The sequence below is a fragment of the Papaver somniferum genome, chromosome 11 (genome assembly GCF_003573695.1).
Source record: "Papaver somniferum cultivar HN1 chromosome 11, ASM357369v1, whole genome shotgun sequence".
In the NCBI taxonomy this organism is placed as follows: domain Eukaryota; kingdom Viridiplantae; phylum Streptophyta; class Magnoliopsida; order Ranunculales; family Papaveraceae; genus Papaver; species Papaver somniferum.
The window spans coordinates 23,943,925-24,016,013 of record NC_039368.1 but is presented as its reverse complement, the minus strand read 5'-3'; the positions used below and the strand labels follow the sequence as shown (position 1 = coordinate 24,016,013).

Sequence of the window (72,089 nt, the reverse complement as noted above, 5' to 3'; positions counted from 1 at the left end):
CAAAACCATCTATGTTTTTCTCTACATCCATCTTCTTAATATTTCCATGTGATTGGTTGACTCCGGTTATGACGTACAGAAACTATCTGAGTAGAGCTCTGTCACTTATATGAATTTTAGTATGCTTGAGTGCAAACTCGTGTACAACAATTGGAATTTCGCATCAGGGTTCTTCCTCATGTAGTCAATGAGAGTATGCCAACCAAGGAGATTCTTTAGTGCCTTCCAAGGTTTTGCGTAGATAGCTAGGGTCTGGAGTAAAGGTTTTGTGGGTACACCTCTGGTAAACCCTACGGAGATAACACTCCGCCGCTCTAGCGGTTTAACGGCTTGCTGCACGTGCTAAGTGTAGTCATTTTTATTTTTCTAGATTAGATTTGCTCGAGGACTAGCAAATAATAAGTTTGGGGGTATTTGATAGACACATTTTTGTGACCGAATTGTCCTCAATTTTCAGTATTGTTGCTACTCGATTTTCTATTTATTATGGTGTTTTATGTGTTTGTAGGTATTTTTGGAAAATAAACATTTTTGGAAAATTCGGCTCGAAAAGTTGGTATAGGCACCCCGAGGACACATGTTATTCGGACTCTCAGTTTTGGATAAGGGGCACCTAACTGATAAGGGGCACCCCAGGGAGCCAACTTCTAATCGCACCCCATTACTGGTTAAGGGGGCTCCATCTTCTTCCTTGATTTGAAAAGAAAAATTGGCGGGAAATTTGGTTTCAACGGTAAAGGATTTATTATCTTTAAGATAAGAATATCTTCTTGCCTTACAAACATGAAGTTTTGAAGAAAAAGGAAGTTATCTTGTATTAAACAAGAAAGATATCCTTAGAAGATTTTATCTTGGATTCTATTCTGCGAATTAAAGAAGATATGTGTTTAGTAAAGACATATATAGAATAAAGAGAAGGAAAAAAATCCTGAAGATATTTTTAATTAAAAAGAAGAAGATTTTGGAGTTATGGAAGAATATATTTGAGTGATGTGTATTTGTGTGTATAAATAGAGAGCTAGAGAGCACATTTGGGGGAGAGTTTTGGGGAGAAAAGAAAAACCCGGTTTTAATTATTTCTCACCTTTTCCATCATTTGTAAACACCTTTTTGAGCAATGAAAAATCCTTTGAGTGTGTTTTCACCATGCAGAGCTAGACCCATCACTGGGACGACGGAGGAGGCTATGTTTCGTTCATGTGGTAATTAAAATAATTCTTTTATAACTATTTGCATAGAATTTAATTGTTTTATGATTTTTATTAATTATTTGTTATTTTGTTTGATGTCGCATGCTTGGTTTTAATTATTTTTGATGCGTCATGCTCACAACTTAGAACTAATGTTTTATGAAATCTACTTTGGCAAAGAATAGAGTTATTGTTTGTTTTGAGTTATAAATGTCTAGGATTAATTTATGAACCCCATGAACATGAAAAGCAGTGGAATCCCGAGTCCCAGTAAATTCTTCATCCCGTGACATATTTTGTATATAATTTCTTATTTTTAGTATTTTTATATTTAAGCCTAGAATCGTTTCAACAAAGTCCGAGTGAACGACAACCTTATTTACCACTATCAAAAATCACATTAGTTCGCGGACTTGGCTACGCCACATTCCGTTTCTCTTGATCAACAAAGTTCGCAAACTTTGGTTCAAGGAATAGAACTTGTACATAAATGTGTTTCCACAACAGTGCTCATGTCCACCATTGGTTATATAATCTAAACTCTCATTTCAATCATTGAAACATTCTTAGAGGAAGTTATGTAGTTGTTACACCATTTCTCGTCAAATAAATTTTCAAAGTGATTGAAACATAACATGAATTTCGGCACTAGGTAAAGATAAACTCGGTTGAAGCGAAAGCTTACCAATACATATTTCGAGATATAGATAGGCGAGGTATACTCGGCTCTAAATACCAAATGTATATAATCAAAGTCTGTATAGCAAACGACTTTTGTCTCAAAGAGTAGGAGATAGAGTAGATAGACTTTTGAGTGATAGATAAGTTCAAGTCTCCACATACCTATTTGTTGATGAAGTTCCACCAGTTCCTTGAGTAGTTCTTCGTCTTGTATGATGAATTTCCATGGAGTTCTTGAGCTCAACTACACTTTCTATCCTAGTCCGAGACTTAGCTATACTAGACCAGAAATCAAGACTTATAGTTTTGATCACTAACATTGACAAACATGCTTGAGATAGAAATGCATGCGAGTTCGACCGAGCAATGCTCTAAGAATACGGAGTAAACAAGTGATACTGGCATTGATTTATATTGATTGGTATCACTAAGGGAAAGGACAATTGGTGCTTAAACGTTTATCTAACACAACAGTGAAAGCACATACTAGGGGGGAGTAACATATCATATTGGTGTAGAACAAAGACGTGCAGATTGAAAATCTACCTATCTTACCGTTAGGGGGAGAATTAGATTTGTTATTATAATGTCAACATCGACATTGTTAAGGATTGAATGTATGCAGATTACTGTGCTGTTGAATTCGGGAATAAAGCGTATGTGTAATGAATTCTTGTAATTTTTTTATTTATATGATGTAAGAGTTTGTCACTAAAATTGACATAGGAGGAGATCGTTAGAGCATAGGTCGGTTGAAACCACCAAGCGTTGGTATGTCAAGTTTGGTTGTCATACTTTAGTGAATCAAAACTCATGTTAAGTGTCGCTTGATTATGTACTAGAGTCAACTTCGTATAGGTTAGCTTGAAAGTGTTAGGATAATGAAACTTTACAAGTATTGCGAAGACTTGAAGATGTGAAGAAGCAAGGAGCTACAACGACAACATCATCCTTCCACTTGAGGTTAGTGATATTTGACTTGAACTGTTTCATTCTATAAAGTATCTTTCAAGTCGTGCATATTGAAAACAAAACTGTGAAGCATGATTGAACTCTGGATAGACATAGTATTAAGGAATACAATACGAGGTTTATTACTTAACCATTAAACTTTGTAGATAAGACATCGACATAATCGTTTAAATGTTATTGTAATTATATATGGGTATGAGGTGAGGATTTTATCCTAGGGAACAATGTTTTACATGTGTTCTAAGGAATTAAATTCATGAACTTGTTTTGTGAATCGAAAAGGAAATCGCCAGGCGTTATTGGTATTGTTATCCATTGCATATATTTTGGACAACCAACATGTGTGATTAGTATAACCGTTCATGACTTGTTTGTGTTATTGGTAAAACTATTCACAAAGGCCTGACTTATGTATTGGTATGACTTTTATTAGTGAATCCGATCTTAAGTAATCACCCGAGATGGTATGATCAAGTTTGTGATTTTTTGTCTGACCAGATCTGGGTAAAGGGGAAACGATCCTAGTAAGAGGTGCAACACATCACAAAGGGGAATCAATCCTTGTATGAGGTGCAATAGGTTTATAGCAGAAAGGGGAACCGATCCTATGTACATGTGCAACACGTTTTTAGGCAAAGGGGAACCGATCCTATGGACATGTGCGGCAAGTACAAGTTAGATACCATATATATGTGGGGAACCGATCCTAGTACATAGTCAACCGAATTTTGGAAAGCTAGTGTGACTAAGCACAGTAATCACATGGAGGTAGAACCGTTAAACCCATGTTTTGTGATTGAATGTTCTTTGATCAATCACATAATTCTTGAAAGTCAGATGAACCAATTCTAAACTTGTTTAGAAGTGTGGAAAATCGGTTTCAAGGTTGTAAGTATGAAAGAGGACTTACAAAGTAAGGATGTCGACGTACTTTGAACACGTGCGGTGAATGTTAATCTTTAATTGTTCAAAGTTATTCCTTAATATCCAAAGGAAGAGAATCCAAGGATTGAAACATAAATAAGTTAAGAATCTTTAAATTAAGGTTGTTAATTTCATTTTTAGGAAAAATAAGAATTAGTAACGTGCATTTACTAATTAGAGATTTTCCAAGAGATTTTGATCATTATTTTGGACAGAGCATTTCCAGGAATTATGGAAACTGAATTTGTGATTTAATGAATATCTTGAGAATATTTTTGTTTTTGGAAATTCCTTGGTGTCCAAACTTCCTTGTCTATAAATACTTGAAGTTTGCATTTCTAGCAAACTAATCCATCGTAACAGCAAACTACCTCTTGTTGTGCTGCTACTAGTGAAGCCGCCTATTCGGAGAGGAGAGTAACCTAATTAGGTGAAATCTCTTACGGCCGCTCGTTTTAAAGTCTTTTTTGGGATTGAGAAGCTCTATTAGTATCGTTGGAAACTAGATAATTCTGGTTTATCTTTTGTTTTCATTGATTTGATTGACTAACGGTGGTTGAACTTTGATTGCACCTAGTTTTTTCATGCTTGAGGATCTTCTCTTCTGATATAAGATACACTCAAACTAGTTCAGAGTTTCAACAGGGATCTTTAGACTGTTTGTAGATCTAAAGACGATCTTGTGATAATCCATTGTTAACGGACTCCGTTCTATGCGTGATTGATCACAAGAGATTCAAGTTGATTGTGTGCAGGTATTAATTGGAGATCTAAGAAGATTTGAAGACAAAGAAGAGTTTGAAGATTTCTGATTTGTGGGTTCATAATCTTTGGTGTGCACAATACTTGTTTCGGTAAAAAGAGGATCCAACTATAATCGGTTTTATCCTTGTGATAAAATTAGATTGATTAGTTGAGTAGATCGGGATCAACACAAGTCTTTGGATTAAGAGTGTTGACTGCAAAATCTTAACAGTTACTTCGGTAATTGAACATAAGATAGATCTAAGGACCCGACGAAGGAGTTTATGTTAAGATAAACAGAAGAGCCTTTGTCCGACTCATAACACTTGGTCGAAGAGAGTTGATACCAAATAGATTTGTTGTTCCTTTACTGTTTGGAATACAAACCAAAGGAATTGTTCCAAGTACGTGACTTATTCATAAGTTTGAGGCGTGAGAATACAGACGGAACTAGGTGAACTATAGGTTTAGTTGCTTGGTCTCAACTATACAAAGTTGTGTTATTTTGTATAGCGGCTTAATCCTGAGAGTATTCAGTTTTAGACAAGGTTCCAGATTTTTTTTTACATTTGCTATCATATCCATAAACAATCACACGAAGTGTGAACCGATTAGTTTGCATTATCTCGACTCAGTCCATAGACAATCATTTTCGGAGAAAGGACTTATAAGTACGAAAAGTTTTAGATTGAGGTATATTTGGGTACCCTCGTCTTTTCACAAGTGTCAATCAATTTCAATCAACAACCAAAGGTTGGATTTAGCAATTGATTGAACTACACACAACCTGTAATATTTCAATTATATAACAAAATATAATGCGGAAAAGAAATAACACAGACACCAGAAGTTTTGTTAATGAGGAAATCGCAAATGCAGAAAAACTCCGGGACATAGTCCAGATTTGAACACCACACTGTATTAAGCCGCTACAAACTCTAGCCTACTACAAGTTAACTTCAGACTGGAATGTAGTTGAGCCCTAACCAATCTCACATTGATCAAGGTACAGTCGCGTTTTTTACGCCTCTGAACCCCAGCAGGACTGTAAGCACTTGATTCCTTTAGCTGATCCCACCAACAACTAAGAGTTGCTAAGACCTGAAGTCAAAGACTTTATAAACAAATCTGTCTCCCACAGAAAAGTCTATTCCGATAGATAAATCTGTCTCCCACGGAAATACCTACGAAGTTTTTGTTCCGTCTTTTGATAAATCAAGGTGAACAGGAACCAATTGATAATCCGGTCTTATATTCTCGAAGAACATAATATAAATCATCTCATAATAACTTAACTATATGGTAGTAGAACAAATTATTGTGGAATCACAAAGAATGAGACGAAGAGCTTTGTGATTACTTTTTATATCGTACCTACCGAAGATAAATCTCGAGAAAATATTAGAGAAGATAATACTCAATACGGTAGAACAAGTAAGATCAGAACACGCAACTACAGAGAAAATAGTTGGGTCTGGATTCAGGATCCCAATGAATTCTTTAATTCGTTAAGCTATAATGGTTTTAGGAAAAACCTAGGTTAAATAAAATCGACTCTAGTCGCAACTAGTATCACACATGAGGTGTGGGGATTAGGTTTTCCAATTGCTAGAGTTATCCCTTATATAGTCTTCAAATTAGGGCTTGATATCTTTAAAACACAGCAATCATTACTCACCGTCAGATGAAATCCTGATTTAAGATTCAATCTAAGTTTGCTTAAAACCAAAGCAATATCTATCCACCGTTGGATTTTCTTAGATTGTTACACATAAGTGAAATATACCTTCATTTAGATATGGGTAACCGTACTTAAAAGTGTATATTGAGTTGGCTCAATAAACAGTTAACCGAAGGTTAGCCATATGAACACTTTTGTATAACCTCATTCATCTTAACACTTCTAGATCAAATGATAATCAAATGAATCTAATTGTGTTACTCATAAAGTTGTTCAATTGTTTATATTCTCATAGAAGTATACAAGACACAATTGAAGCAAAATCGGATTTGATTCACAAGAATCAATTCATGAACATTTAACCAAGGTTTGCAAAGATTGCATTCCTTAGTATATAAATGTATTTGTTCATGAGTATGAAATCATACTTAACCGATTTTAGAACTTAACCACATAAGTTTGTAAACGGGTACGCAAACTTAAGTTCCGGACTTTGATCTTTTTCGACAGTTCGCAAACGGGTACGCATACTGTCGTTCCGGACCGAACTCAGGTGAAACAGTTTGCAAATGGGTACACAAACTTGGTTCCCGTACTTTAACAGCGAACCGCGTACGAGTATGCATACTTGGTTCCCGAACCTGAATCATTACTACAACAGTGTGCATACTGGTATGCATACTGTGCTACATCCAGGCAGTGGTTAATTGTTCTAAACTCCCATCTAAATCATTGAAACATCCTTAGAAGACGACAATAGCTGTCTCACACAAACTATTAGCTTATAAGTAATTTTCAAGTGATCGAATGATCAATACGAAACATTCCTCGTCTATATCAAATGACCATCTCACACAAATCATGTAACATGTTTGAAGGCAATTTTCATATGATCATTTTTTGACTCATTATTTAGTTTCCAACAAATAAATTATTTCCAACTAAACTCGTCAAGTATAATGATGAACGTAGTTAAAGAAAAAAGCTTTCCAACACATATTTCGAGAAAGATATAAGCGAGTTAAACTCAACTCGAAATATCAATATGTATAATGTAAAAGTATATATAGCTATACGACTTAGTCTCAATAGGAGATAAAATAGAATAGACTTCTGAGTGATAGATGAGTTCAAATCTCCACATACCTTTTGTTGATGAAGTTCCTCCAAGCTCCCCTTAGTAGATCTTCGTCTTCAATCGATGAACTCTGTGAAGTCTAAAGCTCAGCTACACATTCTATCCTAACCCAAGACATAACTATAAGTAGACTAGAAATCAAAACTTCTGGTTTTGACACTTAAACTTGACAAACAAGCTTGAGATAACAACGCTTGTGAGTTCGACCGAGAAGTGCTCTAACAAAGATGATGGTGTTGAAAGGGGTTTGCATTTGAATATAGCTAAAACAGAGTTGTTCTGGACCTCTCCGTATCCTAGAGCTTCTAGTACAAGTGTTTTTCCCCATAATATTAGCATGCCATCTAAGGGAGTGAAACTATTGGGTGGTTCGGTCATCCTTGATTCTCAATTCAATAAGAATTCGGTTGTTGGTAGAGTGCGTAAGACTACGCCTCTTATGTGAATTGCTCTTGTTTAGGAATTGCAGAGGTGTGTCGTGGCTTTACTTCACACTGAGAACTACTAGACACGATTTTATGCAAGAAGCACAAGACCTATTTGATGCTCGTTTGTTTCAGTTCCTTAGACACATCATTACATGAGATGGGCTTGGTTACGGGCTTCTTCAGTAGAGACTTTCTACCTTACTATTAAAACATGGTAGTATGAGTGTGTATACTATGCAAGACAATAAACATTATTGTTTCCTTGCATCTTGTTTGCAAATCCTAGAATTGCAGTCTACTATTCTGAGGCGTACCGACATCAATGGAAGTGTCCATTCCTTTCAGCAATCCTTTAAATCCTTTAACTCACTATGTGGGGTTGTTTCTCCTATTAGCACTAGTAGTTTTGACACCCATTCTATTAACTCCTTGCAAATAATTTACTTTGATACTGTAAAGAAGAACATTCCCACCATTTATGTTATGACGAAGCGTGATTATGTTCTTTAACAGTGTAACCAAACATAACATGCTTGGGATTTTCTGATGGCGATTCCAGTTTTGGGGCTCAATCAACATATTGGAGCTAGGCAATTTAGTGCAATTCTTCGATATAGATTAGGGGTCCCCTATTCGAGACAGATGGTACCTGCCCTTTCTGCAAGAGAGATATGGATGTCTTCGGTGATCATGCCTTTCATTGTGCGAATGAGGTTGGTATTAAGTTTAGACATGATTTGGTGCGTGACACTATTGTAAATATGTGTTATGGTACAGGTATGCCGGCAAAGAAGGAGGTTGACTTGGGATTTCTTACGAATAATGGCACTGCTTCGAGACCGCATACATATTTGTGTATAATTGGGATGATTCATGTGATGTGTGCTTGGATGTGACTGGTGTCTCACCTTTTACTGGTGGTGGAGTTCTTACCTTCACCTCGGATATGGCCATTAAAAATGTTGTTGCTCGCAAGAATGCTAAGTACTTGGACAAATGCACGGCTCAAGGTTATTGATTTGGGGTTCTGGACTTTACCACCTTAGGAGAGCTGGGTGATGATACTATAGATTTTCTGAAGCGCCTGCGCAACTATATTGCTAGCCATGATGGTAATGTTCGAGTTGGAGATTTTTTTTCATAGGTTAGGTGTGGTTGTTCAAAAAGGGGTTGCAGCTCAGCTTGTTGCTAGGCTTCCGACCCATTTCTTACCTGAAGATAATCCTTCTGAGTTGTAAATTCAAACTTATTAAAAATAAAAAAAAATGAAAAAATGAAAAAGAAAAAACAAATGAGACAAGAAGATTTGTTATTTTAGTTTTAGTTTTATTTTATAAGACGTGGGAAAGGAGAAATATATAAAGAAGTTTCAAGCAACAAGGATTTGAATAAAAAGGTTACAAATTGTTAAGGATCTAAGAAGTTCAAGATTTTATCATCAAGCTGAAGACGAAGACCAAGAAGATAAAGACGAGGAGCCAAAGACGTTTTTATTGGATGCAGTGAGAGTGGTGTTATCATCATCGTCGATCGGATGTGAAGGTAAGTGATTAATCCCATCCTCGTAATAATGGTTGATTTTCTTCTTAGAGATCGTTGGAAAAAGATTTTTACTCCCCACGATTTTGTGGGGTCTCCAGAAATTATTCGGAAGGTCTCCTTCCCACCATTCAACGTGTCGCAGGATTTCTCTCTTCATTCCTACCTGCAGACATGTGAGACCATAAAAGTACGTTTTTTGAGTGCAATGTCATAAAACCCTTTTTGGTGAGGCAGAAGTCAAGGTGAAATGCTTATTGGTCGCTCTCGAACCTGATTTCTTTCATTATGGCATAGGTTGACCGGTCACACTTTATTCTATTTACATTTGAATTTATCTTGTACTTCTGACTTCTTGACACCAGATTGAGAATCTTTATGTCCTCCTAGCTTTTTCGATGCTTGCGGCGCTGGAAAGCTTTGAAATCATATGTTTTAATTTGATTTTCTAGAGGACTAGCAAAGTCTAAGTATGGGGGAATTTGATAGGCGTAGGATACTCTATATTTATTATCTATTGTTTATGCTTTCTTTGTTATTTTTCTTGTAAATTATATATTTTACGCTTATTTTGAGTTTTATAGGTACTTTAGAGTCACACGGAAAAACGAAGAAGAAACCATCCAATTTTGAGAAAAAAGGGTAAAATTATCATTTCACAGGCGAACACTATCTATGAATCCATCAAAGGTTAAGGGATAGACAGTTACGTGCTTAAAAATAATTACTTAAGGCACTCAGAAGAATACTTAAGGCACCTATGCACTAAAAAAAAGTGAGGCTGCCAGCTGGGTGGCCCATATCGGAGATGGGATGTCTGAGTCCTGCATAACTCATAACCCTACCCTAAATTCGAGAGAATCCGTCTCTCATTCATTTCATTTATTACACCTGAAATTGAGAAGTAGGAAAATAAGCAGCGTCTGCCGCTATTATATCACCTGAAGATTGAGAGATGAAGATCGAAATAAATTAAAGCTGGTTTGAGATGGAATCAGGTCTGGTAAGATATTGAAGATCCAGATCAAGAAATTATGGAGAAATCATAGTTGGGGTTATTTAAGGCGGCGAAGAATTAAAGCTGGTGTTGAGAAGAATTGGGTTTGCAGTGGTCATGGGAGAATGTGGTGTTGAGTCTGTTTGAGTTGTGGTGCTGCAGTAGCGGGATTTGAAGGTGATAAACCTGCCGAGAAGTAATGGGTTCTGTAAGAGATGGAGTGTAAATGATTGTGATGCTGTGGAATTCTTGAAACTACTTGGATTTATGTGTAGGATTGTTACAGGGACATGAAGAAAGAAGAGGTCGTAAATTGGCCAGAAAACACCAGATTACAGAGAGAACCCGGCCGGCTTTCTGCTCTGGCGAGTCAACTTAGAACTCGTTAAACCTAACTCGGTGAGTCAGCCAACTCAGCCCGACTAAGACAAATTGACTCGTCTTTCTGACTATCCTCCCTTGACCCTTTGACTGTTAGAGACCGTTGGTTTGACGGTTAGATATAATAACGGCAACGAGACGGAATATCCATCAACGGAGAAGAATACACCAGAGGCCTGAAGTACTGTTCCGTTGATCTCAGAAATTTTCCGGAGACTCAAATTTGCATAATTTTGTGATGTGAATACTTCTCGTGGGCTTGAAGACATAGACTTGGAAATGGATGAGGAATCGGGCTTGAATTTGGAAGATAAGAGGTGGAATTTTACATAGATAAGGACTTGGAAATTGAACGATAAAGAGATTCTATTCCTAAGAATTTTTCAAGGAAATTGAAGTTTTATAAATTGAGAAGTTATCTACTTTTGTTTACACACTTTTACACCTTTACACACACAACACTTTGGTTTTTGTTTGCTTTCACATCTTTTCTTTTAATTATTTGTGTGAACTCCAGACCATGTGTGGTTAAATTTTTTATTGATTGAGGATTAATTCCTAGTTCTTAACATGATTTGAGTTTTGTTTTAATTCTAAATTTTCACGTGATTATCATTTGTTTTTACTAATATGAATGTTTATGATTGTTTGATAGTTTGTTTAAAGTGCATGCTGAATCGATTTGTTAACTCAATCTAAAGCTAGTAAAAGTTAGGGGATACATAATTGTTTCTTGACTCTTTACACAAGTAGAATACACTTACAGAGGCATTCTATGGAGCAATTGTGTGTGAAAACAACGCTAGAAAGTGGATCGAGCTAACAAAATTTAACTACTACTATCGAACTTAAATTCATAAATCTTAATGCGTTTAATTGAATTTCATCTTGTAAGTATGAGAATTTATTTCTATGTCTTAAGAAGGATAACTAGGGTTTGTTATAGCAATAATTGTGATTACAGATAGTTATTTTAATGATTTTCATCTTGCAATGTTTTTTGACTTATTTATTTAAATCTAAGTTATTTGGAAGATGATTTTGCTTATGAGATGAATGCCTTTCACATCTTTTCTTTTAATTATTTGTGTGAACTCCAGACTATGTGTGGTTAAATTTTTTATTGATTGAGGATTAATTCCTAGTTCTTAACATGATTTGAGTTTTGTTTTAATTCTAAATTTTCACGTGATTATCATTTGTTTTTACTAATATGAATGTTTATGATTGTTTGATAGTTTGTTTAGAGTGCATGCTGAATCGATTTGTTAACTCAATCTAAACCTAGTAAAAGTTAGGAGATATGTAATTGTTTCTTGACTCTTTACACAAGTAGAATACACTTACAGAGGGATTCTATGGAGCAATTGTGTGTGAAAACAACGCTAGAAAGTGGATCGAGCGAACAAAATTTAACTACTACTATCGAACTTAAATTCATAAATCTTAATGCGTTTAATTGAATTTCATCTTGTAAGTATGAGAATTTATTCCTATGTCTTAAGAAGGATAACTAGGGTTTGTTATAGCAATAATTGTGATTACAGATAGTTATTTTAATGATTTTCATCTTGCAATGTTTTTTGACTTATTTATTTAAATCTAAGTTATTTGGAAGATGATTTTGCTTATGAGATGAATGCCTTTACGTTCGTGAACTATGTTTGTATCTCATAAATGCTCAAAAGTTAAGTCTATTACGTCTTTAAGTAATCTTAAAATTGCATAAAATAAAAGTGGGAGGATTTACTCCATTAAAAAAAAATGGGAGGATTTTCTTTAGATTTTTAAAAAAAAGTGGGTCCATAAATCTCTTGATATCCCAACAAATCTTAAAGGGAGGGCCCGGACTCTATATGGAGGATTTACTGGAAAACTGATTCAAGTGGGAAACGTGATTCCAAGGATTCAGGGCAACCAAACATTTGAAGGGAAACGTAATTCTATCAAATTCCCATGACCCATAAATTCCAACCACCGTTAATAAATTTTCATGTTTAAAAAAAGAAGTCAAAGCACGAGGAAATAGCGATTACCAGTGTGTCCGACGAGAAAAAACGGAATAGCGATTAACAAGCGTGGTGCCTACCACGGTTGATGTATAAACATTACCTCACCCAAATGTTGTTTTTTGTTTTTTGTTTTTTGAAGGAACAGGGTTACAAAGAGCCCCTAGACTAATTATATTAATAAATTGTCAACAAGTGACAAAAATTTATACATCATCAACAAAGAATAGTAGAAAATACATTTAATGAGGACCCCTAATACAGAAGATCTAAGATGCATTAAAAGTATTGAGTACATATTCAAACAGAAATCAGATGTTTTATGAGGGATGCTTTTTGGAACTCTTTCCAACCATTTGCATAATTTCTTCAAATCTTTATGCTCCCACATCAAGGAGTAATAAGCACATAACATCGTAATCACGATTAGAACCGGTAGCCATAGATCTTGTATCAAGTTACAGAGATCAACGTCACGCCGGAGAAGATCGTGGTCAATGATATACATGAATATACCATCACATGTTAACAAAGCGCCATTAAGGCTATTATATTTTTCATAATGACAATTATCAGCCATTAGAAGACGACCAGGAAAAATATATACAAAACCTCATTCTAAAATCCCTTTAGAACAAAGGATAAATTTTATTGAAAGCATAAAAACCTGATTTAAGTATTATCCAAATTTACCCTAATTAATATTAGAGTAAATCGGCAACCGATAATAATCTAATTAAGAAATTGATGTGTAATCGAAGATTTGTCAAAGGAATTGAAGAAGAAGAGGAAAAGGTGACTTCAGCCATGGCTACTACATTAATCCAATTTCTGTGCCTTCTGCTGAATCAGCAAAGAAAGTTGAAGTGGAAGAGGGATATAGTGGTATATTTTGTAATACAGTAAATCCTTACCATCGTCATATGTTTCTCGTTCACAAGAATTTTGAGAATTGGGCACCGAATAATGAAAAAGCTGATAAGGATTCTCTTCCTGGAATTTTGGCTGCTGCTTTGAAATCTCATGCTCATAAGACTCCTATCAAGGTTTGTGTAGACCCGATTGAAGATTTCTCATGTTTTGATCTAAGTTTTTAGTTAGGTTTTGGTGTTTTTATCTATTTATGGTTTTGATTTTGTAGACACGGTTGACGATCTGTGGTGCACCTTTCGGAACTGATTCTTCTGATGGGGATGTGTTTGTTTTTCCTGAAATGGTTAGGTACAGGTATAATTTTGGATTTTCTCCGTTTGTTTCATTTGGTTTTTCTTGTGTTCAATTGTGAATCCCTTAAAATGATTAAATTTAGGGAAAATAAACTATGAATCAGTGAATTCTGCATGTAAATCGTATATTTTACAGTTATCTTTGTAATATTGTCTAGTCTGATGGAGGTTTAATGCATAGATCTTACCAGATACAGCTTTAGAAGTGTAAAATAGAAGAATTTGGTATGCTCCCTAGTAGATTGGTACCCCTATTAGCAATTTTGCTTTCGTGAGTATTTGATTTTTTGGGTCTTGAAAAGCATTTTTGGAATAAATCATCAAACTAAAGTACTACAACTAGTTATTGACATGACTTCCATCAAGTACTAATTTAGGTGTCTCAGTTTATAGCTAGTGCCATATTTCTCACATGGCTAACATCAATGAGACAAAGAAAGGAAGGGCCTATTCTCGGCAAAAATTATTGTACATATACAAGTGGCCACACTCTGTAATTATGTAGTGTATGTACTTACTTGAATTACTCCAGTATCTTCTGTAGCAGATTGTGTATGAAGTTGTATTAAATTTTGTTAAGCTATAATCAAATTTGAGTATATTTTGTTCTCAGCTTAATTTGGTAGGAGTTAAAGTTTAGTTTTCCTTTGCTGTGTTTAATACCATTAATTGTTGGGTACGACCACTAGTAGTGGGCTTGCATTGTGTGTTTTTAATGTTTTACATCGAATCATTTACTGAGATTGTCTGTTTTCATGTGTGTAATTTGTTGAAGGGGTTTGACAAACAACGATGCAGATAAGTTTGCTGAAGATGTGCTGGTAAATGGCAAGGTTTCTGGACCAGTGAACCAATTGGAAGGTTCATATGTTTTTGTGTGTTCGTTCATATGGTGGTCGAGACAAGATATGTGGTGTTGTTGGACCAAAGGTCATTGACAAATTTAAAGAGGAGATTAAATTGAGGGAAATGCAGGATCGAGTCTTTGTTGGGCCATGTTCCCATGTCGGTGGAGTTAAGTTTGCAGAAAACTTGATGATTTTTAACCGCAATTTGACAGGAGAAGTTACTGGCGATTGGTTAGTTATATTCAAATTGTTTTTTCCGTTTTATGGATAATCTGAATTGCCACCAGTGAAGTATTTTTCTGTTGACATTGGGTGTTTATGCTAACTTTCCTTTTCATTTTCTTGCAGGTATGGAAATGCTAATCCTGAGGATGTTCCTGCTATGCTTGATCAACATATTGGGAAGGGAGATGTCATCAAAAATATCTGGAGGTTTGACTTTCGTGCACTTGTGCTTAGTTCAGCATAATGTTCTTTGTTTTGTAATCATTTGTAATTATGGTTGACCTAAGATTTCCATGTTGGAACTTGAATTGCATACGGTATGAAAACAGGTGAAACTATAGAAGATCCAAACATGTTGACTTCGGATTCTATAGTTTATATGGTAGTTTCAACCTAACTACAAGAAGGTGCATATGCTGAAAATCCAGCGACTTAGGATAGGGGAACCACTTTGATAAATGTACAACTATACACATGTTTTAGTTTCCTCGTGTTTAAATACTACTTTTCAGAACTTATGCTTGATTAGTATGTACAATTTAGAGGATGGGAACTTTTTGTTTTGTAAGTACTGGTAGTAGTTATTACTACTACTATTGACCTATCAAAAATGCTAGCAGTATAAGAGTTATTGCTGGTTGCTGCTTTTGATGTGGGCTTTGAAATTTGTTACTTTATTATGTCATAAATCCTGCAAAAGTTATACGGGTGGGGGATACTTATCTATCTTAATTACAGAGGTCGAATGTTGGCTTTCCCTACTGATGATAGCCAGAAAGTAGTCGAAGAGAAGCCTCTGGAAACTGTCTTGGAGAAAGGTGAGAAAGAGGAATCTCAAGCAAGAACCAAGGCTGTTGATATGGTGAAGGATGCAGGAAGCTGTTGCCAATATCCCGGTTGGTTTGGGTTTTCTGAGCTTAGAGACGGAACTGCCGAAGCCCCACAGACGAAGCCTATTGAAAATGTTGGGACAGCTTTTACAGGCGGAAGTGTCTCGGAGAAAGGTGAGAAAGAGGCATCTCAAGCAAGCACTGAAGCTGGTGATCTGGTGAAGGATGCAGGAAGCTGTAGAGATGAAAGTGGCGAAGATACTAAAAAGTTTAAGAAACATAAAATTAATGATTGTTCCTAGTTTTAGGACATGCACCTTTATTCTGATGCTTTAGAGAATCAGTCGGTACCCTTAATTGTCAGACTAAAAATAGACAAATAATGTTCTTCATCCTGCCAACACATGGAGTATGGAACTGTCGTGGTGACAGAGTTTTATTCATCTTTCTTTTGATATTTTAGTTCGCTTATCATGTTCTTTTAGGGTTTTATTCATCTTTCTTTTTGATATTTTAGTTCACTTATCATGTTCTTTTAAGTATCCTAATGCCCTTTGGGCAACTGTGCATCAACGTAACTACCTTGTTATAAGTAATCCCTTGAATGGTGCTAATGCAAAGCAAGGTTCTTGAGTTGGGAAAGGAATATGTCTTGATATTTCTTTGGATCCTAAATTGGAAAATTCCACCAAGGTCCTGTTTTGTATCCACATCCATGAACACTATGGACCTGAAGAGGAAAATATGAGACGTACGTATAGTCTCAAATTCTCAATCTATTTCCTTTCCGGAAAGCTCCTCTCCTTCCTGAGATCTTACACTTCGAGAGCAACTGTCTCCCTGTCGAAAATCTCCCTCCCAAGTTCTTACACTTCCTCTGAAGTGTATCCCAGTCTGGGTTGTGCGGACGCGACACAACGTGGACACGGAGTATAAAATTCTCAGAAAATTAGGACGCGGACATGTATATAGTAATTTTATTTATATATGCAATCATATAATTATAGAGCAAAGTCAAGTGTTTTGATCCTGAAAAATTAGAAAATGATGCTACATTATGTTGTTTTTGTGTATAAATTTCAAAAAAAAAGAAGAAAAGATCGTTTCTTTAAACACGCCGAAGGTCATTTCCAATATAAAACCCTAATTAAAACCAAACTATCCTATTTATTCTCCCTATCTTCTTATTCTCGCCTCGTCTTCTTCACTTTCCTTCATCGTCGAATTTTTTTGCTTCATCTTCTACTAACACTGAGTCCACATCTACCTAGTTATCTCTTCTTTTCCCTATTCTTTAACGTTTCTCCTTTGTTACCATGTTGTGATAGCAGGACAAAAAATTATTCCCAAACTTTACCTTTGTATCTAGATGTATGTAGGATAAATGTTGGTGATCATTGTTTACCGACGAAAGATTAATGTGTCTAGATATGTAATGTAATTAATGTTTCAGTTACATTTCCTTAAACTTATTATTATGTAGTCTATTCGGATAAATCATTAAGATCTAAATGTTCGTCTTTTTCCATTTAGTTAATAATAGTAAACTGGAGGAAGAAGTTTAAATGAAAATGAAAAAAAAAGCATCAAATCTGAGTCATCAATGCGTCCAAACCACACGCGCACAAGACGCCTATATTGGTGCGTTGATGCGGACACGGCTTAAAAAATGCAGCATCCGTGCAATCCAGATCCCAGTCAAAGATATGTTTGCCTTATTACATTTCTCGGTATGGATGGGAACTTCCCATTTTGTAATAAAGAACCCGAAACAATTCACTTCTTGTTTTTCTGGGTTGTGAGATTGTGAAAAGAGTATGGTTTACTTTGGATACATAGTTGTTAGCGAATCTAATGTTTCTTTTGAAATGATGATCTCTAGCTGGTTTCAACCAAATAACTCTCCTAATGGTAATGGAAAAGAGTTCATAATGTTCACAGGTATATCTTTGTTGAACATACCAGATGTACCCTTACTTGTGACATAAGAAGCTGCAGGTGGGAGTACTCCCAAATCCTAAGGCAAACACATCAGTTCTTTATAGATTGGAAACGTAACCAACAAGATGCTATGGAGGTATCTGAAGAACTTATCCAGAGAAGGGCACAAATTATACGGAAACCCACTATAATTCCTTAATCTAAAATCAACAAGATGCTTCTGTAGCATAACCTTCAAATATTCCGTCATGGACTTCGTCATTCGGGTGTTTGTGTATCGAAACTCAGTTTCAATTGGGCGCTTATGGATCGAAACTCGCATCAGTTTGATTAAGTTTTTCTCGATTTGTGCATTTCTAACAACTGTCTAGTACAGTGGTTAAGGCATACCTTTTCGTCCATAATGCGGATAGGATCAATTCCCGCTAGGGAAGGTTGGATCCCCTATATTCACCAATCTCCTCTACCTGTGGTGAGCAAGATTTTGTTCACCTTAACACAACCTGATTGTGTTGAAAGTGCATTCTCACCAAGAAGTCCTTGTAAATGCGGTGAGGAATGCAAAAGAATTAGGGCGCACATATTATGTTGGGTATTTTTCATATGTGGAAGCTTTTTTTTGCTTTAGCCAGTTTCATCTTATATTCTTGACGAAAGTCATTTCAATTACTTGAAAATTGATTTGACGAAAAATGGTTTGTGAACAACAACTATATAACATCCTCTAAGAATGTTTCAATGATTTAAATGAGAGTTTAGATTATATAACCATGGTTGGATATAAACATTGTGTGGTAACTCATACATGTGTAAGTCCTTATTCCTTGAACCAAAGTATGCGTACTTTGCTGCTCAGGAAAACCGGAATTAAAGTACGCGTACTGCCGGAAGTTCACATCCCGTAAATTTCTGCTGTAGTTTTTGAACTGAAAACAAACTTAGTCCGGGTACTTAAGTCCGCGTACCAGTATGCGTACTTAAGTTGGTTATTTTTTAAAAACGATTATTCGTGAACTTAAACTTATATAAACTAAGGAATGCAAGTTTGCAAACCACGGCTATAAAGTTCATGAATAGATTCGAGTGAATCAAATCATTTTTGCTTCGATTGTGTCTTGTATACTTCTATAAGATCTAAGCAATTGAACAACTCTCTAACTAGTTCATTTGAGTCATTTGAACTAGTCACGGTTATGATGAATATGGTTGAATACCACATGTATGATTCTTAATTAACTAACTTGATTTGTGATTGAAATTCTTAAATATAACAGGTTAGAAGCAATAATCAAAGCCATTGGATGTTGGTTTTTATTGTCAAAGAAACCTTTTTTATACACTTATGGTAACCATTCTTGGTGTAAATCCTTGTGGAAAAGGTTATTCTTCCTTCTAAGCATACCAATTCTTGTTTATACAAGTTTGTATCTTAGAAAAGATGATCACAATACTTGATCTTCATGATTACATATTGTGTATTGTTACCATGAGATAGTTCTATTTTTTAGTAACACGATCTCATGAGAGACTTTCAATGATTGGTTCTTAGTTTGTATCTCCTTGTGGGGTTTCTAAAATCCAATATATAAATCCTTATCTCTGGAGTAAGGTCACTCTTGTTGTTCTTTCGGGAATGACATCTTATGGGGGAGAGTTCTTAAATGAACTTGTGCTTAATTGCTATATCTTTGAGGGGAGAAACGGTTGTGGAACATTTTGGGGTTAACTTGTATCTTAATAAACTCCTTGATAAAGTCACTAAGTTTCGACTCTATGATATCATCTAAAGTAAGGTTGATATGTTTTCTTTTGGTCAAGAAGTATCTCTATGAAAATTTCATTAGGATCCCACTAGTTTTCGTACCTTTGCCAATTTATATTGACAAAAAGAGGGAGAATTATTTTGTAGTTCACACTACATATACATATGGTTTATGGATCATTATGTAAGGGGGAGTAGTTTTCATTGTGAGATGAAGTATTGACTAAGGGGGAGTAATACATATCACCGTAGTATTACTGTCAAAGTTGTGACACAATTGAACTTTGATACTGTGTAATAATACTATGACGGATCTTCAACAAGTACAAGATGAACACACGCATTGTTGAAGAACCAAGGAAATCAAGCATGTTGGGTTTTGGAGCTGTAATGTTTTTATTTGTTTAAATCCATATGTAAAATGGTTTTGTCACTAAAATTGACAAAGGGGGAGATTGTGTCATGTACCTAGCCAAGAGGGTGTGCCATATCCTAATTAGTGTCACTCTTTAGTAGTTAATATTGTTAGTAGTACTTAGCCTACCAGTAGGTGCGCTTATCACTTGTGATGGTTGGTTTGGATAAATCCATATGGACTCTTAATATCCGTTAGATCCAGGTTAGAGGAGTTGTATAGCTTTATAAGCTAATGGAGTCTGTAAGAGGAGATATCAAATTATTAATCCAAAACATAATTTTGTTCTTAGGCTGTGTTCATTTGAACCAGAGAAGCTCGATTTTTCGGAATTGGGAGAGGTTTATCCCCAATCTATCAAACCCACCTTGTCATTGTACTCAGGTACATGACAGATTGTTAGAGCATTGCTTGGTTGAACCCACTAGCGTTGGTATGTCAAGCTAGTTGTCAAATTTAGTTTCCAAAACGCATTCTTGATTTAGTATACTAAAGATAGTTTTGGACTAGATTAGGTCTAAGAAGAGATATTATTGAAGGATGAAGACTGAAGATTACAAGAAGACATCAACAAGGACTTCATCAACAAAGGTATGTGGTGATTGATTTCATTTGGATTCTTGTTCAATTCTACCTTTCTAATCTATCGAAGCAAATGCTCACTCTATGAAACAATTCCTATGACGGTTATTTGAGCCACGACTTTTGTGACAATAACCTTTATCCCTGGAAAGGTTCTCATGTTATAGTGAATGAGCTTACGAATTCAACAAGCCAAGAATCACTCAATTCCGAGTTATGACGATGAAGTTATGAATGATTTAGTAAAGTAACGGTACTAGTACGCATACCCGGTACGCGCACTTAGTTCCGTGAAAATCTGCTGGACTTGGTAGTATGCGCACCGATACGCATACTTGGTTTTGCGGTTCGTTAGTTGTCTATTAATCCAAACATATTTGATTACCATATTAAAGTGTTTGTGATAACTTTTAATTCATGCCTAAGTTAAAATGTGATTCATTCACATAAATACAATATTTGCTAATTAATTATTTATTTAATTATTTTGGAAAGAGTTTGTAACTTAGGAAAGACTCCAAAAATTAGGAGAGTCTTGAAAAAGGAAAATAGCTTTCCTTTGCTTTTAAGCTACCTTTCACTATAAATAAAGGGTTCGTGAGTGCTACACATTTTTTATCCCCTTTGGAAAATTGGTGTAAGCTCATAAGGTTGTTTTCCATGTCTTCTGTTCTTCGTGAACAAGAGTGAGATAAAAGTCTTTGTATTGGGGATCACAAAGACGAGTTGTATTAATCTTCGTGATTGATTATACAACTTGTAATCTAGGTTTTTCACCTCTTGTCTATTCTAAGGTTTTCTCTTCTGATATAAAACTATTCAAGAGTTGTTGATAATAAACCCTAGGTTTTGATAGATTTCAGTTTTTGATCGTATACCAACACTTGTAGGTCAAAATCGGAAGCTAAAAAGAAAACTTCGATTAAGGTATCTCGTAAAAATCCTTAAGAAGTTTTAAACAAGATATCTCTAGATTTATTCTAGTTGTTCTTGTTGTAGAATTATTAGGGTTTTTCTTAACTTGGAAATTGATCTTTGGAATCGCCCAAGTTTACTTACGAAAATCAGCTTCACGGACTCCTTGTGTGTACGTATACTGATTGTAAGTCAAAACCCTAATCTACAAGTTTGTTTCGGTATCTCTACTTTTATCTGTTAGTTGTTCAAAACAAACACAAGATTTCCAAAACCTTGATTCACATCTAAAGGGAAATCAAACCGATGTTTTGTGCAAACAAAAGATCAAATCGTATCAATCGTGTTGTTGTATCTTCTAAAGAGAGCCTTGGGTTCTGCTAGAAGATTTACGAGAAGAATTCCTAAAGATAATCGGTGTTGTGCTAGGAGTTCTATAAGTGCTTGAGTACATCTGAAGCAGGTATTACATCTAGTCCGAATAGGTAGTAGGAATTTGGTGTAACAGCTTATAATCAGTGTGTGTTTATTCTGGACTAGGTCCCGGGTTTTCTCTGCATTTGTTGTTTCCTCGTTCACAAAATTTCTGGTGTCTGTGTTATTTCTTTTCCGCATTATATTGTTTATCTTTATAATTGAAATATCACAGGTTGTGCGTAAGTTCAATCAATTGGGAATCCAACCTTCGTTTGCTGATTAAATTGATTGACACTTGGATATTGGTTTTTGATACCGTCCAAGTTATTTCTTATATTCAATCGGGCTCGCAAATTCTTATTTGTTTGATTGCGGATTGAATTTAGAAATAGAGACATAACTCTTTAGTATTATTCTTTGATTGAGTTTTTACTCTCGGAATATTATTAAGATTTAGTTCATACAGATTTCCAAATGAAATATTGGGTGTGGTTGTTAGACCCCCGCTTTTTCTGATCGGCATCAATAAAATTCTGTGTTATTAATAATATTGATTGCAAAATCTTAACAATTACTTCGGTAGTTGAATATAAGATAGATCTAAGGACCTAACGAAGGAGTTTATTGAGATAAACATAAGAGCCTTTGTCTAACTCATATCACTTGGTTGAAGATAGTTGATACCAAACAGATTTGTTTTGGAATACAAATCAAAGGAATTGTTCCAAGTACGTGACGTATTCATAAGTTCGAGGCGTGGGAATACAGACGGAACTAGGTGAAGTATAGGTTTAGTTACTTGGTCTCAACTATACGAAGTTGTGTTATTTTGTATAGCGGCTTAATCCTGAGGGTATTCAATTCTGGACAAGGTCCCGAGGTTTTTCTGCATTTGCGGTTTCCTCGTTAACAAAATCTTGCTGTGTCATTTACTTTTATTTTCCCGCATTATAATTTTTTTATTATAATTAAAGTAAATTACACAAATGTTAATTCCTATTTACTTGATAAGTAATCCTATTGTGTTTGGTTAAGTCCGAACCTTTTTATCAAGTAAACACACTTCGTTGTTGTATTGTCTCGATCTCGTATCCATAGACGATCACACGAAGTGTGAACCGATTAGTTGCATTGTCTCGACCCAGTCCATAGACAATCACTTTCGGAGAAAGGACTTATAGGTAATAAAAGTTTTAGATTGAGGTATATTTGGGTACCCTCGTATTTTCAATTGGTATCAGAGCAGGTAAACACGAAAAGATCCAACAATATGTGTTTGGTGCGACCCAACTTATAAGAATTGAATCTAATGATCGATTCAGTTAAAGTAACGGCAGGATTTGACTACTTCAAAAATTCGTGGTGGAAGACCCGGATGAAGTATGTAATACTCTTGGTCCTAAATATTTTAGGAATTGGAATTATGTCCATGTATGTCTTGAAAGACTTACATAATCATTGGGATTTCATAGAATTGTACATCATTGTCTTGGATACTAACATGTTTAGTAGCAATGATACAATGCCCTATGAGACAGGTTGTATCTCGAAAATGCATAAGATTCCTTTTAGAATTTTTTATTATAAGAACCATGGATATTACGTTCCTGAAAATATGGAATCTTAAATATATTTTGGATGATCTCTCGAAGTATATATATGTACATTTTCAGATTCAATACTGTCAATGTTTCGCTATCTGGGACGCGATTTTGGAAAATATGTATTCCTACAAGGAATGAGTTTTCAGTTAATAATTCTATTAACAATAGATTGCTTCATACACCTCACAACTGTTTTAATGAAGAAAGTGATCTTTTGAAATACATAGTTTATGATTCTAATGGTATTTTTAACAAATATCATCATATTTTGTTCAAATTTGTATCCGTGTACTCTAGTAAATTCTTGAGTAAATTTCAAGAAATATTATCAAAGTCTGGTAATAAAATAATAAACATATTTTTGGACAAAAATATGGAATCAATCCGAAATAAAGATCCAGCCCATGAAAAACCAGCTTTCCAAAAGAAAGACCTAGGCACAAAAACGGAATTGTCTCCCCACAAGCCTTGGTTTCCGATTCTGAGTGTTTTTCTTAAAATTAGTTATTTCCGGTTTGATATCAAGTCTTCCTATAAAAGATAATCTCTTTCTACGTGTTCAAACATATTGGGGAAGATTGCTCAAAACCGTAACTAGTGTTTTTCATATTTTCACAAGTATGGGAAAGAGGAAAACAAGAGAAGAAATCTATGAAACAGACAAGTTTGTCTTGAATCCATTTATACCTCCTGAAGATATTGAAAATCAAGTATCCTCACTTGATCAAAGGGAAGCATGATCTTACAAACTTTGTAGATAGCACATGTTTTGAAAGATATCAAGCCTTGAAAGGAGTAAGCTTCACTGAAGAGAAGATATTCGATCCAGATGTTTCAGCAACCAGTTATGTGAAGTTTGTTTGAGATTGAATTTGGGGAAATATGTTCGGTTCAGAAAAATACTCACCTAATGTAGTAAAGATTTTTTATGGTAATGTTCAAAATATTAATCATAAAAACTTACCTTTAGCACTTTGGTTGGAAGTACTTTTCTTCATGTCAACAGAAAGATGATATCAGAAATCATCAACTACAATGTGAAAGGTCATATGATCACTGGTTCTGAAATCGAACACGATAACATTTCAAAACTCATCACTGGTAAAACCGTTGAATGGAAAAGGGGAAGAATGATAACCAAAGACATACCCTTACACTTAAGGATTTTTGGTTAACTTGTCGTACCAACTCTATATGCTTGCTCAAGAGATTCTTCTCTATGGAATAGAGAATTTGCTAAATTGGTATACTTCCTCCTTGAAGGCAAGAAATAAATTTATATTTATGGAATAATTATGAATCAAATGATTAAAATCATTGAATCTCTCAATGTCACAGGATTCCATAGAAATCTTGGATATCCCTGTCTCATTACCAAGTTGTGTGAAAGTGCAATAGGGAACAACTTTGGAGATGAGAAAGATACTAAAATTGTCTCTCAGGGAATTACTAACCGAATGAGTGGAACTCAAAAGGGATCGAGTATATCATATAATCAAATCTATAGTAATGGAGATCTCATGTTTCACATTTTACGTCTTGGGAGGCAATTGGACTGTATTAAGAGATAGTTGATGTTTGCCTACAGAAATGATCCGGAAACTCTTGAAGGAATCGTAACGATCAATAATGAGTTCCTAAAAGGAGAACAAGAACAAGTCTCTGAAGAAGATTCTGATGAGAAAGCAAATGAAGATTAATTTCTATTCGAGAAAAATATGATAGGCACTAGTGTTTGATTTATGTCAATAAAGTATATTATGAATAAAAATATCTAGTATTTATGAATAAAATTATTTGATTTATAATTTTTGTGTGATAGTTTTTGGTTTACATAGCATGTGCTTGAATGCTTTATATTATTGCTATGTATGTTTATGGGATGTTTGATTTCAGTTTTATTACCTTGATATTCGATATCATAATGTTACGAACCCTTATGGTTTGGGTGACATTTTGATTTAGTAGGATTAAGTTCTAGCCCATGTTGGTAGGCTTTATCAAAGAATCATGAGGGGTTCTGATAGAAACAATATGTGAAAAAGTCACAATATGTTGAATCGGTTTTGGTTTAACATAAAAGCATATGTGTTTCGGCGGTTTTCAACTTTTGCTTGCAATTGTTAAAACCGATTTTCAACCTTTCTCTGGTACAGGTTGGTTGTTGTTATTCTTTTGTTTTGCATAAGGATGACAACATGATGATATTTCGATATAAATTCTCCCTGGACGAAGATGCAAACATATTGGAGAAGAGGATGCAAAATTTGAGGTAACGAGTTTGTTAGTTAATCGTTTTCCTATTTAAGAAAATCCTGAGTTTATTTCATATATATTTATTGCCTTTGCTTAAAAAAAATTCGGTACAACTGATGTTTATTCCATTATGTGTGTATGGATGTGTATGTGTGATTCAATTGTTTCCTGTTAAGAAAAGCTATTGTTATCTTGCTTTATTGTGTGGTATCAATTGTTTAAGCTTACAAAATTTCGGTGCAATTACGGTGCTTTAATGTCTATGTTGTTTCAATTGCTTCCTGTTGAGGTGTATGCAAGTTGATTTATTTGGTTTGAATGAATTATTTATGGCTTAATGAAACAAAAGGTTTACGGGATGAGTTGTTTAGTCCAATTCGATTCCGGATAAGATAAACTAAGTTAATTCTGATCTTAGTTAGACTTATCGAAGTGGAGGTTTCGGTTATTCAAGTCTAATCGAATGCCTTAACAAGAAATGCTAGTTAACTAACCTAGTACTTGTCTTGTTTAAAATTGAAAGGTCTAAGTATATGGATAATTAGAACCTGATGAGAAAAATAGAGTTATCTTTATTTTGGTCTTATCGCAAAGCGATTGTATTTATACAATCGGTTTAGCAAACGAACTAAGGTGCTTAGCTGATTTTTGATTTGCTAAACTATTTGGGAAAATTGTTTCGGAAAATTGTTTCCTTGGTAACATATCAAAATAAAACTACTTGTAGTTTCAGTCTTGATATTGGTTATCAAAAGTGGTGTGTGGAACCTCGTGCATAACTTTATAGGTTGCAAGTCTATTGAGATTTGTAAGATCCTTTCGGTTTGTCCTTTATTTTTTTGTTTCTTTGTCATTTTGTGACAAAAAGGGGGAGAAATATATGAAGTAAACAAGTGATACTGGCATTGATTTATATTGATTGGTATCACTAAGGGAAAGGACATTTGGTGCTTAAACGTTTATCTAAACGAAAGAGTGAAAGCATAGACTAAGGGGGAGTAACATATCATATTGGTGAATAACAAAGACGTGCGGATTGAAAATCTACCTATCTTACCTTTAGGGAGATTATTAGATTTGTTATTATAATGTCAACAACGACATTTTAAGGATTGAATGTATGCAGATTATTGTGTTGTTGAATTCGGGAATCAAGCGTATGTGTAATGAATTCTTGTAATTTGTTTATCCATATGATGTAAGATTTTTGTCACTAAAATTTACAAAGAGGGATATTGTTAAGCACAACTCGGTTGAATCCACAAAGCGTTGGTATGTCAAGTTCGTTTGTCGTATTTTAGTGAATCAAAACTCATGTTAAGAGTCGCTTGATTATATACTAGAGTCAACTTCATATAGGTTAGCTTGAAAGTATTAGGATTTGAGACATTACAAGTATTGCGAAGACTTGAATATGTGAAGAAGCAAGGAGCTACAATGACAACATCGTCCTTCCACTTGAGGTTAATGATATTTGACTTGAACTGTTTCATTGCCTAACGTATCTTTCAAGTCGTGCATATTGAAAACAAAACTACGAAGCATGATTGAACTCTAGATAGACATAGTATTAAGGAATACAATACGAGGTTTATTGATTAACCATTAAACTTTGTAGATAAGACATCAACATAATCGTTTGAATGCTAATGTGATTATGTATGGGTATAAGGTAAGGATTTCATCCTAGGAAACAATGTTTTACATGTGTTTGAAGAAATTAAATGCATGAACTTGTTTTGTTAATCGAAAAGGAAATCGCCAGGCGTTATTGGTATTGTTATTCATTGCATATCTTTTGAACAAAAAATATGTGTGATTAGAATAACCGATCATGACTTGTTTGTGTTCTTGGTAAAAATATTCACAAAGTCCTGACTTTTGTGTTGGTATGACTTTAATTAGTGAAACCGATCTTAAGTAATCAACTGAGATGGTATGATTGAGTTTGTGATTTTGTGGTTGACCAACTCTGGGTAAAGGGGAACCGATCCTAGTACCTAGTCAACCAAATTTTGAAAGCTAGTGTGACTAAGCACAATACTCACATGGAGGTAGAACCGAAACTTGTTTTGGTAGAACCGTTAAACCCATGATTTGTGATTGAATGTTCTTTGATCAATCACATAGTTCTTGAAATTCAGATGAACCAATTCTAAACTTGTTTGGAAGTGTGGAAAATCGGTTTCGAGGGTATAAGTATGAAAGAGTAATTATAAAGTAAGGATGTTGACATACTTTGAACACGTGTAGTGAATGTTAATCTTTAATTGTTCAAAGTTATTCCTTAATAGCCAAAGGAAGAAAATCCCGGATCGAACACATATAAGTTAAGAATCTTTTAATTAAGGTTTTTAATTTTATTTTAGGAAAATAATAATTAGTAATGTACAATTAGAGATTTTGCAAGAGATTTTGATCATTATTTTGGACAGAGCATTTCCAGGAATTATGGAAACCGAATTTGGGCGTTAATGCATATCATGAGAATATTTTCGGTTTGGAAATTCCTTGGTGTCCAAACTTCCTTGGTCTATAAATATGAAAGTTTGCATTTCGAGCAAACTAATCCTTCGTAACATCAAACTACCTCTTGTTGTGAAGCCGCCTATTTGGAGAAGAGAGTAGCCTAATTAGGTAAAATCTCTTACAGCCGCTCAGTTTAAAGTCTTCTTTGGGATTGAGAATCTCTATTAGTATCGCCGGTGGGAAACTAGATAATTTCGGTTTATCTTTTATTTTCATTGATTTGATTGACTAACGGTGGTTGAACTACGATTGCACCTAGTTTGTTTATGCTTGAGGATCTTCTCTTCTGATATAAGATTTACTCAAACTAGATCGAAGTTTCGGCAGGGATCTTTAGACTGTTTGTAGATCCGAAGACGATGTTGTGATAATCCATTATTAACAGACTCCGTTCTATGCGTGATTGATCACAAGAGATTCAAGTTGATTGTGTGCGGGTATTCATTGAAGATCTAAGAATATTTGAAGACAAAGAAGAGACTGAAGATTTCTGATTTGGGGTTCATAATCTTTGGTGTGCACAATACTTGTTTCGGTAAAAGAGGATCCAACTATAATCAGTTTTATCCTTGTGATAAATTAGATTGATTGGTTGTGTAGATCGGCATCAAGAAAATTCTGTGTGATTAATAGTATTGATTGCAAAATCTTAACAATTACTTCGGTAGTTGAATATAAGATAGATCTAAGGACCTGACGAAGGAGTTTATTGAGATAAACAGAAGATCCTTTGTCTAACTCATATCACTTGGTTGAAGGGAGTTGATACCAAACATATTTGTTGTTCATTTACTGTCTGGAATACGAACCAAAGGAATTGTTCCAAGTGCGTGACTTATTCATAAGTTGGAGGCGTGGGAATACAGACGGAACTAGGTGAACTATAAGTTTAGTTGCTTGGTCTCAACTATACGAAGTTGTGTTATTTTGTATAGTGGCTTAATCCTGAGAGTACTCAATTCTGGACAAGGTCCCGGGGTTTTTCTGCATTTGCGGTTTCCTCGTTAACAAAATCTTGATGTGTCATTTACTTTTATTTTCCGCATTATAATTATTTTATTATAATTAAAGTAAATTACACAAATGTTAGTTCCTATTTACTTGATAAGTAATCCTATTGTGCTTGGTTAAGTCCGAAACTTTTTATAAAGTAAACATACTTCGTTGTTGTATTGTCTCGATCTCGTATCCATAGACGATCACATGAAGTGTGAACCGATTAGTTGCATTGTCTCGACGCAGTCCATAGACAATCACTTTCGGAGAAAGGACTTATAGGTATGAAAAGTTTTAGATTGAGGTATATTTGGGTACCCTCGTCTTTTCAGCTATTCCAAACCCTAGTAATCCTTCTAAAAAAAACAAGAATAAAATTCTCATTAGACATCAAGACAAACTCGTAATGCACATACAAGATGATTTGTCCTTAGAGGGTAGAATCAATCTTTTTCAAACGGATTTACACCAAGAATATCTACCAAAGGTGTATAAAAATATTTTCTTAATAAAGAAGAATATACAAAGTCATTATCGACCATACACCATAGTTCACAAAAGATGATTGTGAACATTCAATAATCCAATAACAATACATACTACTGCCTATTCTTGAACTTCCTTTTTTATGATTCACCAACAACATTATTGTAAAATCTACAAATGAGCTTATAAGAGAATTAATCCAAGACTCCAAGTTCCCAAGTCCAAGAGAAGTGGAAGAAGACTGACGAAACAGAGCAAAACACTCAAAAACAAGAGTCAGAACAAAGACCAATCTTAACTCTTCCAAATTCAGGAATTCTCATCTCCATTTTCAAGAGAATTAAAAGAGGAAGAGAGTGCATAAATAATGAGGTCATTCCGAGTTCGGACGAAGAAGATACAACCAAAATAAGTTTACTGAAAATCGACATCTACATGCCAGTATGCATACGGGTTTGCAAACGAATTTTCGTGACCTGGAGAAGTATGCAAACGGGTATGCGTACTAAAACCCTTGGATTTTGATTTTAAAAGATGGTATACATACCTGGTATGTGTTCCATGAAGTCCAAACATCCCGAACTACTATTTTCAAACCTAAACATTTAAGAACCTTAAACAGATATCAAATTAGGTAGAAATGAACGATAAGCAAGGTACATGGGATCATTATAAGTACTCTAAGCAAATGATAAAAACACAAATCTTTCTCAAGTTTATAGATATACCTTTTAGAAGAATCCAATTGAATTCTACAGTCTTACCAAAGATTCAAAATCGTACCTAACGCAACATGTACGCCCCAATTCTCGTGTTTCCTTCACCGTATACATAACATGGAATTCTTGGTGAGAATGTACTTCCAACACAATAAGGTTTTGTCGAGGTGAACAATGTCTTTCTCACGATGGCACCAAGAAAGAGTTTCTTTCCAACAAATCTTACACCTTACAGTATTGCATGAGAACCAAGGAACTGTCTTTACAAGGAAACCAAAGAATTTTAGAACCACAAAAAAAAAAATTGTGTTTCTGATTTCTTATTTCCGTTGATAATTTTTGGTATTGCATAGGGAAACTCTTTTGATAAGAAGAGACGTCCTAACTTTTTCATAGGGAAGAACAATACTATTATCTTGGTAAGATGTATCAGGAATTGACCAATGAATTGATTCATGCTTATTGATGATACAGTCAGAAGACTCAGACTTAAACTCTTCTTGTAATTCGTTTAGTTTGTTACAACTAACGGGATTACACAGAGGAGGAGCATTGTTCTCACTGGTTGGTAAATCAATGTCAACCTCAACATGAATATTATTCATTATAACTATATTTATCTTATCAAGAGATTCTTGTTCTTTCTGGAGGTATAACTCAACATCAAGATGTACACTTTCCAGTTTCTTTTCAAGACCTGAAAACACATCAAGGGATTTTAAACCAGGTGGAGGTTTATATAGAATTTCTTCTACAAATTTTATTAAATCAGTCATGGAAGAAAATTCAGAAATACCTGGATCTAGAGGTGCGTCTATAGAGATAACACTTTTGTCCATATTCAGATCGCCACAAACACAGACTTATAAGGTCTTTAACGTGTTTGCGTTCTCTGATACCAATTGAAAATGCGGGGGTCAAACAACCACACTCAAAAATTCGTTTGGAAATCTGAGAGGACTAACTCTAATATACTTTCTAGAGAATCAACTAGACAGTCAGACTCAATCCAGAGAAAAGTATATACAAGATTTTTATATCTCTAACTCTTAATTCAATTCGCAATCACCAAATAGAAATCTGTGAGCCCGATTGAATATAAGAGGAGTAAACTTGAATGGTACCAAAGACCAATGTTCAATCAATTTCAATCAACAAGAAAAGGTTGTATTTCCCAATGATCGATTCAACGCATAACCTGTGATATTTCAATTATATAACAAAATATAATGTGGAAAAGAAATAACACAGATATCAGAAGTTTTGTTAACGAGGAAACCGCAAATGCATAAAAACCCCGGGACCTAGTCTAGATTGAACACCACACTGTATTAAGCCACTACAGACACTAGCCTACTACCAATGAACTTCGGACTGGGCTGTAGTTGAACCCTAATCAATCTCACACTGATTCAAGGTATAGTTGCGCTCCTTACGACCCAAAGTCGAAGACTTGATAAACAAATCTATCTCACACAGAAAAGTCTATTGGTATAGATAAATCTGTCTCCCACAAAAATACCTATGAGTTTTTGTTCCGTCTTTTGATAAATCAAGGTGAACATGAACCAATTGATAAATTCCCAAAGAACAACCAAGTATGATCAATCACCTCACAATAATCTAAATCATATGATGGAGAAACTAGATATTATGGAATCACAAACAATCAGACAAAGATGTTTGTGATTACTTTTTATCTTGACTATCGGAGAAATTAACCTCGAGCAAATCTTAGAGAAGATAGTACTCAAACGATAGAATTGGTCAAGATCAAAACACGCAACTACAAGAGAAATAGTTGGGTCTGGCTTCACAATCCAATGAAGTCTTTGAAGTCGTTAACCTACAGGGTCTCGATATAAACCTAAGGTTAAAGTAAAATCGACTCTATCTTATGCAACTAGTAACACACAGAAGTGTGGGGATTAGGTTTCCCAGTTGCTAGAGTTCTCCTTTATATAGTTTTCAAACAGGGTTTGCAATCTAAGTTACTGGTAACAAAGCGTTCATTATTCACCGTTAGATGAAATACATGATTCAACTAAGCTAATATCTTTCAAAAGTTAGATCGAACTTAGCTTGTTACACACAAGTGAAATGTACCCTCATTTAGGTTTATGTAACCATACCCAAACGTGTACACCATGTTGGCTCAACAATACTTAACCGAAGTTAGCCATATGATTAACTCTCATATCAACCATATTCATCTTAACCATAACTAGTTCAAATGACTCAAATGAAACTAGTTAAAGAGTCGTTCAATTGCTATTTTCTCATAGAAGTATACAAGAACACAATTGAAGCAAAATCGGTTTGATTCACTCGAATCAATTCATGAATATTATAGCCACGGTTGCAAAAATTGCATTCCTTATTATATAAATGTTTAAGTTCATGTACACAACCTATTTTAGAAAGTAACCCACTCAAGTATGCAAACGGGTACGCATACTTAAGTAGCCGGACCGAGTTTGGTTACGCCAGTACGCGTACGGGTGCGCATACTACTTCATACTTCCAAACTCCAGCAGAAATTCACGGAGGTGAACTTTCCACCAGTATGTGTACGGGTACGCATACTTGCCCAGACATCAGCAACCGCCAGTACGCGTACGAATTCGCATACTTCAGGCTCCCGGTTTTGGACTTGCACACAAATGTGATTAACACACTATGTTTATATCCAAACACGGTTGATTCTAAACTCTTTATTTCAATCATTGGAACTTTCTTAAAGGATCAAAATAGTCATTTTCACATACTATTAGCATCAAAGGGATTTTCAAGTTATTGAAATTATCATAATGAAACATTTCAAGTCTTTAACAAATGATTGTATCACACAAACCACGTAAGATATTACTCGACAATTTTCATATGATCACATTTGTGACTTGCACACTATGTTTATTTCAAGTCTTCACGCTATGGGTTCGCATACTTCAGGCTCCCGGTTTTAGACTTGCACACAAATATGATTAACACACTATGTTTATATCCAAACATGGTTGATTCTAAACTCTTTATTTCAATCATTGAAACTTTCTTAGAGGATGAAAATAGTCGTTTTCACATACTATTAGCATCAAAGAGATTTTCAAGTTATTGAAATTATCATAATGAAACATTCCAAGTCTTCACCAAATGATTGTATCACACAAACCATGTAAGATGTTACTCGACAATTTTCATATGATCATATTCTTACTTTCGTCAAGAATGTAAGATGAACTTGGTCGAAGCGAAAGCTTGCCAACACATATTCCGAGAAATATGTAAGTGAGTTAAACTCAGCTCGAAATCTCAAATGTGCATAATAAAAAACTATATCATAACACGACTTATGTCTCAATATATGAGATAGAGTAGAAATAGACTTTCCAAGTGATAGATGAGTTTCAATCTCCACATACCTTTTGTCGATAAAGTTTCACAAGCTCCCCTTAGTAGTTCTTTGTCTTCAAATGATGAATGACGTGAAGTCTAATGCTCAACTACACAATCTATGTCCTAGTCCGAGACATCAACTAGTAGGCTAAAAAACAAGACTTATAGTTTTGATCACTAACATTGACAAACATGCTTGAGATAGCAACGCATGCGAGTTCGACCGAGCAATGCTCTAACAGATGTTTCATGATACCTAAGACAACAGCAAAGAAAATCAATGCCATTCAGAGGGACTTCTGGTGGGGAAAAGATACTAACTCTGGAGGGTTTTAACCAAAATCCTGACCAAGTTTATGTAAACCTATCCATAAGGAAGGTTAGGATTTAGAGATGCTCACAAGTTTAATTTAGCAATGGTATCCAAACTAGCCTAGAGACTTATTAAATAAAAAGAATCCCTTTGGGAAAAAACAATGAGAAATAGGTACTTCAAAACTAAATCACCTCTAAAAGTAAAACCACCTGTTAAGAGCTCTTGGATTTGGAAATGCATCTTTCAAGGTCTAGAACTCATCCAGAAATACAACATATGGGAAATAAGAAATGTTCTAAGCATTAATATCTGGGATGACAACTAGTTACCAGGTTATACTACTTCTCTGCTAAGGTATAAAAATTCGTCTAATAATCACCTGTCCTTAGTGGCTGATCTTTTCAACCCAAATTCACATTCTTGGAATACTACCTTCATTGAAAATTCCTTCCCTAAGGTTATTGCAACAAAAATACTACAACTAAATCCTTTCCAAGATTTAGATGGAAACCCAAAATAAGACCAATTAAGATGGACCCTAACTAGAACAGGAGATTACACTGTTAAATCTATCTATGAAAAATGAATGAATCAGGAACATAAATAACTAGTATCTTTTTACCAGACTCCTTCTGGAGATCTATTGGAAATTGGAAGTGCCACAAAGGATTAAAGTGTTTCTATAGAAATGCCTGCAGAATGTTATTGCTACTAATGTTAATCTATATGATAAAGTTGATGATATTAATCCTAACTGCACTATGTGTCGCGAGGAATTAGAAACTACAGAGCATTTATTTCTTCACTTCCCTTATGATAGAAAAGTCTGGGAGTCAGCCCCCAACACTTTATCCCTACAACTTGACCCCTTTATATCCTTGCTAGACTTATATAAAGATTGGATTCATAACCCAAGGAAGGATAACTCTTTAGGATTAGCCTTAACCAAAATGTGGATGATTTGGAAAGAAAGGTGCAACAGAGTTTTTGAATCAAAAACTAGATCAGTAATGCAATTAACCAAGGACATCCAAAGACACCTCCTTTTCTGGGATAGAAAACTCAATAAACAGGTGAAGTAACATAGAAATACTGCAAAACCTAAACCTAATTGGATAGCTCCAGAGAAAAACACACTAAAGATTAACATTGATGCGGCTTGGGACTCAGCTGTAGCCCCCTCTAGTTTTGCTTTAATTTTGAGAAATAATGCAGGAAACTTCGAAAGTGGCAGAGCAGGACCATCAATCACACCAGACACGCAAGAAGCTTTATTAGTAAGAGTGTATCCGGCAGCAGTATGGGCTAAAGAAATTTCAGTATTGAAGGGGATTGCGAAAGCTTGTTCAACTACTTCAAGGGAAAATTTTTTAAGGTCTCTTGGAGAGGCAGAGCTCTCTTAAATGAGGCATCAAAAATAGTTGGAGATTGCCACAACTTTTTGGGTTTCCATTTTGTTTATAAACTAGGAAATGAAGCAGCTGATGCTCTTGCTAAACATGCTAAGACTTTAGCTTTTGTTATGGATTGAGATAACCTCTCACCTGCTTGTATTTTCCAAAAACTTGCAGTAGATAAATCTAATATTAGGAGAACTTCACAACTCTCTGTATTAGATGACTCTACTTCGGATGTAATTGTGCCTCCTTCGAAATGCTAGTCTTTTTATGAAATGCCTTATTCTCTCTCTCAAAAAAAAGTGTCTTCTAATTAAAACCCAAAATCTAGTGGGTGCAAGGGACGTACTTGCACCCTCTTTCTACGGCCCCGATGGTAATGATTTTCTTGAAGAAAATGAGTGAGAGAGAAGAGAGACAAAAGATATTATACTCTTGCGAGTTGCGATTCTGTTAACGAGACATTCTTTATTTCCATCACAATTTAACATTTCTTTCAGCGGCAAATCCGGATTTAGCAAATTCGACCGAGACAGATTTAGAGAGAAAGAAAATAGATTTCTGTTATCTCCCTCCCTTTTAATAACAACAAACGAAACTGGAATGTTTTCCGTGTTTGAGCCGGAGTAAAATTCGTCCATTGGATCTGGCGATCTTAAATTTCGGCCGTTAGATAATATTTCATTTTGGTGTCTGCACACATGAACTTAAACGTAATAAACAAAACGCGGGGACTTCTAACACAATAAAAGGTAAAGCTGTCGCACAGGGACCTAAACGTAACAAATAGAGATGCGGGTTTTTTTAACAGATAATAGGTAAATTTAGTGCACCTAAAGATAAAATTTGTGAATAAAAACGTGCAAAGCGCGTGCTCTCTTACCTGTTTTTGTAAATCCTGTAAACTTGACACGTGTCAAATCATGTCGATAGTAGAATAATAAGAGATTTAACTCAGAGAAGTCAAAATCAAGATGGCACTTGGTTTGACTCGGACTCCAAGCTTCATCACTCGCCTTCCAGTGATCCGTCCGGACCGTTCAGTTTCGTTAACTGTAAAGTCTTCTTTATCGATGGCAAACAACAGCAACCACACAGTGAGAATAGCTGCTGCACAGATGACATCAATCAATGACCTAACTTCCAATTTCAATACTTGTTCTCATCTTGTAAAGGTAAAATACTTTCTCCAATAGATTAAGAATGAATTAGGATTAGGGGAGATTGAGTTTCATTTTGTGTAGGGATTGAATTGGATCAAAATCGTTAGGGAAATTGAATTAAATTGGTTTTAATATTCATGTTTTGTAGGAGGCTGTTGCTGCTGGAGCAAAAATGATTTGTTTTCCAGAAAACTTTTCTTTTGTTGGTGCCAGAGATGGAGAAAGTATGAAAATTGCGGAACCTCTAGATGGGCCAATCATGCAAAAATATTGTTCCCTCGCTAGGTAAAGAAAGTCCCAACTACCATTAAACTGATATTTTGATCTCTTTGAGTGTAAAAAAATTTGTAGTTTGTGAATACCAGAGAATCCAACATATGGTTGTCACTGGGAGGATTTCAAGAGAAAGGACCTGATGATACACACTTGTGTAATGCACATGTTTTAATTGATGATACTGGGCATCTTAGGAGCACATACCGGAAAATACACTTGTAAGATACGCCTTCTCTTCCGATTGGGCTTATTTTTATGTCTTACATTGGTTCAACTGAATATCTTGTCATCAGATGGTAAAGATTTAAGAAAACGTTTGTACTTACTACAGTATAATGCTCTTATCTTTCCTATTATCTGAAGGTTTGATGTGGATATTCCTGGCGGAGCTGTCTTCAAGGAGAGTAGTTTTACTGAAGCAGGTATGAACAATAGCACATACATGGTTAGAAGGATCAATAAGTCATTAGAACTCCACATGAATTCCCTAGATTGAAAAAAAATCTCTTTTCAAATGATCATAAATCTGTATTCTACTAGGTTGTTGAATATTACACGAAATATGGAGGTGACTGTCCATCCAAAAGCACTGTAGTTTCAGTAACCTTCTGAACCTAATTAATTGGTTGATAACCATTGAACGCATAACCATCTTGTGCATTGCCATCAATATGACACAATCGAAGCCTCCCTTCCAATCTATACAAACATCTTTATGTTAATCGTTAATCGCTAGCCATATACGGCTGTTTCTATACCAGCAAGGGGCAATCTGTGACTTTTGGATATTAGATTATTAAACTACTGCAGTTTTCAGGGAAGAATATTGTCGTAGTAGATAGCCCTGTTGGGCGTTTGGGTCTAACTGTCTGCTATGATTTGAGGTTCCCGGAGCTTTACCAGCGGTTACGTTATCAGCATCAAGCACAGGTAGAATGTGAATTCTGTTAACTGAACATATTATGTTTTTCTGTTCTTTTTCTTCACCAAAAGAAGAACAGAATAGTTCTACATTGTATTTTATAACCTCATGTTTATTTCCATGAGAACTCCTTGCAGGTTCTCTTAGTACCTGCAGCTTTTACTAAGATAACTGGGGAGGCTCATTGGGAGATTCTCCTTCGTGCTCGTGCAATTGAAACCCAGTGCTATGTACTATATCTTAAATTTTCCGGTTCTAACTTTCTTGACTAGGTTTCTAAACTGATGTGATATCTTGCTTCTAATATTCTGTTATTATTTATGTTCATACCATTAGGTAATTGCTGCTGCACAAGCTGGAAAGCACAATGATAAAAGAGAAAGCTATGGTGACACCTTAATTATCGACCCATGGGGAAAAGTTGTCGGTCGACTACCAGGTGGAAATTAATCTCACTCAATTGCGTGTGGGATATTCACTAGTTGTTTTTTTAAGGTATCCCCGTACTTGAATTCAATGGCAGTCATGTACCAACACTTGATATTTTCTCTTTTTTTTGTTTTGTTTTGTTGCAGATCGAGCTTCAACTGGTATTGTTATAGCAGATATTGACTTCTCATTAATAGATTCTGTTAGAACTAAAATGCCTATTTCAGAGGTAAAACTCTATAACAACTTACAGTATCTAGCTGATCAACAGAGCAAAGGATGTTAGGGTCCTTATGTTTGAAGTGTAAACTTTCCTTAAAGAAAGTACCCCTTTATTGTCATATTTTAGAAAACTAATGAAAACATAGATTACGTTTTCTTTTTTGGTTTCCCTAATGTTTTAATCTTGTTTTCCAGCATATGAAGCCACTTAAATTCTGGAACTCTGCTTCTCCCTGACTTTTAGAGAAGGTGTTCTTCAGGCATCACTGCGAAAGTAAGTGAAATAAAATACTTAAATGCGATACTCCATATAATTCACTGCTTGTATGAGGCCCTCGTCCTGTTCATGTTATCAGTTAGGACAAGAAATTGGATCTTGCAGTGACCGTTTTATTTTTTTAATCGGCAGTCAGAGACGATTCTGTTCAAAATGTAATACCAACTCTTTTCCAATTATTAAATAAATTTGGTTCAGAACCGACAAAATTTATTTTAAGTAACATAACCAACATTTAACTGTGAATAACCTAAATATTCCTTTAATGTTTATAGCTGATAGTGGTGGTGATGCTTTGTTTTGGTTTTGAAATTTTAATGATGCAATAATCTCTGTTGATAGGCAGTAGATGATTTATTAACCCAATGTGGGTTATGAGAAAGATGTATTGAAATTTTGAATATAAATAACAAACGAGGTAGGGTACTAGTTGGTAACAAAACCTTATGAAAATGATCCAAATGAAGTCCATGAAAATTGAAAAGGACTCTTGCGATCTTGATTAAGACTTGATTGTGGTGTTTTAACTGTGGAGAAACAGAAGTCACTCATCTGGAGCAAATAACATCTTTTCTCCCCATTGAGTTGTGAAGTTGTTTCTTTGCATGTCCTAAAGCAGTAAGAACATCAAGAACTTCTCCGCTGTTAATCTTTTTTTTATTAGTTGTTGACGTTGGCCAAATAGTAGCCGGAACTAAAGCCAACGAGTTATTGACAAACTCGTCTGAGCTGTTAATCTTTTTTTTAAGTTGTTTTCGCTTGCCTCTTTTTCATCTGTCAAAGTTTGTCTGAAAGAAGACGGAACAAACTAATAAATTCAGATACCAATTTATATGTAGCCATTGCAAAACATGGAAAATGCAGTTGACTGATGAAGAACTCAATACCTCGTATATTCCTCTTGAATGTCACGTTGTCTTTCCTCTTAACATTCTCTTGGTTTATCCTTGAAAAAACGATCGTCGCTATTCTCACAAGAATGAGCTGTACCCACAGAGCCCGAACTACTCACAGTTGTTGTCATTTGATGATCATGATTTGATAAAGTACATACTGAATTTTCTCTACTTACTCTTGTAATTGAACTATCAGAAATTCCCTCCTGTGACGTACTACATTGTACTAGTTTAGAAATTTGTAAATCAGAATTTTGCTTTTCTGGTTCTCCGAGATCTGATGAAGTACTAGTAGATGACTTTACAAGTGATGCAGATTTCATCTTTTTCATTAGTAACTTTAGTTTCTTCTCTGCTTTGTTTCTCAATTCAGTCTCTGTACTTAGTTGTTTTTCTAGCTCCATTAACTGTACCCACCCACCAAACAATTTCAAAATTAGTCGGAATATGAACAGGGATTATCATATCAGATGAGAAAGAAAACAAAATGCAAAAACAATGTTGGATAAAGTTAACCTTGTTTTCCATGAATTCTGCATCATCTTTAGCTGCTTTTGAAGCTACTCTTTCTGCTAGTAATCTTCCTCTAAAACATTCTAAAGTTCTTAAATTATTCTCTCCTTCCATCTCTTTCTCTCTGCAAAAAAAAAAAAAACCCACAACACAAAAACATCAAAATTCAACTCATTATCCAGAAAAACAAAAAGAGACCAAAAAATGTATAAGAACCCACACCTCCATTTATTAGTTCCATTACCATCAACGACCATTCTCTCCTTTACTTGTTGATAGAAATTTTCCTATAACTTGGCACTGAAACAAAATATCAACCCAACTAACATTTGTATTTTTTTGTTTGAGAGATCAGGAGAGGAGTCAGATTCACAGAAATGGAGTGATATGAATTGAGTGGAATTGAAATTGAATTCTTTTTGTACAAGGAAAAGAATGTTTTGTAGAGAATGAAAATGTTGATGTTTTTTGAACTGGTTCCCTTATGCACAGGGAACTGGTAGATGGGTCACTTTATATCACTACAGTATAGTCTTAAATTGGAGTAGGGGCTCACAGACCTGACAGGACTTGTTACTTTCTTCATGAGAATTGTGCCAATCCTTACCATTCAATAGTTAGTTCATTGGTCCTGTGAAGTGTAAACTAACATCAGGATCAGTTTTAGTGCTTCTTGGACTTGGAGTAATCAACCTAAGAGATTTTAGAAAATAATTGGAAATTTCACTGTGATGGTGAAAACAGTAAAATTTTATCAACTTATCGGACAAACAAATGCCCCGGAATTTTGAAAGGTGCACAAAAGTACTGAGAATCAATTATGAATCAGCTTCTCACGTGATCTTTTTTGTTTTCAAATGTATACTCTGTCGGTACTTTATATTCAAAATATATTTGGCTTCATCTGCACTCAAAGGAGTTCATCAACACACAACCTATATTTATCGTTTCGTTTGGTTTCTTTTCATACAATATGCTAAAAGATGAGGCTCCCAGAAGAGTGTGACCAGTAAAAAAAATGTAGATTCTGGATAGGAAATATAGGTGAAAGTTTCAGTGTCAGTGATTTAAGTGATAATACAGAATTAGTATCTTTGTAAGTGACTAAAAATAAGATAGAATCAATTATGATTTATTTTATAATTTAGTTTAACTTTGTGTGATGAATGGTGTGGGATTTGGTGCTGTCATAAGTGTAGGCGGTTAGGTAAGGTATGGTCCTTGTTTGACACATATACGAGGGAGGCAGAGAGAAGTTGGAGAAGCTTAAAGTTTACACTTAATTTGAATGAATGAATGGCTTCCTCCCAATAGTGGGTTTAATCAATTGTTTGGCACTTTGGTTATTCTTTTCCTAGTGGTTGTTGACTAAACTCTAAAGCCCTATGTTGGATGTTATTTTTGAACGCTGTTTTTGGCAGTACTGAATTCTTATTAGGCATACAAAATAATAATTCTAATTTGGATGACCTTATAAAGGTATTCTATGTGCATATTGAATTACCTATATACTCTTAAATATGTTAAATTACTAATCTATTCCTAACCCTAATAGAAAAATCTAAAATCATTGAACCAACAAATCAGTTTCATTCAACCCCTTATTTTCTTCCCCTCCACAGCCGAACCATTTAGCCTCTTCTTTTTGTTTTCATCGCATTATCGCCGAAATTTAATCGTCGATTCGTGAAAAGTTGATCGACGATTAAACTCATCTATATAATGGGTCGTCGTAAGCAAGTATCTTGTTCTAATCGATCAATTGAACAACCTGTTGAAGAAGAAGATTTAGAGAGTGAAGAAGAAACTGAAAATCAACCACAAATCCAACCGGAAGAAGAGATTGAAGAAGAACCAACTCCTGAAATGAGAATAAGAAGGTTAGTTTTACAAACCCATCTCGTATTTGATGTTTTTGATTGGTATGATAGATTTAATTCGTCAAAAACATGTTTGTGCGGCAGTTACGTGGTAGGGTTCGGTGTAAAACTAATTTTAGATGTGCGCCGAGTTGTTCTTGAAACTGAACCTTGAAAGTGCATATGAACGGCTCGGCTTAAAATGCATATCTGTTTTGAGCCGAAATTAATGATACAGAGCCTTATATTTAGGATCGACTTATTCGATGGTGTTAGATTTGAGCCGAATTTGTGTTGTGTGAGTTTTATAAATTTTGCATGTCTGTAGGATCGGCTTATATGGTAGTACTAGTTTTGCGCCAAATAAATGTTCGTTTAATTTCAGAAATTTTGCATGTGTATAGGATCGGCTTATATGCTAGTACTAGTTTTGCGCCGAATAAATGTTGTTTCAATTTCATAAGTTTTGCATGTGTATAGGATCGGCTTATATGGTAGTACTAGTTTTGCGCCGAATAAATGTTATTTGAATTTCATGAATTCTTCATGTGTATAGGATCGGCTTATTTGTATGACACCATTTTGCGCCGAATATATGTTTCAATTCATAAGTGTAGATTCGGCGTATTCGATAGTATTTGGGTTACGCCAAATATTATTGTTAAAATTCCATAAATTTTACAAGGGTATAGGATCGGCTTATTTATATGATATCATGTTACACCGAATACATGTTTCAATTTATAATTATATGTTCAGCTTATTTTGTAGTTTTGGTTGTGAGCCGAATATGTAGAATCGGCTTATAATTATTTTTTACGTATGAGCCGAACCACTCTCTGCGTAAGATAATGAAAATTTTAAGACATAGTTCGGCGCATATGTATTATTTCGGGTAAGCCGAACCTTCTTATTTGTTGACAAGCTTTTGGTATTTCAAATTCATATTTCATATAGTTTGTGTTCTTTTGTTGTTCGAAGTAGTCTTCTAACTTTCATACTTGTGTCAGGACCACTGCAGCTAAAAAGAGGAAGAAGATGGAGGTAACACCTTCTACTTCTAAAACTCCCGATCCTCGAGGAGGAGGTAAGAAAAAATTGGGAGCGGGAAGTAGAGGAGGCATTTGAGAAGAAGAAGATGAACAAGTAAGAGTTGAAAGACAAGAAGAAGGAATAGATGAAGATGAAGAAGTTGATGATAATCAAGAAACACAACCCCAAGGAAAACCCAAGAAAGACAAGAAAGGGAAGAAGGTGGCAGAACCCGAGAAAGAGAAGAACGTTGCAGAACAACGGATCACTGGTTTACACATTCCTTATGAAGATGACGTAATTACACCTAGATCAGATGGTTTGCCTCATGGTCTTCCGTAAAATGGAGGAAATGTGTTGATTGGTTATGTGATGTGATTTCTAGACAGTGGTAAAAGTGGTTCGATTCTCAGACTTGTGAAGGATATTAATTAGATTCAAATTCTAATATTAAAATAGAAAACTCACTAAAACTTATAGAAAACTCAATCAAAGTTGATAACAATATTAAAAGAACACTGAGGCTAAGATTCAACTATTTTCCAAATTCAAAGTAATTTAATCCAATATTTATATTCATGCAATTTTTTTCGTTCAATTTGATTCTAAACTATTGCAACAAGTAGATTCTCAAAATAACAAGTGTAAATCCGAAGCATAGAACATTAAAAACCTAGGTCCAAGCATGCTCTATCAAAACAAATAACAATTTCTTAACAAGAATCATTCAGACAATTTTCACTCAAGGCAAAACAATCATAAAAATAATTGCGATAAATAAATAAATAAGAATATACCACTTTTTGTTGGAAAAATAGCTTCCTCTACCGCCTCAGCAATGGAGTTTAGCTCCTCATATTAATCATGATCTCAAAATATTTGTTTATGGCTCAAAAGATGATTAAAAAGAAGAAAAGTGATAATACAGACGATTCGCAACAGTTTGTTGGTGTTGCAGAATCACTATTACAGGGAGAAATAGTAGCTAAAGACCTAATGCAACTGCTGTGATGAACAACACATGGGTTCTGTTGTGAAACAATGATAGTTTTCTGCGACAGTTGCTTGTGCGTCAATGTTCTTCGTGTTCTTCCTCTTCAGCAGCAGCAGCAGAATACGGTATTTTCCTGCAACTCGATCTCTGGAGCTCTGTGGTGTTCTAAACTTCTCTGAAAGGATTCGTCCCCCTTCTATGAGTTATCCCAAATCCTTTTATATCCCACAGGTCGATTTAATCTCCAAGAAATCTCCTTTTTCTTCAACCAAAAGTCTCGGCTTTTCCTTTCTTTCCAAACTCTTTGTACGCGTCTCATGCAGTTATCCAAGCTCTACTCAGCGTATAAAATAAATATGAGGGTTCATATCATCTCACAATCTTCACATAATCTTCCAAATATTCTCCAAATCAAGATAAAGAAAACTCGAAACATGCACGTCCCTGTTTTACTTCCAACCAGAGAAACTCTCGTATTCTTTCCTCTAAGCACCGTACGTACTTCCCCGGTTTATCTCCTCTTCCCTTTTGTGATCAAGTTCTCGAGAATATCTCCCACATAGCTTCCATAAATATAGCAGCAAATACCCGAAAAAACTTGAACTTCTCTGTTTTACCTAAACTCGGTTTCTGTCCCTTTTTCTTCGTATCTACAAGTCTTACCAATCCTGTTTGGCTTAAACAAGCCCGAACCAAGTCAATTTGACGAGAAAACCCAACAAAATCTGCCCAGAAAATCATCTGTATAAACCCGAGAAAAAATACCTTTTCCTGATTAACTAAAACTCAATATCCAGCCAAAGTTCTTCCATTCCATCACCTATACCGACATTGGATTGCCAAAACAGGCTTAGCCCATGAGAATCAACGTTTGAATCTCTTTGAAACTGGTCCAAAACACAACCCCTAAATCTGCCAGAAACTGCACATACTTTCCCGCCATTTTGAATTTCAAACGGAGAAGATGGTGGTCGCCCCCTATCCAGAGTGGGGGTGCGAATAACAGCTGCCTTGGGGTGTCCTAGGGGTGCCCCTTATCCAAACCGGGCGTCCGAATAGCAAGTGTCACCCGGGTGCTTTCCGACAACTTTTCGAGCCAATTTTTTCCAAAAATGTTTATTGGCCAAAAATACCTACAAATAAATAAAACACCATAATAAGTACAAAAATGAACCCTAACAATATATAGAATCGAGACAAATCGGACACAAAATGTGTCTATCAAGTACCCTCAAACCTATTATTTGCTAGTGCTCGAGCAAAAATAAAATAGAAATAAAATCCTAACTCACTGTCGCAGGCATCGTCGATTGCATTTAGCGTATGCAATAAGCCTTTAAACCCCTAGGTGTCCCTAGTGGCGGAGTGTTGTCTCCGGAGGGCTTACCAGAGGTATACCCACAAAACCTTTATACTCCAGACTCTAGATATCTACACAGAACCTTGGAAGGCACTAAAGAATCTCCCTGGTTGGCATACTTATTGACTACAGGAGCAAGTACCCTGATGCGAAATTCCAATTGCTGTACACGAGTTCGCACTCAAGCATACTAAAATTCATATGAAGTGACAGAGCTCTACTCAGATAGTCGCACTATGGACATCAATATCCGGAGTCAAAACTAATCACATGGATAGATCAAGAAGATGGATATAGAAAAACATAGATGGTTTTGATGTTTACTAGGTGAACGGTGTTTCTCATATCTGTCTGAAGGCCTCCGCTAAAATGAACCTATCCTAATGGACTGAGATACTAGTCTGACTAATATCAACACACTTCCATATACAAGGGAACCAGTGATTGATAATCCTAACTCTAGGTCAACACACTGGCATATACAAGGGTTCCAGTGGTCGACTTTATTGAATTTATTCCAGTTGGTCTGATGGTCTGGTCTCAATTTCTCTCCTTTTTTTTTTTTAATCTCAATCACTCTAATTCACCCTAGCATTGGTAACAACTTGAATCGTGAGCCCCACATGATCACTTAGAGAAACATAGTTTAAAAACAAAACAAAATAAAAACAGAAGTGAAAAGGACCCAACGTGATATGGTGAAACTATCATGTTATTTCTAACACCTGAGCTCTGTGCTTTTATGAATAGACTCTTTAGATGTTGCCATCTAGTCAGATTGGTTCCTCAACTCCTACAACCAAAATGATTCCATCCACTTAGATTGGTTAGTGCCATCCTTAATAGGGATAAATTTCTAGGCTCTGGAGTTTATTTATTGCAACGAAAAGGTAACAAAAAGTTCTACCCCACCCCAAACTTAAATCTAAAATTTTCCTCAATGTTTCTAATCAAAGAACAGTACCAAAAATATAAGTAACATGAGGAAATAGTAGAGAGAGAAGTCGGAAAGATAGTACCTGGGTGAAGAGTAACCAAAAACCTACAAAAATATTATACAACATACAAAATCTCCTCGATGGTCAATCAAGGTAAACAGGGTCCTCCAGAGGGACCTCCTCAACATCATCTGTAGGAAAAGGATCTAAAAAGGGCTTCAACCGCTGACCGTTAACCTTCGAAGAACTACTACCATCTGTTTTCTCAATCTCAATAGCTCCATGAGGAAAAACAGTACGGACCACAAAAGGACCGGTCCACCGAGAGCGCAACTTCCCGGGGAATAGATGCAAACGAGTGTCATACAGAAGAACTTTTTGACCTGGAGAAAATGACTTTCGTAAAATGTTCCTATCATGCACAAGTTTCATTTTGTTCTTATACTCCTTACCACTATCGTATGCATCTCTACGAATCTCGTCCAACTCATTGAGCTGGAGCTTTCTTTGAGCTCCTGCCTTGTCAAGTGAAAAGTTTAAGTTCTTAATAGCCCAATAGGCTCGATGCTCTAACTCAACAGGCAGGTGACATGCCTTGCCAAACACTAAACGATAAGGTGAGATTCCAATGGGTGTCTTAAACACAGTACGGTAAGCCCATAAGGCATCGGTAAGCCTCGACGACCAGTCTTTCCTATTTGGATTAACTGTTTTCTCTAGAATACGTTTAATTTCCCTATTGGAAACCTCTACCTGACCACTAGTCTGAGGGTGATATGGGGTTGCTACTCCATGGGTAATACCGTATTTTTTCATTAAAAGAGAGAACGGTCTATTACAAAAGTGTGAACCTCCATCACTAATTATAGCTCGCGGCTTACCAAAACGTGTAAGTATATTCTCTTTCAAAAACTGGACTACGACCCTGTGGTCATTCGTTTTACACGGAACCGCCTCAACCCACTTAGACACATAGTCTATAGCGACAAGTATGTAAAGATAACCAAACGAAATAGGAAATGGACCCATAAAATCAACGCCCCACACATCAAAGACCCCAATCACTAAAATAGGATTCAAAGGCATCATATTTCTACGGAAAATGGTTCTTAACTTCTGGCAATGCTCACAAGAAACACAATGACTATGGGAATCTTTACACAACGAAGGCCAGTAAAATCCACACTAAACAATCTTAGCAGTAGTCTTCTTAGCACTAAAATGACCCCCACATGCATGTTCATGACAAAAGGAGATAATACTAGACTAGTCACTCTCAGATACACATCTCCTAATAATCTGGTCCGGACAATACTTAAACAGATAAGGATCATCCCAAAAGAAATGCTTAACCTCGGCTAAAAACCTAGAACGATCTTGCTTACCCCAATGTTGAGGTTCGACCAGTAACAAGATAATTCACTATATTTGCATACCAAGGTGATTGGGAAACAGAGAACAATTGTTCATCAGGAAACTATCCCTTATAGGAAGGGAATCACTAGGGGAACTAACAACTAGCCTAGACAAGTGGTCTGCTACTACATTTCTGCACCCTTTTTGTCTCTAATGTCTGGGAAAATTCCTGTAACAAAGGATCCATCTAATCAATCTAGGTTTGGTATCCTTCTTAGATAAAAGGTATTTCAAAGCAGCATGATCTGTATAGATTATGATCTTAGAACCTAATATAGGACCTAAACTTATCCAAGGCAAACACGATGGCTAAATTCCTTCTCGGTAGTTGTAGTTCATTTGGGCATCATTCAGAGTTTTGCTAGCATAATAAATCACATGAAGTAATTTGTTTTCTCGCTGACGAGCCAACGTATAGCATAATCTGAAGAATCACACATAATCTCAAAGGGTAGGTTCCAGTTAGGTGCCTGGACTATCGGGGCAGTAGTGAGTAAAGTTTTAAGCTTCTCAAAAGCCTCTAAACAAGCATCATCAAAGACAAACTTAACATCTTTGCAAGCAAATTGCAAAGAGGTCTAGAAATCAAGCTAAAATCCTTAATGAATCGACGGTAAAAACCTGCATGCCCTAGGAATGACCTAATATCTTTTACGGTTTTTGGGACCTGTAAAGTCTTAATAAGGTCAACTTTGGCTTTGTCTACCTCTATACCCTTTGAAGAGACGATGTGCCCTAACACAATTCCTGATTTAACCATGAAATGGCATTTTTCCCAATTAAGCACTAAATTTTTTTCCTTACACCTAGTCAACACTAATGTCAAATGATGCAAGCACTCATCGAAAGATGAACCAAACACTGAAAAATCATCCATAAAGACCTCTAAGAACCGTTCTACCATATCAGAAAATATGCTCATCATACAACGCTGAAAAGTTGCAGGGGCATTACATAGCCCGAAAGGCATGTGTCTATACGCAAAGGTACCAAAGGGACAGGTAAAAGTTGTTTTATCTTGGTCTTCTGGGGCAATAACGATCTGATTATAACCGGAGTAACAATATAAGAAGCAATAGTGACTATGTCCAGCTAATCGCTCTAGCATTTGGTCGATAAAAGGAAGGGGAAAGTGATCCTTCCTTGTGACCTTGTTCAATTTTCTATAGTCAATACAACACACGCCATACCGTGGTCACTCGGGTTGGGATTAATTCATTATTATCATTCTGGACTACAGTGATACCTGATTTCTTGGGGACAACCTGAACATGGCTGACCCACTTACTGTCTGAAATTGGGTAAATAATACCCGCTTCTAACAACTTAAGCACCTATTTTCGAACTACCTCTTTCATGTTAGGGTTCAGTCGACGTTGCATCTCCCTAGAAGGTTTGGAGTCTTCCTCTAAATGAATCTGATGCATACACATAGTAGGACTTATACCCTTAATGTCTGCTATAGTCCACCCTAAAGCTTCCTTATTGTCTTGAAGTACATTTACTAGCCTACTTTCCTGATCACTATCCAAATCGGAAGCTACAATCACCGGTAAAGTCTCAGATGGGCCTAAAAACACATACTTTAGAGTATCGGGTAGTGGTTTAAGGTCCAACTTTGGGGGCTCTTCTAAAGAAGGAATCAAGGTAGTCTCAGAAACTGGTAACGGTTCGAACCTAGCTTTCCATCTATCAGTGTCTAACACAGAGGTAGAATCTAATAGAGAATTCACCTGTTCAATAGTGCTATCATCGTCAAAATCTAAACCAAAATGGGATAGACAACTTTCTAATGGGTCTTCAGACAAAATGTTTGGTAATGACTCCTGAACTAAGGCTTCTATCATGTTCACTTCCTCAACACATGTGTCATCTAGCTCATAAGGTTGCTTACTGACATTAAAAATGTTCATCTCCATAGTCATATTACCAAAAGATAAACTCATCACACCATTTTGACAGTTAATGATCGCATTAGACGTAGCTAAAAATGGGCGACCTAAAATCATAGGTATCTGGTTCTGTGGGTCAGGGACAGGTTGGGTATCTAGGACCACGAAATCCACTGGATAAATAAACTTGTCGACCTCAATAAGAACATCCTCGATAACACCTCGAGGGATTTTAACAGACCTATCAGCTAACTGCAGTGTCATCTGAGTAGGTTTCATTTCACCAAGTCCTAGCTGTAAGTATACATGGAATGGTAGTAAGTTCACACTGGCTCCTAAGTCAAGTAAAGCTTTTTCTACCCGGAAGTTACCTATTGTGCAAGCAATGGTAGGAGAACCTGGGTCTTTGTACTTTGGAGTTGTGGTGTTCTAAATGATTGAACTTACGTGACTAGCTAAAAAGGCTTTCTTATGGACGCTAAGTTTTCGCTTTCGCGTACACATATCCTTAAGGAACTTGGCATAAGCAGGAATTTGCCTAATTGCATCTAATAAGGGAAGGTTTATGGTAACTTGATTAAAAACCCCCACTATGTCATTAAAGTTCGATTCCTTCTTTGTTGGTACTAATAGCTGAGGAAATGAGGCTCTAGGCATAAAATCAGACCTTTCAGGAACCGAATTCACATCATCAGAAACTTTATCAGTCTCTTCAGCTACTGGTCCTGAGAGGTGAGATCATGAGGGGTGAAGTACAGTATGTTCACTATCAGGAATGGTTACCTTATTGTCTACAACTCTACCACTTCTAAGGGTTCTAACAACATTCAATTGATTCGATGGTTTTGCACCTAATTCATGAACTCCTCTAGGGTTGGGTTATGTTTGACTAGGAAACTTACCTTTTTCTCTCAAAGAATCACTTATCAGACCAACCTGGGGTTTTAACTCCGAAATAACCTGACTATTTTCTTGTCCTATCATGTTACTAGCTTGTAGACTCTGTTCTACGGATAACTGAAATTTTGCAGTTTGCTGAGTTAACAAGGCGAGAGATTCCTCTAAATTTAGGATTTTCTTATCTGACTGATTCTGAAACTGAGCTAATCCTGAAGGATTCTTAGTATAGCCAAAACGTGGGGGAGCATTAGAATTACTAAACTGACCTTGACTTTGGCCTTTAGACCACGAAAGGTTCGGATGGTTTCTCCAACCAGGATTATAGGTTTCTGAATATGGGTCAATCTTTTGACGGTTATCAAATATAATGTTATTATAAAGAGCATTGGCTTGCTCTTCAATATTCTGGCCTTCCCAAAAAGGCTCCACTAGTCTGGCCCACTTCTAAGCCTTCTAACCTTTTTGCTATAACATCAATTTTGGCATCTGATTCATTGCCTCCTTCTACCCTATTAACGTTTCCTCTACTTAAAAGAATTGTTTTTTGGGGTGCCCTACTATTTTCCCATTGCGGGGTTTTATCGGCGATTTCATTAAAAAATTCCATCGCCGCATCAACAGTTTGGTTTTCAAATCCACCAGTGCATAGAGACTCAACCATGGTCGTTCTGGAATAATCTAAACCCTCGTAAAGGATCTGAACTAGCCTAAACTTTTCTAAACCATGATGAGGACACTGGGATAATAAATCATTGAACCTTTCCAAATACCTATATAAAGATTCTCCCTCTTGTTGTGAAAATGTGCATATTTGCGCCTAATAGACGATGTTTTGTGCCTAGGGAAAAACTTATTGAAAAAGGCATATGTAAGTTGTTCATATGTCTCAATTGACTCGGAGTCCAAACTATGTAACCACGACTTGGCCTTATCTTTCAGGGAAAATGGGAATAACCTAAGTTTCAAAGCATCATCATCTAAGCCTCTAATTCTTAGAGTACTACAATTTTCCTCAAAATCCCTAACATGGTAATAAGGGTTTTCATTTTCTTTCCCTAAAAAGATTGAGAGCATCTGTAAGGTCCCAGGTTTCAGTTCATAGGGTGCCTCCATTTCAGCTAAATTAATACACGAAGGACGAGTAGTCCTAATTGGATTCAACAAAGCTTTCAAAGTTGCCATTTCTGGCGCTATCGGAGCAACAGGGATTCTCTCCTCAGTTAAAGGACGTTCAAAAACAGACTCTTCAAAAGTCGAACTTTTTAGATTAAGGTAATCGAGACACTTCGAACTACTAGGTTTCTCCTTAAAAAATCTACCTAGTGCGTCTCTTTTACGTTCAGGCATACAATAGAATTTTCTAAATTGGAAGGGTAAGCAAACACAGATCAAGGCCGACTCAACCAAATCAAACCTATTGATTTATAGCAAACAAAAAGCATGATGGCTCCACTTAGATTGTTTCTAGACCAGCTTCTAATCCTTCGAACGGGAATTCGTTACAATTTAAGCAAACCCCTCTGGAATCAATCCGAGTTAACGTAAGTTGAATAGAGGCGAGGGAAGCTCGGTGGAGCTTTGATACCCAAGGCCTCACCAGTATTACAAGGCGGCGCAGTCACGCATTCAACTTACATACACCGTCAAGAACTTCGAAGTATGCTTAAAAGAGTAACCAATATTTTTCGAATGACTTTCCTGTTAAGCTCGTTACCCTATCGGCCTCGTTCTAGTCAAAATTTTAGTCTTAGGTTCGCGTAGGTTACGTGTTCCTAAAGCGGGCAAGAAGAGAACGGTGATGAAATCCGAACCCTTATCTCGTATGGCCAGGCCTTGCCCTTTACTAGAAAAATAAATGTATGTATTCAGTCCTCAACATATATGCATACGAAGGAGTCCAGTAACTCGCTGAAAGGGGATTCGCGATTGTTTAGAATCTTACCTCCCGTTCCAGACGGGGGATGAATCGGTTGTAGTCGACTCGGGCCACTGACTCCGATGTCTAGTGTACGAACCCAAGGTGCAGAGACAATATCGTAATTGTCCTCCTTCTCTGCAAACAATTTATATTTAAAGTACCCTTCCGTAGGGTAATAAAAAAATAATGTCCCAAAGTCCAAAAGTCCAAAAAGTAAAGAAAAATTACAAAAATAATAAACCCTAATATAGTTTTTCTTTCTTTTCTAAAAGAAAATAAACAAACCCTAAACTAAAATTGTCTAAAATAAAATTGTCTTCTTTTCTGTTCTTTTTACTTTAATCTTTAGCTCCAAGTCTTTATGAAATCACCAAACTCTTTGGCTTAATTTTCTTTATGATCCAGAACCTGTAGACACAAGATAAATACCCAAAAACATAAAAAAGAACAAAAATAAAAAAAAAATGAAAATAAAACAAATATAAAACCCTAAAAACAAGTCTGCGTCGGCGACGCCAAAAATTGATGTGATTTGTCGACAGTGGTAAAAGTGGTTCGATTCTCAGACTTGTGAAGGATATTAATTAGATTTAAATTCTAATATTAAAATAGAAAACTCACTAAAAATTATAGAAAACTCAATCAAAGTTGATATCAATATTAAAATAACACTGAGGCTAAAATTCCACTATTTTCCAAATTCAAAGTGATTTAATCCAATATTTATATTCATGCAATTTTTTTCGTTCAATTTGATTCTAAACTATTGCAACAAGTAGATTCTCAAAATAACAAGTGTAAATCCGAAGCATAGAACATCAAAAACCTAGGTCCAAGCATGCTCTATCAAAAGAAATAACAATTGCTTAACAAGAATCATTCAGACAATTTTCACTCAAGGCAAAACAATCATAAAAATAATTGCGATAAATAAATAAATAAGAATATACCACTTTTTGTTGGAAAAATAGCTTCCTCTATCGCCTCAGCAATGGGGTTTAGCTCCTCATATTAATCATGATCTCAAAATATTTGTTTATGGCTCAAAAGATGATTAAAAAGATGAAAAGTGATAATACAGACGATTCGTAACAGTTTGTTGGTGTTACAGAATCACTGTTACAGGGAGAAATAGTAGCTAAAGACCTAATGCAACTGCTGTGATGAACGACACATGGGTTCTTCTATGAAACAACGATAGTTTTCTGCGACAGTTACTTGTGCGTCAATGTTCTTCGTGTTCTTCCTCTTCAGCAGCAGCAGCAGAATACGGTATTTTCCTGCAACTCGATCTCTGGAGCTCTGTAGTGTTCTAAACTTCTCTGAAAGGATTCGTCCCCCTTCTATGAGTTATCCCAACTCCTTTTATATCCCACCGGTCGATTTAATCTCCAAGAAATATCCTTTTTCTTCAACCAAATGTCTCGACTTTTCCTTTCTTTCCAAACTCTTTGTACGCGTCTCCAGCAGTTATCCAAGCTCTACCCAGCGTATAAAATAAATCTGAGGGTTCATATCATCTCACAGTCTTCACATAATCTTCCAAATATTCTCCAAATCAAGATAAAGAAAACTCGAAACATGCACGTCCCTGTTTTACTTCCAACCAGAGAAACTCTCGTATTCTTTCCTCTAAGCACCGTACGTACTTCCCCTGTTTATCTCCTCTTCCCTTTTGTGATCAAGTTTTCGAGAATATCTCCCACATAACTTCCATAAATATAGCAGCAGATACCCGAAAAAACTTGAACTTCCCTTTTTTACCTAAACTCGGTTTCTGTCCCTTTTTCTTCGTATCTACAAGTCTTACCAATCCTGTTTGGATCAAACAAGCCCGAACCAAGTCAATTTGACGAGAAAACCCAACAAAATCTGCCCAGAAAATCATCTGTATAAACCCGAGAAAAAAATACCTTTCCCTGATTAACTAAAACTCAATATCCAGCCAAAGTTCTTCCGTTCCATCACCTATACTGACATTGGATTGCCAAAACAGGCTTAGCCTATGAGAATCAACGTTTGAATCTGTTTGAAACTGGTCCAAATCACAACCCCTAAATCTGCCAGAAACTGCACCTACTTTCCCGCCATTTTGAATTTCAAATGGATAAGATGGTGGTCGCCACCTATCCAGAGTGGGGGTGCGAATAACAGCTGCCTTGGGGGTGTCCTGGGGGTGCCCCTTATCCAAACCGGGGGTCCGAATAGCAAGTGTCCTCCGGGTGCTTTCCGACAACTTTTCGAGCCAATTTTTTTCCAAAAATGATTATTGGACAAAAATACCTACAAATAAATAAAACACCATAATAAGTACAAAAATGAGCCCTAACAATATATTGAATCGAGACAAATCGGACACAAAAATGTGTCTATCATTATGCTGAATCTTGGGCGAAGAGAATTTATGAGACTCCCGATCACAACCGTGCAGATCGAGTATTGAGACACCAAAGGAAAAGGTGTGTGACTTGACCGAAGTCATCCAACTTCTTTTGGAAAGCGTAGTTATGCTTCAACCCTAACCACATTACTTGTTGCACCACCATCCTACCTTGCAAATTGAGTCTTCTAATATTTTGTCTTGCATTGTAGATATTTTGCATAGTCGACTTGTTATTCTTGTCGTCCCCCTTCAATTTGCTAAGAATTCCAGATGGTGGCAAACGTGCTCGTGTCATTTTATCAACTTCTAGCATCTTGTTGGGTTTGAGTCGCGCTACTTTCGCATATCCATGAAGGTCTTTGGGACGTGGGTGGTTATGACGACAATCCATATATTTATTCATAATCCAATATTTATCATCTTTGTTCAAGGACTTATTCTTGAGGTTGAAAACGAGCTTGAAATGGCAATTTCTTTTCTTCATCTTCATCTTATTCTTTCTCCCGGTCTTCCCAACATATACAGTACCCTTTTTAACCTTGCTAGCGCCGGTTCCACTACGCTCACAAATCATTTCAAATCGATCCCCTCGGCTTTGTTGTCCTTTAACTAGTACAATATTCATCTTCATCGCGTGTTCCTCAACCCAATCCACAACTTCGGGTTTAGTTTTCCATCCTACGTTCATTCAAAAACAAATAATTAATAAGAAAAACTTTGGAATATTCCGACAACATTAAGGTAAACAAAAACTTCTTACATACCAAATCATTTTGGAAGTGATCCTTGGTGTCTTCGTGAATTATGTCTACTGGTTCAGGTTGATTTTCCATGGGTACAGGTCCGCCAAGCACGATCTACAAAGAATATCGCAAGGTTAAATACTACAAAGGAAAATTAATAGTAATGTTCGGCTCATTCGATAATCATATTATGTGCCGAACCATGAACATTTAGAGGTTTCGTCTTATACGATATTCTCAATATGTGCTGAACCAGTAACAATATTTTTACTCAAAAATTAACAATTGCATTTTCGGCTTATACGATTTTTGATATATAAGCCGAACCAGTAATAATTTTTATTCCGGGTCAGTCAGGAGTAGGTTCGGCTTGCTATTAAACTTTCATATAAGCCGAACTGGTGTCTGGCAAAAGGGTTGGAATTGGAAAATATATGTTCGGAGCATGCTGTAAACAGTTTCAGCGAGCCGAACCGTTCATCATTTGGTTGGTTCGGCTCATAGATGTGAGTCGAACCTCAACCTGGTTCGCTGAACCATGAAGGAAAATCACAAACTTTTCATAATTTCGAGCTATAGAAGTGAGATTGAGCATAAGATAGAAGTGTACATGTGTATTAGAAGCATTGGGTTCCTCATCAATGTCTTCATCATCTGGATTTGGCTCATAAAAATCATCATATTGAGTTTGTGTTCGAGTTTGAGATTGAGTTTGAGCTTGTGTAAAATCATTCTCATAATCTAAGAAATCAGCCATTTGGGAATCGTTGTTGTAGTTGATGTGTATTTTCCTAGGTTTTTTAGATGAATGATGACCCTCCTCATCCTCCATTGAATCAAGAAGAAAATTTTTCTCTTTCTCCTTCTCTCCTTCTCAATAAAAACTTTGAATTTTTTTTCCCTAAATTTTTTCATCTAAGCAAACCTTTATAATTCTGAAAATTATCTTAATCACTAAACAAAAATTTTAATCACTAATCCAGATTACTAACACTAATACGTAAGTGGTAGATTTGCCATTAAAAAAAATTGGTTAAAGGGATTTCTGATTTTGTTATTTCACATCCTTTTTTCGTCTTTATTCAGTATGCCCAATAAGATTTCAGTATGCCCAAAATCATGGTTCTTGTTTTTACCTCCATTTCTGGTGATCATTCTCTGCCAGGGCCATATCCCATATGAATCATTATGTATGATCTTTTGATCATAGTTGTTTCTATCATGGGCCTAACGGTACAAAAGTCTACATACCGGTTAATGAAGCACAGGTGTCCTCGCCCATCCTCCCCTGTGTTTACACTTTACACTTAACCGGATATCACAGATTTCGTTTCAGTTATACTGTATAGCAAACGTTACATAGTCTTCTTCAATCCATTTGGTTTTTTTCTTCTTTTTCTTTTTTCTTTTAAAACATGAGAAAACATAAACAAAACTGAATTGCTATTACACGGGGTATGTTGTACCCATATAGTCATTCGATATTATTTGGTGTAGAAAAGATGGGATTGTCTGATCCAAGATGGTTGTTAATAGGGTTTCCTTCTTCACTTCCGCCCGCTGTATAGTTTGGAATTCCATCTGCTGCCTGGTTCCCTTCCCTATAGTTGCGTTGGAGTTAATTGTGTCTGTATTGTGGGGAATACATGACTAGTGTATCTCGAAAGGATGTTTTAGGAGTCTGTCGAAAGGGCCCTGAGGCAGAATAACCAGCGCTCGTGGGGATGTCTTAAGAATTATTCAGAAACCTCAATAAGTCGAGTCAGAGCTTAAAGTAGACGTGACCAGTGTATGTTGCGATAATATACTAGGAATCAGTCCTTGATCTCAAATATGGTGAGTCGTGCTTACAGGAGACATGTATGTCTCCGCTCTGGGCCATAAGTCCGCCGAGGACGTTTTTACGCATCTACATGGCCTACATGACCAGCAGTATCTCGTCGAGGATGTGCGCTAGGAATCACACATCACGACCAGCAGTGTCTCGCATGGACATATACTAGAAATCGTGGCTATGAGTGCCTTGAGGACCAAGGGTTTAATCTCTCCTGTGAGAGTAATTTTGTCTATGGTCTTGAAATGACACCTTTTATCCTTATCCAAATTTCACCATCTACACACGCGACTTTAATTTTTTTCTTGAAGCTTTTTGATAAACATCAAATTTTTAAATGATGCTGAGACTAAGGTCTTAAAAGCGTCATTGAGACAAAAACTCAATATGGATTGACATACACATTTTCCAATCATATAAAATATGTCGATAATTCCCTGCAAATGAGGATATTTATCCAAAATGATTTCAGTAGATAACGTCAAACATGAGCAAAGGTTTCTTCAACATCGATTCCTTCAATCTGTGAGTAGCCTTGAGCGACAAGTCTTGCTTTATTTCGAACCACTATTCCAAATTCATCTGACTTGTTCTTAAATATCCACTTCATACCAACAATATTTACATTGGATGGACAATGAACAAGATTCAAACGAGCTTGTTGCAAAATTTTGTATGGACGATATTTACTTGTGATTCAGACGAGATTGTTGTAAAACGTCTTTTTTAGGTCTTTAGACCATTTGCATGTGTTTTGAATGCTTAACGAAGGATTTTGATGATATTAGTTCACCTATATTGTGAATTCTATGATTTCCACTTGAATTCCATGCTTTTGATGATATTAGTTCACCTATATTGTGAATTTTATGATTTCCACTTGAATTTCATGCTTGAAGTACTCTAACTCATATAATTGTCGTATTAGGTGCAAAACGGTGAAATAGAGGATAATGAAGCTAATGATGACATGAGAATTATTGTGGAACAAAGTGGTGATGCACCGATGCTAGGGATCATGAAGATGTTTTTCTTGAATCCGTTGAAGAGACTGAAGTTCGAGTTGATGTTGCTCCAGAGACGGAAGAAATTGATCCAATGATGGAGACTCGTATGGTGTTGCATGAATACACTAATGTAGGCGTCGCTTTGAATCCTCCATCCAGCGAACCGTTCAAGTATCATGAACTAGTTGGTGGATTTAGTGTCTCCACTGGATATGTCGACTTGTATCATGAAATATGGCATAGATATGGTCATATTGCCACTACCAAGAAATATGAGCATGCTTACTTTTTGATAATGCGAGTAGAGGCTATATTGCGTGGGGAAAATTTTTGATGGGAGAAAATTTGGATGGGGGCATGGGGGACAAGTAAGAAACCGACATATGTCTATGGTACTTTGACGGCTTTCAATTTTTTAAATTATACGTCCAGTTTTACCCTTCCTTAAATTCTCATAATTTAGCAATTGTGTCAATATTGTAATTGTATATAAATTGTTTCCTAAAGTAATGGTAATTTCAACACTGATGGATTATTTTAAAGCGCAGTTTGGAAAGGAAAAAGTATATTACCTAATTATTCTCATAAACATTCCGAGATTCACTAGCTTAAGAGCTAGGATTTGTATTTGTTATGCACCGCGAAAAATGATAAACAACCCATGTAGAAGGTTCTATTAGAGATAAAACCACGGAGGTTCCATGAAGGACGAGACCATGGAATCCATGGAGAGTGTGAAAGGGAATGGTGTAGCTGGATATCAAATAAAAGATGAAAAAAACAGTTTAAAATGTTTATGGAAAGCACTTATGATGCTACACAAAAACTCAAATGACCTCTGTGGGTAAAACGGATGATATTAGTACTGACTAACAGTAACATACGAGGAACAGTAAACAACAAAGAAAAAAGTTTAGAGGAATATTAGATTTGCAATATTATTAGGATCTTCAATATTATTTTCCTTTAATTATGATCATTAATATTATTTAAACACTAAGTTTATTGTTAAGATTTTGTGATAAATTTGGTTGTATACATTCAGAACATTTATATGTTGAAAACAATCAAAATACCATTAACACATGTCAATTTTTTACTTGTCCCCCATGCCACAGTCCAAATTTTCCCCATCAATTTTTTTTTCCCTATTGCGTGTCATGGATAACATGCGAACCAGAGCTAGAGGTACTGTTACTAAGGATATATTCTTCGATTGGGAATACGATTTGAAGTCTTCTGAAGAATATGGTTTCAATATGGGGCGGCTTCGTCAAAATAATTGACGCCATTAAGAAGATGCGGACGAAAAGTGTACCTCTTTCCAATGGTGTTGCGAGGGAAACAGAAGCGAAGATTACCATACTGAATAGTGAATAGAATGCTGGAGTGGAAGAATGCTGATCTGCAAAGCATGAAGATAACGCTTTCTAAAGAGCAAAAACCTTATTTTGCCAATTTTCTTTAGTTATATTTTTCATGATCTCCTTTAAATTTTTACCATCAACAGAAAATCTTGAAGGCACTGCTCCTACTACATACACACACCACTGTTAGGAACATAATTCACAATACACTTCTCGTAAATGGGTACTTCAAGTAACTCACTATTAGAACAATAATCATTATCATGACCTAAAATATCACATCTACAACATATCTTTTTAGGTAAATTCTCATACATTAAAGACACCCAGTACCATCAAGTTTCCTTGAAATACACAACCTAAAACCAGTAGCCACTCTCCTAGAAACATCCACAACAACTCTAATTCTCAGAATATTATTCCTCTTCCTTTTTCTCTCATAAAGATCGACGTGTAAAACTATTTTTATAATCATGCAATACTGCCTAATTTTAAATAGAAGGTACAGTTAGCTTGCCCACTGATGTAATTTATAGATAGTGGTAAAAGTGGTTCGATTCTCAGACTTGTGAAGGATATTAATTAGACTTAAATTCTAATATTAAAATAGAAAACTCACTAAAAATTATAGCAAACTCAATCAAAGATGATATCAATACGAAAAAAAACACTGAGGCTAATATTCCACTATTTTCCAAGTTCAAAGTGATTAAACCAATACTTATATTTATGCAATTTTCTTGTTTAATTTAATTCTAAAATATTGCAACAAGTAGATTTTCAAAAGTAGTAATTGTAAATACCAAGTATGAAGCATCAAAAGTCTTAAAACTAAGCATACTCCATCAAAATAGATCACAATCACTCAAATAAAAATCATATTCAATAATAGTTCAAGGCAAATAATCATATAATTATTGCAAAAAAAAGATAAAATAGAATATACCACTTTTTGTTGGAAAAATAGCTTCCTCTATCGCCTCAGCAAGGGGTTTAGCTTCTCATATTAATCATGATCTCAAAATATGTGTTTGTTGCTCAAAAGATGATTAAAAGAGTGAAAAGTAATAACACAGACTGTTTGCAACAGTGTATTGGTGTTGCAAAACAGCTGTTACAATGGAACTGTTACAGAAAACTGTTGTAAATACTGTTGCTTTGTCGCTGATTTTAAGACCCCAAAACGACTGTCTTCAATGGCCTTTTGTTCTTCGTGTCTTCCTTGTGCACCAGCAGAACAATTTCCTGCAACTCTTGATTTCGTTCTCTGTTCTTCTCTAAACTTCCCCCAACTCTCGATTATTCTGTTATGACTCCTTCTCAACCTATATATAGGAAACAGGACCAAAAAGTACTCGATAAAATCTCCCATGCCTTTCACCAAAAGTTACGGAGTTATCTTTTTTTTTTTTCTGCCAAGTAACGATAATAACTCTGCCACCTCAGTTAACGCGTCTTTTGATGGTTATGAACTTCCCAAATCTGAAGATACGAATGCATGAAGATTATACCTTCGCCCATTGCACGTAACTGCCAAAGATAAATCAAAACAATGCCGAGAATATCTTTCCTGACTTGTCGACAACTTCTATTTTCTCTCAATTCTAGCACGCGTAGAAATCTGTTGTGTTGTTACAACTAATACCAAATCCAACAGTTGAGAAATCCAACAAAACATCGACCAAATTTCCATGTTTCCGTAAATAGTTTTCTCCCCTGTTTTGTTTCTGATTGATACCTAGCCCAATTTAATCGATCCAAGCAGTCATACCATCCTGTTTAAGATAAACAGGTCCAACCCAATCGAGTTTAGTGATTGAATCTCTTAAAATCACGTCCAAAATCTAAACCCAAATTTGTTCTTCATTTGCAACAGTTTCCCGCCAAATTTGAGAATTCAAATCGTGAAAGTAAAGGGGCGCCCCCTATCCAGAGTAGGGGTGCCTTTAGCAGCTGCCTTAAGGGGTGTCCTGGGGGTGCCCCTTATCCAAACCTGGGGTCCGAATAGCAAGTGTCCTCCGGGTGCTTTCCGACAACTTTTCGAGCCAATTTTTTTTCCAAAAATGTTTATTGGCCAAAAATACCTACAAATAAATAAAACACCATAATAAGTACAAAAATGAGCCCTAACAATATATAGAATCGATACAAATCGGACACAAAAATGTGTCTATCAAATATCCCCAATCCTATTATTTGCTAGTCCTCTAGAAAAAATAAAATAGAAATAAAATCCTAACTCACTGTCGCAGGCATCGTCGATTGCATTTAGCATATGCAATAAGCCTTTAAACCCCTAGGTGTCTCTAGTTGAGGAGTGTTGTCTCTGGAGGGCTTACCAGAGGTATACCCACAAAACCTTTATACTCCATACCCTAGCTATCTACACAGAACCTTGGAAGGCACTAAAAAATCTCCTTGGTTGGCATACTTATTGACTACAGGAGGAAGTACCCTGATGCGAAATTTCAATTGTTGTACACGAGTTTGTACTCAAGCATACTAAAATTCATATATAAGTGACAGAGCTCTACTCAGATAGTTGCACTATGGACATCAATATCCGGAGTCGAAAATAATCACATGGATAGATCAAGAAGATGGGTATAAAGAAAAACATAGATGGTTTTGATGTTTACTAGGTGAACGGTGTTTCTCATATCTGTTTTAAGGCCTCCGCCAAAATGAACCTATCCTAATGGACCGAGATACTAGTCTGACTAATATCAACACACTGGCATATACAAGGGAACCAGTGATTGATAATCCTAACTCTAGGTCAACACACTGGCATATACAAGGGTTCTAGTGGTCGACTTTATTGAATTTATTCCAGTTGGTCTGATGGTCTGGTCTCAATGTTTTTTTTTTTTTTTAATATCTCAATCACTCTACTTCACCCTAGCATCGGTAACAACTTGAATCGTGATCCCCACCTAATCACTTAGAGAAACATAGTTTAAAAACAAAACAAAAACAGAAGTGAAAAGGACTAAATGAGATATGGTGAAACTATCATGTTATTTCTAACACCTGAGCTCTATGCTTTTATGAATAGACTCTTTAGATGTTTCCATCTAGTCAGATTGGTTCCTCAACTCCTACAACCAAAATGCTTCCATCCACTTAGATTGGTTAGTGCCATCCTTAATAGGGATAAAATTTCTAGGCTCAGGAGTTTATTTATTGCAACGAAAAGGTAACAAAAAGTTCTACCCCACCCCCAAACTTAAATCTAACATTGTTCTCAATGTTTCTAATCAAAGAACAGTACCAAAAATATAAGTAACATGAGGAAATAGTAAAGAGAGAAGTCGGAAAGATAGTACCTAGGTGAAGAGTAACCAAAAACCTACAAAATATTATACAACATACAAAATCGCCTCGATGGTCAATCAAGGTAAACAGGGTCCTCCATAGGGACCTCCTCAACATCACCTGTAGGAAAAGGCTCTAAAAAGGGCTTCAACCGCTGACCGTTAACCTTCGAAGAACTACTACCATCTGTTGTCTCAATCTCAACAGCTCCATGAGGAAAAACAGTACGGACCACAAAAGGACCGGTCCACCGAGAGCGCAACTTCCCGGGGAATAGATGCAAACGAGTGTCATACAGAAGAACTTTTTGACCTGGAGAAAATGACTTTCGTAAAAAATTCCTATCATGCACAAGTTTCATTTTGTTCTTATACTCCTTACCACTATTGTATGCATCTCTAAGAATCTCGTCCAACTCATTGAGCTGGAGCTTTCTTTGAGCTCCTGCCTTGTCAAGTTAAAAGTTTAAGTTCTTAATATCCCAATAGGCTCGATGCTCTAACTCAACAGGCAGGTGACATGCCTTGCCAAACACTAAACGATAAGGTGAGATTCCAATGGGTGTCTTAAACACAGTACGGTAAGCCTATAAGGCATCAGTAAGCCTCGACGACCAGTCTTTCCTATTTGGATTAACTGTTTTCTCTAGAATACGTTTAATTTCCCTATTGGAAACCTCTACCTGACCACTAGTCTTAGGGTGATATGGGGTTGATACTCTATGGGTAATACCGTATTGTTTCATTAAAAGAGCAAACGGTCTATTACAAAAGTGTGAACCTCCATCACTAATTATAGATCGCGGCGTACCAAAACGTGTAAGTATATTCTCTTTCAACAACTGGACTACGACCCTGTGGTCGTTCGTTTTACATGGAACCGCCTCAACCCACTTAGACACATAGTCTACAGCGACAAGTATGTAAAAATAACCAAACGAAATAGGAAATGGACCCATAAAATCAATTCCCCACACATCAAAGACCTCAATCACTAAAATAGGGTTCAAAGGCATCATATTTCTACGGGAAATGGTTCCTAACTTCTGGAAACACTCACAAGAAACACAATGACTATGGGAATCTTTAAACAACGAAGGCCAGTAAAATCCACACTAAACAATCTTAGCAGCAGTCTTCTTAGCACTAAAATGACCCCCACATGCATGTTCATGACAAAAGGAGATAATACTAGAATGGTCACTCTCAGATACACATCTCCTAATAATCTGGTCCGGACAATACTTAAACAGATAAGGATCGTCCCAAATAAAATGCCCAACCTCGGCAAAAAACCTAGAACGATCTTGCTTACCCCAATGTTGAGGGGTTCGACCAGTAACAAGATAATTCGCTATATTTGCATACCAAGGTGATTGGGAAACAGAGAACAATTGTTCATCAGGAAAGCTATCCCTTATAGGAAGGGAGTCATTGGGGGAACTAACAACTAGCCTAGACAAGTGGTCTGCTACTACATTTTCTGCACCCTTTTTATCTCTAATGTCTGAAGAATCACACATAATCTCAAAGGGTAGGTTCCAGTTAGGTTCCTGGACTATCGGGGCCGTAGCGAGTAAAGTTTTAAGCTTCTCAAAAGCCTCTAAACAAGCATCATCAAAGACAAACTTAACATCTTTTGCAAGCAAATTGCAAAGAGGTCTAGAAATCAAGATAAAATCCTTAATGAATCGACGGTAAAAACCTGCATGCCCTTGGAATGACCTAATATCTTTTACGGTTTTTGGGACCTGTAAAGTCTTAATAAGGTCAACTTTGGCTTTGTCTACCTCTATACCCTTTGAAGAGACGATGTGCCCTAACACAATTCCTGATTTAACCATGAAATGGCATTTTTCCCAATTATGCACTAAATTTTTTACCTTACACCTAGTCAACACTAATGTCAAATGATGCAAGCACTCATCGAAAGATGAACCAAACACTGAAAAATCATCCATAAAGACCTCTAAGAACCGTTCTACCATATCAGAAAATATGCTCATCATACAACGCTGAAAAGTTGCAGGGGCATTACATAGCCCGAAAGTCATGCGTCTATACGCAAAGGTACCAAAGGGACAGATAAACGTGGTTTTCTCTTGGTCTTCTGGGGAAATAACAATCTGATTATAATCGGAGTAGCCATCTAAGAAGCAATAGTGACTATGTCCAGATAATCGCTCTAGCATTTGGTCGATAAAAGGAAGGGGAAAGTGATCCTTCCTTGTGACCTTGTTCAATTTCCTATAGTCAATACACACACGCCATCTCGTGGTCACTCGGGTTGGGATTAATTCATTATTATCATTCTGGACTACAGTGATACCTAATTTCTTGGGGACAACCTGAACAGGGCTGACCCACTTACTATCTGAACTTGGGAAAATAATACCCGCATCTAACAACTTAAGCACTTCTTTTCGAACTACCTCTTTCATGTTAGGGTTCAGTCGACGTTGCATCTCCCTAGAAGGTTTGGAGTCTTCCTCTAAATGAATCTGATGCATACACACAGTAGGACTTATACCCTTAATGCCTGCTATAGTCCACTCTAAAGCTTCCTTATTGTCTTGAAGTACATTTACTAGCCTACTTTCCTGATCACTATCCAAATCGGAAGCTACAATCACAGGTAAAGTCTCAGATTGGCCTAAAAACACATACTTTAGAGTATCGGGTAGTGGTTTAAGGTCCAACTATGGGGGCTCTTCTAAAGAAGGAATTAGGGTAGTCTCAGAAACTGGTAACGGTTCGAACCTAGCTTTCCATCTATCAGTGTCTAACACAGGGGTAGAATCTAATAGAGCATTCACCTGTTCAATAGTGCTATCGTCGTCAAAATCTAAACCAAAATGGGATAGAACAACTTTCTAATGGGTCTTCAGACAAGATGTTTGGTAATGACTCCTGAACTAAGGCTTCTATCATGTTCACCTCCTCAACACATGTGTCATCTAGCTCATGAGGTTGCTTACTGACATTAAAAATGTTCATCTCCATAGTCATATTACCAAAAGATAAACTCATCACACCATTTCGACAGTTAATGATCGCATTAGACGTAGCTAAAAATGGGCGACCTAAAATCACAGGTATCTGGTTCTCTGGGTCAGGGACAGGTTGGGTATCTAGGACCACGAAATCCACTGGATAAATAAACTTGTCGACCTCAATAAGAACATCCTCGATAACACCTCGAGGGATTTTAACAGACCTATCAGCTAACTGCAGTGTCATCTGAGTAGGTTTCATTTCACCAAGTCCTAGCTGTAAGTATACATGGAATGGCAGTAAGTTCACACTGGCTCCTAAGTCAAGTAAAGCTTTTTCTACCCGGAAGTTACCTATTGTGCAAGCAATGGTAGGAGAACCTGGGTCTTTGTACTTTGGAGTTGTGGTGTTCTGAATGATTGAACTTACGTGACTAGCTAAAAAGGCTTTCTTATGGACGCTAAGTTTTCGCTTTCGCGTACACATATCCTTAAGGAACTTGGCATAAGCAGGAATTTGCCTAATTGCATCTAATAAGGAAGGTTTATGGTAACTTGCTTAAAAACCTCCACTATGTCATTAAAGTTCGATTCCTTCTTTGTTGGTACTAATAGCTGAGGAAATGGGGCTCTAGGCCTAAAATCAGACCTTTCAGGAACCGAATTCACATCATCAGAAACTTTATCAGTCTCTCAGCTACTGGTCCTGAGAGGTGAGATCCTGAGGGGTGAACTACAGTATGTTCACTATCGGGCATGGTTACCTTATTGTCTACAACTACCACTTCTAAGGGTTCTAAACATTCAATTGATTCGATGGTTTTGCACCTAATTCATGAACTCCTCTAGGGTTGGGTTGTGTTTGACTAGGAAACTTACCTTTTCTCTCAAAGAATCACTTATCAGACCAACCTGGGTTTTTAACTCGGAAATAGCCTGACTATTTTCTTGTCCTATCCTGTTACTAGCTTGTAGACTTGTTCTACGGATAACTGAATTTTGCAGTTTGCTGAGTTAACAAGGCGAGAGATTCCTCTAAACTTAGGATTTTCTTATCTGACTGATTCTGAAACTGAGCTAGTCCTGAAGGATTCTTAGTATAGCCAAAACCTGGGGGAGCATTAGAATTACTAAACTGACCTTGACTTTGGCCCTTAGACCACGAAAGGTTCGGATGGTTTCTCCAACCAGGATTATAGGTTTCTGAATATGGGTCAATCTTTTGACGGTTATCAAATCTAGTGTTATTATAAAGAGCATTGGCTTGCTCTTCAATATTCTGGCCTTCCCAAAAAGGCTCCACTCTACCACTAGTCTGGCCCACTTCTAAGGCTTCTAACCTTTTTGCTATAGCAGCAATTTTGGCATCTGATTCATAGCCTCCTTCTACCCTATTAACGTTTCCTCTACTTAAAAGAATTGTTTTCTGGGGTGCCCTACTATTTTCCCATTGCTGGGTTTTTTCGGCGATTTCATTAAAAAATTCCATCGCCGCATCAACAGTTTGGTTTTCAAATCCACCAGTGCATAGAGACTCAACCATGGTCGTTGTGGAATAATCTAAACCCTCATAAAGGATCTGAACTAGCCTAACCTTTTCTAAACCATGATGAGGACACTGGGATAATAAATCATTGAACCTTTCCAAATACCTATATAAAGATTCTCCCTCTTGTTGTGAAAATGTGCATATTTGCGTCCTAATAGACGATGTTTTGTGCCTAGGGAAAACTTATTGAAAAAGGCAGATGTAAGTTGTTCATATGTCTCAATTGACTCGGAGTCCAAACTATACAGCCACGACTTGGCCTTATCTTTCAGGGAAAATGGGAATAACCTAAGTTTCAAAGCATCATCATCTAAGCCTCTAATTCTTAGAGTACTACAAATTTCCTCAAAATCCCTAACATGGTAATAAGGGTTTTCATTTTCTTTCCCTAAAAGATTGGGAGCATCTGTAAGGTCCCAGGTTTCAGTTCATAGGGTGCCTCCGTTTCAGCTAACTTAATACACGAAGGACGGTAGTCCTAGTTGGATTCAACAAAGCTTTCAAAGTTGCCATTTCTGGCGCTATCGGAGCAACATGGATTCTCTCCTCAGTCAAAGAACGTTCAAAAACAGACTCTTCAAAAGTCGGACTTTCTAGATTAAGGTAATCGAGACGCTTCGAACTACTAGGTTTCTTTTAAAAATCTACCTAGTGCGTCTCTTTTACGTTCAGGCATACAATAGAATTTTCTAAATTGGAAGGGTAAGCAAACACAGATCAAGGCCGACTCAACCAAATCAAACCTATTGATTTCTAGCAAACAAAAAGCATGATGGCTCCACTTAGATTGTTTCTAGACCAGCTTCTAATCCTTCGAACGGGAATTCGTTACAATTTAAGCAAACCCCTCTGGAATCAATCCGAGTTAACGTAAGTTGAATAGAGGCGAGGGAAGCTCGGTGGAGCTTTGATACCCAAGGCCTCACCGGTATTACAAGGCGGCGCAGTCACGCATTCAACTTACAGAAACCGTCAAGAACTTCGAAGTATGCTTAAAAGAGTAACCAATATTTTTCGAATGACTTTCCTGTTAAGCTCGTTACCCTATCGGTCTCGTTCTAGTCAAATTTTAGGCTTAGGTTCGCGTAGGTTACGTGTTCCTAAAGCGGGCAAGAAGAGAACGGTGATGAAATCCGAACCCTTATCTTGTATGGCCAGGCCTTGCCCTTTACTAGAAAAATAAATTCCGTATTCAGTCCTCAACATATATGCATACGAAGGAGTCCAGTAACTCGCTGACAGGGAGTGTTTAGAATCTTACCTCCCGTTCCAGACGGGGGATGAATCGGTTGTAGTCGACTCGGGCCACTGACTCCGATGTCTAGTGTACGAACCCAAGGTGCAGAGACAATATCGTAATTGTCCTCCTTCTCTGCAAACATTTATATTTAAAGTACCCTTCCGTAGGGTAATAAAAAAAATAATGTCCCAAAGTCCAAAAAAATAAAGAAAAATTACAAAAATAATAACCCTAATACAGTTTTTTTTTAAATAAATAAACAAACCTAAAAAAATTGTCTAAAATAAAATTGTCTTCTTTCTGTTCTTTTTGCTTTAATCTTTAGCTTCAAGTCTTTATGAAATCACCAAACTCCTTGGCTCAATTTTTCTTTATGATCCAGAACCTGTAGACACAAGATAAATACCCAAAAACATAAAAAGGACAAAAAAATAAAAATAAAATAATAAATAAATCTAAAACCCAAAAAAAGGTCCGTATCGCGGCGCCAAAATTGATGTAATTTATGGATAGTGGCAAAAGTGGTTCGATTCTCAGACTTGTGAAGGATATTAATTAGACTTAATTCTAATATTAAAATAGAAACTCACTAAAAATTATAGCAAACTCAATCAAAGATGATCAATACTAAAAAAACACTGAGGATAATTCCACTATTTCCAAGTTCAGTGATTAAACCAATACTTATATTTATGCAATTTTCTTGTTTAATTTATTCTAAAATATTGCAACAAGTAGATTTTCAAAAGTAGTAATTGTAAATACCAAGTATGAAGCATCAAAAGTCTTAAAACTAAGCATACTCCATCAAATAGATCACAATCACTCAAATAAAATCATATTCAATAATAGTTCAAGGAAATAATCATATAATTATTGCAAATAAAAAGATAAAATAGAATATACCACTTTTTGTTGGAAAAATAGCTTCCTCTATCGCCTCAGCAATGGGGTTTAGCTTCTCATATTAATCATGATCTCAAAATATGTGTTTGTTGCTCAAAAGATGATTAAAAGAGTGAAAAGTAATAACACAGACTGTTTGCAACAGTGTATTGGTGTTGCAAAACAGCTGTTACAATGGAACTGTTACAGAAAACTGTTGTAAATACTGTTGCTTTGTCGCTGATTTTAAGACCCCAGAAATGACTGTCTTCAATGGCCTTTTGTTCTTCGTGTTCTTCCTTGTGCACCAGCAGAAACAATTTCCTGCAACTCTTGATTTCGTTCTCTGTTCTTCTCTAAACTTCCCCCAACTCTCGATTATTCTGTTATGACTCCTTCTCAACCTATATATAGGAAACATGACCAAAAATACTCGATAAAATCTCCCATGCCTTTCACCAAAAGTTACGGAGTTATCTTTTTTTTTTTTTCTGCCAAGTAACGATAATAACTCTGCCACCTCAGTTAACGCGTCTTTTGATGGTTATGAACTTCCCAAATCGAAGATACGAATCCATGAAGATTATACCTTCCCCATTGCACGTAACTGCCAAAGATAAATCAAAACAATGCCGAGAATATCTTTCCTGACTTGTCGACAACTCTATTTTCTCTCAATTCTAGCACGCGTAGAAATCCTGTTGTGTTGTTACAACTAATACCAAATCCAACAGTTGAGGAAATCCAACAAACATCGACCAAATCTTCCACGTTTCCGTAAATAGTTTTCTCCCCTGTTTTGTTTCTGATTGATACCTAGCCCAATTTAATCGATCCAAGCAGTCATACCATCCCTGTTTAAGATAAACAGGTCTAACCCAATCGAGTTTAGTGATTGAATCTCTTAAAATCACGTCCAAAATCTAAACCCAAATTTGTTCTTCATTTGCAACAGTTTCCCGCCAAATTTGAGAATTCAAATCGTGAAAGTAAAGGGGCGCCCCCTATCCAGAGTAGGGGTGCCTTTAGCAACTGACTTAAGGGGTGTCCTGGGGGTGCCCCTTATCCAAACCGGGGGTCCGAATAGCAAGTGTTCTCCGGGTGCTTTCCGACAACTTTTCGAGCCAATTTATTTTCCAAAAATGTTTATTGGCCAAAAATACCTACAAATAAATAAAACACCATAATAAGTACAAAAATGAGCCCTAACAATATATAGAATCGATACAAATCGGACACAAAAATGTGTCTATCAAATACCCCCAATCCTATTATTTGCTAGTCCTCGAGCAAAAATAACATAGAAATAAAATCCTAACTCACTGTCGCAGGCATCGTCGATTGCATTTAGCATATGCAATAAGCCTTTAAACCCCTAGGTGTCTCTAGTTGAGGAGTGTTGTCTCTGGAGGGATTACCAGAGGTATACCCACAAAACCTTTATACTCCAGACACTAGCTATCTACACAGAACCTTGGAAGGCACTAAAAAATCTCCTTGGTTGGCATACTTATTAACTACAGGAGGAAGTACCCTGATGCGAAATTTCAATTGTTGTACACGAGTTTGTACTCAAGCATACTAAAATTCATATATAAGTGACAGATCTCTACTCAGATAGTTGCACTATGAACATCAATATCCGGAGTCGAAACTAATCACATGGATAGATCAAGAAGATGGGTATAGAGAAAAACATAGATGGTTTTGATGTTTACTAGGTGAACGGTGTTTCACATATCTGTCTGAAGGCCTCCGCCAAAATGAACCTATCCTAATGGACCGAGATACTAGTCTGACTAATATCAAAACACTGGCATATACAAGGGAACCAGTGATTGATAATCCTAACTCTAGGTCAACACACTGGCATATACAAGGGTTCCAGTGGTCGACTTTATTGAATTTATTCCAGTTGGTCTGATGGTCTGGTCTCAATGTTTTTTTTTTTTTTTTTTTTATATCTCAATCACTCTACTTCACCCTAGCATCGGTAACAACTTGAATCGTGATCCCCACCTAATCACTTAGAGAAACATAGTTTAAAAACAAAACAAAAACAGAAGTGAAAAGGACTCAACGAGATATGGTGAAACTATCATGTTATTTCTAACACCTGAGCTCTATGCTTTTATGAATAGACTCTTTAGATGTTTCCATCTAGTCAGATTGGTTCCTCAACTCCTACAACCAAAATGCTTCCATCCACTTAGATTGGTTAGT

The 72,089-nt window shown here is 36.2% G+C and overlaps 3 protein-coding genes and 2 pseudogenes across 4 annotated transcripts; 4 read left to right on the top strand and 1 right to left on the bottom strand.

The window, feature by feature from the left end:
- The first annotated feature begins 12,852 nt into the window (after positions 1-12,852).
- On the top strand, positions 12,853-16,305 carry LOC113321478. 2 transcript variants are annotated; one of them, XM_026569391.1, is made up of 5 exons: positions 12,853-13,730; positions 13,826-13,905; positions 14,686-14,989; positions 15,107-15,190; positions 15,722-16,305. In XM_026569391.1, exons 3-5 carry the CDS (start codon positions 14,778-14,780, stop codon positions 16,113-16,115), a joined length of 690 nt encoding a protein of 229 aa, XP_026425176.1. In that variant the 5' UTR covers positions 12,853-13,730; positions 13,826-13,905; positions 14,686-14,777; the 3' UTR covers positions 16,116-16,305. The 2 variants fall into 2 exon arrangements, with proteins under 2 accessions (XP_026425176.1, XP_026425175.1); XM_026569390.1 differs by having other exon boundaries at positions 13,826-13,911.
- A 20,220-nt stretch (positions 16,306-36,525) lies between these two features.
- Positions 36,526-39,064, top strand: LOC113323637 (nitrilase-like protein 2). The gene is made up of 9 exons (XM_026571970.1): positions 36,526-36,716; positions 36,853-36,989; positions 37,070-37,198; positions 37,344-37,402; positions 37,798-37,910; positions 38,040-38,132; positions 38,239-38,341; positions 38,478-38,560; positions 38,749-39,064. The coding sequence occupies exons 1-9, from the start codon at positions 36,615-36,617 to the stop codon at positions 38,788-38,790; spliced, it is 861 nt and encodes a 286-aa protein (XP_026427755.1). The 5' UTR covers positions 36,526-36,614; the 3' UTR covers positions 38,791-39,064.
- A 57-nt stretch (positions 39,065-39,121) lies between these two features.
- LOC113323638 lies at positions 39,122-40,728 on the bottom strand. Its single transcript, XM_026571971.1, has 4 exons — positions 40,462-40,728; positions 40,243-40,363; positions 39,718-40,133; positions 39,122-39,618 (listed from the first exon to the last, which is right to left on the bottom strand). The coding sequence occupies exons 1-3, from the start codon at positions 40,494-40,496 to the stop codon at positions 39,756-39,758; spliced, it is 534 nt and encodes a 177-aa protein (XP_026427756.1). The 5' UTR covers positions 40,497-40,728; the 3' UTR covers positions 39,122-39,618; positions 39,718-39,755.
- Positions 40,729-51,349: 10,621 nt separating this feature from the next.
- Positions 51,350-51,449, top strand: LOC113325492 (annotated as a pseudogene).
- Positions 51,450-67,793: 16,344 nt separating this feature from the next.
- LOC113325504 lies at positions 67,794-67,893 on the top strand (annotated as a pseudogene).
- The last annotated feature ends 4,196 nt before the right edge of the window (positions 67,894-72,089 follow it).

What these genes read in the sequence shown, in the direction of transcription:
- LOC113321478 (XM_026569391.1), top strand. Translation starts at nt 14,778, where the DNA reads ATGTTTTTGTGTGTTCGTTCATATGGTGGTCGAGACAAGATATGTGGT. An exon ending in GGAGAAGTTACTGGCGATTG is followed by an intron (nt 14,990 to 15,106) that starts GTTAGTTATATT and finishes ATTTTCTTGCAG; the next exon opens with GTATGGAAATGCTAATCCTG. An exon ending in GTCATCAAAAATATCTGGAG is followed by an intron (nt 15,191 to 15,721) that starts GTTTGACTTTCG and finishes TCTTAATTACAG; the next exon opens with AGGTCGAATGTTGGCTTTCC.
- LOC113323637 (XM_026571970.1), top strand. Translation starts at nt 36,615, where the DNA reads ATGGCAAACAACAGCAACCACACAGTGAGAATAGCTGCTGCACAGATG. An exon ending in GAGTAGTTTTACTGAAGCAG is followed by an intron (nt 37,403 to 37,797) that starts GTATGAACAATA and finishes TGCAGTTTTCAG; the next exon opens with GGAAGAATATTGTCGTAGTA. An exon ending in CTAAAATGCCTATTTCAGAG is followed by an intron (nt 38,561 to 38,748) that starts GTAAAACTCTAT and finishes CTTGTTTTCCAG; the next exon opens with CATATGAAGCCACTTAAATT.
- LOC113323638 (XM_026571971.1), bottom strand. Translation starts at nt 40,496, where the DNA reads ATGGTCGTTGATGGTAATGGAACTAATAAATGGAG. An exon ending in AATGGAACTAATAAATGGAG is followed by an intron (nt 40,364 to 40,461) that starts GTGTGGGTTCTT and finishes TTTTTTTTGCAG; the next exon opens with AGAGAAAGAGATGGAAGGAG. An exon ending in CAGAATTCATGGAAAACAAG is followed by an intron (nt 40,134 to 40,242) that starts GTTAACTTTATC and finishes GGGTGGGTACAG; the next exon opens with TTAATGGAGCTAGAAAAACA.